Raw genomic sequence first — 72,089 nt, forward strand, 5'->3', positions numbered from 1 at the left:
ATGTTTGATAATTTTCCTGACTTTATCTTACTTCTTCTGTAGAATCAGAATGTTTTTTGTCTGACTTTAGGAAAGTGAATGTCAGCTCTAGATATAGAGAAGGTATGTCCAACCAAAATTTGCTCTGTACAATTATGTACAATGAAAAACTTTGTAGTTTTGCCTTGAGCAAGGAATGGTTAAAGTTCCTATAAGGTTATTTATTGCTGTCTACGCCCAACAAGTGAGACTTTTTTTCACTTTCTGTCCTAAAGACAACAGGAAGTTTACCCTCACCTATTGCTTTGATAATGGACAGAGCGTACAAAGCAGCGAATCTTCCTAGCAGGGCCATGGGCAAACAGTATAGAGCAGCGTTTCTTAATCAGGGTTCCTACAGATGTTGATAGGGATTCCGTCAGCAATGAGCAATATGTGCCTTTTGGTCAGTTTAACATCAATTAACTTTTTGGCTATCTGTAAGGATTACATTATTTTCACTGACCACCACACAATTGTACTGTGAGCTGTAAAGAGAATAATTATAGCAGGGGTTTCCTGGAGGCTTAAAATCTATTTTTAATTGTTTGCCCATGTTAAAAAGGTCAAAAAACTTTCTAAACTTTTTTTACTATGGGGGAATCCTTAAAATAATTTTCAGGTCTTTAGAGAACCCCTGCTATAATTACTATATCCAAAGCTCACAGTATTATAGTGTGTTAAATATGACATATTACCAAATAACCCAACAAAAATGAAATAACATTTTAAATAACATTTCCCACACTTTTTCCTAAACATTAACATCTGGTTACCGGTCCTCAAAGTTCCCCCTTTCTATTAACCCTTTTTGGGAACTGTGCCACCAAGATATGTGTGCTCCCAGCCATCATACCAAGCTCGGGAACGATATCACCACCAAGCGCAGTCCCACCACATAACCACAATAACCAAGATAATTAACACACACCTATTTGGAGATTCCAACCTCATTTAAACACTACCCAAACCACTATCCTTCAAGGACCTCACCGCCAAAGCGCCACAAGTGAAACACCTCACGTTTGTGCGCTCCACCACACCTTCAAAACTCTCTGCACCCCATCCCTAAACACCAGAGATCCATACCCACATCCATCAAATGAACCCCATCCATCCCCACTACTCTCCCTTTCCAATTCCATATGCCTGACCATAATCCACCCATTCTTTGCCACAAATCTCCCCACATCCTTAAAGAGGAACTATACTCCAAAATTAAAAAAAAACAAAACCCACTTCCCTTCAATCCCGTAGGGCAGGCCGATCACTTGGGGGGTGTCCAGCATCGGGTCCCGCGTCGTCTCGTCACCCGACCCAGGCAGGAAGTCGGGTGACGTAAGATGAAAAAAAAAAATTGCCGATCTCACTGCGCATGCATGAGATCAGCAAATTTTTCTCTTTAAGCAAAAAGGCTAATTCTGCCCATGCCCGAGATGCTCGGGCATGCACAGAAGGAGCACCCAGGAGCCTCTCCGGATGCCTGAAGTAGATATCCCAGGAGGCTTTGCGGTCCCATTCATTCTCCACCGCCTAAGTGGCCCAGAATTGTGGGCCGGTGCTGCCCCCCTTTTTTTTAACCCCTTTGGTAGCCACAGCCAACCGTATTGCAAAAACTCACCCCATCGGCATGACCTGGCATTTAAGATAAGCTTACACAAAAGGGACTGCAGCTCCTTCAGCGAAATCTTCTTCTGTTCCCGCACCTTGGCGACCTCCTCCTGCAAGGCCAACAACTTGTCAGCTTCGTTTCAATAGTGATCCCTAGGAAACACCATCTTTGTCGGGGCCCCTCCATCTTGGGATCCTTGTCACCTGCCATCGGAACCCTAAAACACTCCGCCATAGAAAACGAAGTAGCCGCTCCCGGCGAGCCAATGAACAAAAAGTCATCCAGGTAGTGGATAACCAATCATTCCAGAATAGAACTAAAGGTCTCAAAGGGTGCACAAGACAGCGAACACCCCATGGGCAAACACTGATTCACAAAGATCACCCCTTCCATACAGTCCAAAAACCTCTGACTCTCTGGGTGATCCAGCAACAAGAGTGATCCAGCAACAAGGGTGATCCAGCAACAAGATTCAATATCCATCTTGGACAGAAGGGCCCCCCGCCCTATTTCTTTCTATTTCTATTTCCTCACCCATTTTAGCAGTCAAATCGTGTGTATGACACAGAGCACAACTCTGAGGCAATGGCATCATTCACTGAACCCCCGACTGGAAATGATAGATGGTGTATCAGCCGAAACTTTCTAGGCTCTCCTTTTGGCACTATACCCTACAGTGAAATCACCAACCCCTTAACTGGTGCCACCTGAAGAGGCCCTCCCATTCTCCCCAACTCCACTGCCTTCATCAATTTGTCTGAAACCACGTCCGGATGCATCCGAGCTTATTTCAAATTCCTCGCCACATGGCTCTACCATGGAGCTGGGAATCCGAGATCCAGCCTGGAAGCCTTCCTCCAGCTGTCTCATCGCCGCTCTATTTGACTATCTATTTGGGAACAGTTGCATGGGCCAGAGCATCACCGGCGCCCTCCCTCTTTCCAGCATAATCGATCCCTTTTCCTTTGCCACTCCTAAATCACAGAAAAGCTCCATGCTACCCCCCCCCCACATCCAGCACACTCGTGCTTGAAACTAATTTGCAGACCCCTTCATTGTATAACTAACACAAACCTTTCATCTGTAAGTCCGGGGTCCCGAAAGGCGACTGACCTCTGGGCCCTCCAAGAAAGGGCTGCCCAACTGGCTATGCTGGTGTCATCAGCTTCATCCACAAGCTAAAATCCTTATGATCCCACCGAACGCATGGCCAAAATCCTAGCGCTGCCGAAATTGATATTCGTATCTCAACCACACTATACACCCTGTGCGCTTCACCAATAGCGTCCAGGTAGCAAAACAACGCTGAACAATGTTCAGGTTCCTTCTCTCCCAACTAATTAGCAAATGTGCGTGGCATCAGTCTGTGGCGCTATGACTCCTCCTTTTTCCACTGAGCTTGCACCCTATCTAGATTGAAGAGCTCCAACAGCAGCAACGAAAAAAGATCGATGTATTCACCTCTCCAAATCTGGTCCCACTTCTCCATTTTCAGATGTGCTCCTAAAGGCCCTTCAAAACAAACTACCAGTGGCCAAACACTGTCCTCAACCCCCGTCCTCTCATGCCCCAGCTCCTCATGCTGTCAATGCCCCCCTCGCCACTGCCCCCCCCTTCCAAACTCTGAATTCCCCCTGAAACCCCGGACCCCCTTCTAACCCTACTAAAACAGCCCACAAAACCGCCAATATACATCATGAACCCCGCCGTCATCTTGACAGAGACCAACAGCTCTGTATCTGTTTGTGCCCGTCCAGGCCCTCAAATCAGCCCTTGGAAGTGCCACAGTTTAAGACCGCGCCTCTCTCCTGCTGCAACCACCGGTCATGCTGCTGCCTGCCCTCACAGCAGGCAGCTGATCCTCCTCCAGGACAGGGCAAGAGGGGGGCAGCATCTGTTCCCGCTGACCTCCCTCCATCCTCCCGGCCGCCTCCACAGCTGCAGCTGGCAATTGCTGCGCTACAAGCCCCAGAGGGTCCCTTAAGGGGCTCCTAATTCTGTGGCGGGCCTGGGGGGTTGCGGGCTCCGATGCATTGGAGGCCTAGACCTCTGAGGCGGCATGGCATCGTATCCCCTAAAGGTGGGGGCAGGTGCCACCCTTCCTAGGGCCGCAGCCACCTGCACTTGCCGCCAGCTTGGCCCATGCTCCTCCGCCGCAGCCCTATCAGGACCTCCGCTCCATCTGACATTTTGGGATCGGTAAGTAAAAGCATGGTTTTTCAAAACTTTCCGCACAAAAGAAATTTTTCCCACTCTAAAAAACTTTTCCCGCATTTACCTAAACTTTTCCCTCACTTTGTCTCTTCCCTAAAATGCCTCTTTCTAAAATTCCTGTCCTTTTAACCCCTTTATTCTCCACCCATCCCTATGTCACCTTCACCTCCCTCTTGCTAAATTCCCGGCCTTTACTATTACCCCCTCTCCCTGCCTGCGTCCTGTCTCCCTCAGTCATGCAGGCTACCTTCCTAAAGTCACTACGCTTCAGGCCTGTCTTTCTTAAGCTGCATACACACGTGCAATTTTTGTCATTGGAAAGGATCTTCCACGATCCTTTCCAACGACAAGGGACTGCGCGATGCATGAACGGTGCTGTACATACAGCACCGTTCATGCTCTATGGAGAGGGGAGGGGGAGAGCGACGGAGCGGCACCCTGCTGCGCGCTCTCCGTCCTTCCCTTTCATTAGGATCGGTCGTCGTCCATCGTCCGGATCCGGATCCGGCAGGTCGGTCATTCGGACGATGGACGACACCGACTGTACACATGGCAGATTTTCGCCCGATATTTGGCCTATGCCGATTATCGGGCGATAAAAATCTGCCGTGTGTACGTAGCTTTAGAATTGGCAAATGTTAACTCACCACATTTTGTTATCACATTAGCACAAGGAAGCCTGTGCAGTACAGGTTGCAGTACAAGGGTGACTGATTAGGTAATCCGTCTTATTTGTTCCCTGCATTTACCAATTATACCCTGAACAAACATTATATTATTAATTCCATGAAGTTTGATTCATAAAGCCAAGTTATTATCCTGTCTCGGTCTTATCATGTCCTTGTGGGTTTTTCTGATATGGACATAGCCAACTCTTCACTTTCAAGATAAAGGTTTCAGGGATGAAATAGTAGAGTTTCATCAGCAAAGATTATAATGGTGGAGACACAACTACTTGGCACCCCTTGTATTGTCTTCAGTGTTTAACTATTCCCTTGTACAATAGACTGAAAGATATAGAAAAATCCTTTAAAACCCTAATACAAACATTTCAGTTGACATTTATTAAACTCTAAAAATGTCTTTACTTTTTACTAATTGCTTTTTTCTTTTTCATATAAAATACATGAATACGTCAAATTCAGGTAGAAAATTTTCATGAATGCTAACTAAAGTACAGGCAGTTTTTATACTGACACAAATCTGTAATGAGGATATTAGCAAATAAGAAAACTCTGTACTGGTATACTTACCATAAGGCTTTCGGAGGTTATAAAACTCGGAACATAAGCACTCTGTAAGTGTTTCAATCAAACTACCTGGTACTTCATGAGAACCTTAGAAGGTGACCCTCCCAATACACTCCCCATCCAAAGTGTCACAAATTAAATTTTCTACCAACCTTTAGGCCCGCAAATATACGTGCATAATCTCTCTCCCCCATAGAATTTCCTAAACCACATCTATCCAAGGAAACTGAGCAGTAATGCCAAACATTAGATTAACTCAACATCACAATAACAATTTATTCATTATGTTCTTTTCTCTTTTTTTTTCTTTTTCTTGCTTTTTTGAACTAACTGCAATATTAATATGTACAATTACTCATTATGTATACCCAAATGCATTGTTGACCAACATTTGTTGCACTCTGTAACACGTGTCAAATTCTCTTATTATTGTATCTGTATTGTTTGTTCTGAATACTGGTGTAACTCAATAAAAATCCTATTTTTAATAAGTGACTTAAAGATGAACATTAGCGAAAAAAACTGTAAATATACTCCTGCAGTGCGGTTTACTTACAGGCTGGTATTGTAATCAAGGATACAGAGGGCCTGGCCACAACTTCATGTAGAGAAAATAAGTGTCAAGGAGCAAGTAAAGCTGCTTTAAAATGATACCCAGTACAAAAATGAGCATGTAAAAACTAAAAGTACAAAGAACAAGTTTACATTTTATATCTGTTGCTCCTCTGGCAGCCTAAGCAACCCCTTTGCCATGTGACCTTTGGAACCTAGATGGGCCCTCAGTGTTCTCACTCACAATCCAGGACCATTGGTATGACCAGTGGCATTATATGGATGACATCAGTACTTGCTAATGTGCAGCACAGTGTGGCTTATAAAAAAAAGTGTGCAGGGGACTGCACATAGGAACAGCTTGCAGAAACAATAAAATAAGACAAGTAAACTTTCTTTAAATAGCCCGTGTAGCCCTCAATATGTGTTTAATCCTTGTAGTGCAGTACAGCTCTACTGTATGTGAGTTTTTTTTTGTATTTTTCTAATACCCGAAGTAAGGCCACAAGTGTTTTTATCAAAATTTTCTATTGTCAAAAAAGAGGATGAATAAGAAACGAGTTAGGAGAAATTAGATTGCACTCGTCTGGAATATGAAGGAGTTATAAGATTATATAGTTATAGGTGAAAGGACCATATATATTCAGGAGAAATTTATATTTTTAAGCATGTTTCATAATGGATAAACTGCATGGAAACAGTAAGGAAAGCAGTGGAATAAACACTGCAATGCTGGGCTGGCTTACTAATATACACGTGACTAACTCTATAACAACAAAGCAATAATAAAGTATACAAACACTGTATTCCCAGGTCAGCTGGTATTACAGGGTTAAGAAAGCTTTGCCAAATGACTTCTGTTGTACAGGGCTATCAAGTGACTTGTTTTAGTGTATACCAAATCAACACTGCACATGTTGTGTGAGCAGAGCCCAGGTGGTCAGTTCCCTGAGGGTCACTTCAAAGGTTCAAAACTGAAGACTCACATACAGCTCAAGCCTAAAAGCTCAACTTTGTCTTTTGCTCATCATCACAATCTACATGTGTTTTACAACTGAAGCTTTGGGAGTAACTTTACTTAGGATCAATGAATACAAACAGGCATGGCCTTACAGTAGGCTTCTAAACCTTGCAAAATTCCAATCCATTCATGACACTTTGAAGGTAGGCTTTAATTCATATATTTACACTTACCATCCTATTAAAGTATAAGTGAGGTCTTCACGTCCTTCTGTATGCAACAACTTGCTCATAGTAATTTGATAAGATTCATGCTTGCTAACATTTTATGATTAGTGTTGCAATTCTTTTTATAGTGCCTATCTGTGCTTATTTCCCCTGAAGGTAAAGAATGTGATAGCCCGGGTTGTCTGACATTTTCCCCTTTATTCAAAAGACCCAGGATATAAATACATATTGCAGTATTCCACTCACCACTTTGCCATGTCACTATAATGTAAGAATGCACTGGTTTTGATTTACTAACAGGGTTTTGGCTGCCCACTTAGCAGAACGAATTATCAGTATTTTCACTTTTTCGGTGCAGTCAAGCAACTGATTAGCACATTGCACAGCCAAAGTCTGTACATCCCTAGTAGCTAGCAGGGCAGAACATTGATCCCATTATCTCTGCAATCTGCTGATCACTTGCCTAATTGTATAGAAAAGATTATTGGCTAAAGGGATTTTGGGGATTTTACTTTCATTTTACACTAAAGCTACGTACACACTTCCAATTATTATCGTCGGAAAACGAACGACGAACGTTCCTGCACGATATATATGAACGATCGTATAGCACCGATCCTGCACATAGAGGTAACGACACGATCGTTCGTAGATATTGTACACACAATAGATAGGATCGTTTAAGCGATAGAGGAACTATGTGCACGACAGGAAAGTGAACGGACGTTCGTTCATCACGCATGCTCTGAACATGGACGATCAACGAACGACCGTACACACGAACGATGTTCAACGATCGTCGCCCAATCCGATCCGCCGGTCCGGTCGTTCGTTTCCAACAATTTTCCTCGTTCGTCGGCGTCGTTGGTTACTTTTTTACGAACGATTTTTTGCCCAATCGATCGTTCGTCGTTCAATTGGAACGATAAAAATTGGAAGTGTGTACGCACCTTTACAATTTGAATCTTTTTGGTAATACAATAAGATTTCATTCCATCATCAGGTTAAAAACCTGTTCTTAGTGAACTCAACCTGTGACATCAGGCTATTCGGGGAGAAAGAGGAGATGCTGCCCTCTGACAACAGGATGTCACAATCAGGATTTGGAAAGAATTTTAAAGGTATGTTTTTGCCACTGTATTCATATATATATTATATGTTATTTATTTGAAATAAAAAAACACAATGTAAACCTAAAAGAATAAAAATAGGACATTAAATTGAGCTTAAAAACTTAATTCTTTATTAAATGCAGAGCTTTTAAAAACAAAATAAGGTTTAGATATACTTTAATTTTCAGTTTGTGTTGCGGTTACAAAGTCATCAGCAAAACTGTATTTCTGCTTGTTTCATTTAACACTATAGTGTACACAGTTGTTGGAATCAGTGATGGGCCACAAATAGGAATCTAACATGGTTGGTTGCAGAGTGAATTCTTTATTGCACTGTAACATTAATTTAGACAATGTCACAGTAAAAAGAAACACATTTTTCTGAGCAGTGAATTGGTCGGGTTCAAACACTTTTTTCTGCTGACAGATTTGTTGACAGCTGTTTAACTTCTCAGTTTGCATCCCTGATGGGAACACTTAAATACTCTGAGTGGATACAAGATGCATTATGAAGGTGATCAAATATGAGTTTGGTAAAAGTGCCAGTTCCTGAGGGTTCATCTAAATGGCTGTGGGTTCATTTCTACATGTTCCATCACAAAAGGCAGTTGAATGGCCACAAGATTTATCATAAATCGGCTACATTTTCCAACTGCTATATCTTGGCAGTTATTGGAGCTCCTGCACTAGGACCTGCATAGTTTAGTATAAAAAAGGTTGCTGACAATATGCATAAAGCAATGTTTTGTCCTAATTTTCCTAAACACTATTTAGGAAAAATATATATTTAGGAGAAATATATATGTTTTTGGTGCAGCAAAAAACAGCACAAAAATACAGTCAGGTGGATAAGTTATGTCTTTTTTTTATTTATTTGAACAGAATAAAAGAATGACAACTGGGAATCAACCTTCACTTTAGGCAGATTTAGCAAGGTTCACTTGCTTTTTGTCATGTCCCCAGACAGGAAGTAACAGAAATCTACCCAATGGAGTCAATCCTGCACCAATCAAAATTGAAAAATATTTTAGCAGAAAAGTTTAGGGAGTAGTATGTCAATCTATATTTATTGAATAAAAAAATAATTGCAACACTTTTTGAAAGGCATTTTGTACAGTCCCTGGGTCTCTATAGAACTGGAACTCCATAGAGTAGTAAACAATCATTGTATTTTGTATGTAGCTTTCTAAGACAAGAAGCAGTCATGTCACAAGCAGACAAAAACATGTCACCATGATTGCTTCCATGGCAATCCATGCCACAATACTGAGAAAAAAACTTGTGTGTATATATATATATATATATATATATATATATATATATATATATAAATATGCATATACACACTTTTTCACTCTATTTCACTTACTAATCAATAATAATTTATAAATAATATTCATTATTTACTAATACACTGCAGATTAGTAGCCTAATCTAACTCCACTAAAATAATTTTGGATCACACCCTGCCCATCCTAAAATGAAAAAAACGTTTCTGACTGTTGATTTTCATGGGGTGCCCCACAACCACATGCTACTTTGGTAAATTGTAGATATTGTTTGGGGGGAAGTTCTTTGATACAGTGTAAGCAGGTATATAAGGCAAAGTGTTAATGCAGAAATGTTGGGTGATATTAGTAAGAGGCGGACGCACAGACAGTTTTGGTAACAAGAGGGGTAAGTACAAAAATACACATTTGAATGTAATTACTGCTCTCTAGACTGTTCATGCACTTATTAATCAAATATTTGTAAGGACGAAATTTCTTTTCTACAGAAATAGCTTTCTGGCTTTTGTGTATAATGGTATGTATTTCTTGATTTTTACTAAACATACCTTGTATGTATCTGACAAATGTCAGCCGCATATTGTCAGCTCATATGTCTACACTGTAGCTTGTTCCAGATCCAACATCCCATTTGCTACCAAAGCTACTAAAATGTTTAGAATTTATAAATCACTTTGGAGACTCCCAGATGGGAGGCTCGGTTTAAGTGTAGACAAAACCAACTTCTTTACCATAAAGACACTAAAACATTTTACACCACCACAGCCAAAGCCCTGTGGAGTTCATATAAGCATAGGTCAATTTAAAAGGTAATGATAGAGCTATTTCTGTCATTCACAATCTTAATAACAGTTGGTATATTAATTTCATCCTAGATAAACCTAAATATAATTTAGGTTTAAACAGTGTTATTAATAAATATTAATTAATCATATTTTGTCACAATAGAGCATGTCTAGAAAAGAGAAATAAAAAAATGTATAGGAATTATTAGAAAATATGAAGTTTGATGGGGTTTCATATTGTATTTCACCAAAACGTTATTTTATTTTACATAAAGTGGGGAAAAGTTAGACCTGTCAGGTATTTATTGCTGTCTGTCTTTGTAAATATAGGCAAGAGACAATAAATGATGGACAACCCAACACCCCTTGCCAGAGCAAGAGCTAAAGGAAAATCGTTCAACTGGGACAACTGTTTTTATGGTAACTTTGAAGATTTTCTTTTATTTCCAGTTCCATCTCTTGGTAAGAATGTGAAGGGCAATTTCTCTTTGATAGTGAATATTTTTTTTTTTTTTTTTTTTGCTGTATCAAAATCAAAGATGTTTTGGCTGTATTTACACTTTAAAAGACTACATTCAGAGATTGTATTAAGGACCAGACTGTATTTACCACAACCTGTTAGTACGATGCCCATATATTTATTATTTCAATATTTTTACATGTGTTTTGTATTTTTTAGCTTCCATCTGTACATCCCCAAAACTATATCTGCTGTGTCTGGCAGTGATTGAAAGCCTAGAAGCATGATCTGAGTTATCTATGTGTCAACAACCTCAATCCTCCAAGCAAAGGCAATTCTCAAGGCAGTCTTCAAAGTTCATTAATAACCCTGGATTATGAGATTACCGTTCACAATTGTGAATATCAATAAACTTAGATTCACTTAAACCACACTTGCATTAAAGACTTTCTGAAAAGCCACAATGTATTTGTCTTCGATGGTGTCCTAATCAATCTCAGTTGTTCTGAATTGTTCTGGTTAATTTGGAACCGTGAAGAATTACAATGCTATTTAAACAGGAAATAATAAGGCAACATAACAAGTTCATAATCTGATTTAAATATAATGAGGTATGTAATAAAGAAGGCTGCTCACATAGCAAAGTTATTTATCACTCTGCAAGGCATAATTCACTTAGTTTAGTGAAGGAGGTAAACCTCGCCTGACTTTAGCCATCCAATTGTGCAAGAAAAAAATCATCTTGCTTTTACATTTGCACACAATTGTCTACATTTCACCACTCTTACTAAGGTTACCTAATTATTACTTATAGATAGTGCACACATCCACAACCTAAAGCCGATTTCCAGGCAAAACATTCCCCATCTTTCACGGCATACTCGTCGTTACCTATTTAAACTTTTAAAAAAAACATTTTAAAGTCCACCGAACATAATACATTCTCATGAAGTCCACCCTTTGCAGTTACTGTGCTTTGTCCTATTGGCCAGCGTTCAATGTTGAATTTGGCCTACTTATCATTTGTGCTCATGTTCATTTTGTCATTTTTGAGTAATGAAAATGCCATCTTTTAGTATTAGTATGTATTGCCTCATTACTCCTAGTACTGTCATGCTGGGACTGACATAAATCACTTGGGAAGTGGTTTGCATGGACACCATTAAAAGGTGTAGTTAGGGCTAGAAATAATATATTGCCCCCAACCCATTACAAACCCCTAATCTGTAAATACTTTACTTCACTCTACAGCATTAGAGATCCAGGAAGATTGTTTTCAGCTGCTTTTGTACTTCTTCTTTACTCCATCACATTAGAACACTGTAAAGGCTGTGGCATTATCAACAGAGTGCCATTGAATACATTCATTATAGCAAGCTTGATGATAAGTGAAATTGAAGAAAGAACTCTGTCTTTGGAAAAGCTGTAAACTGGGATTACAATTTTCTATCTATTTGAGACTTTTTCATGTACATCTTGAGCATTTATGTTCTGCTATTCCAGATGAAAGATCGAAATGCAGCTTTTTCATAATGCAGCAAGACAGGAATACTATTAGCCTGGTGATTTTCTCTTCATGCTGAGCAGGAAATGTTGTATCAGCTGAGAAATGTAGCGCAGAGCGTAGGCTGCTCTCCTGCCTCTGCTGTTGGTGCTAAACAGGAGTGTTCGAAGCATAAATTATCCCATCCCACAGTCTCTGAGGCAGTCTGTGTGTATGTAGATAAATAAAATGTACAAGCTTGCTGCCTTGTGAGGGACTGGAGATCTTCTGCTGAGGTCTCCACTTATAAATTATTTTGTTACATAAAGGAAGTAAAAAGTTAAATTGCATAAATAAAATTAACCCATTTACTGCTGTTTAACTTAACAGTGTGAACTGTGAGTGAAATAACATTTTGTATCTTGCAATAACACAAAATGGGCATAAATGTAAAGATCTAATACAAACACCAGTGTCCCCTTCATGTAACTATTCCACCAAACTGATATTTAAAAGGTCAATATCCATTTTTGTTTGGGTTCAATATTTTTACCAAGAAAAGGCAAACAATTCAATAAGAACCATATAACAAAACAACTAGCATCCAAAAGGTTAAGAATATCCAAGACGTAGAAAAAGTTGAAAGTAACAATGTACTTAGCCACTCATTTGTAACAGAAACAGCTTTTGCATTTTCCACCTTGAGCCAATTGGAGGCTGTCGGGTATCAAGTGTCCAGGCCCGTGGTGGATAATATATTGATATAGGTTACATTTTTAACTAAAAATCATGGATAATTTCCACTGAGACGCAAAAACTCTGATGGCAACTTAAACAGAACCTGAAACCCCTACCTGGGTATCAGTGGAAAAGGAAAATAAAAGCGGGGGTATTACAGAAAAAGGAGGAAGGGGAGGATGGCGAAATAGGGAACAGATCGGAAGCCTTCTGCTAATGCAACTTTGGAATGTAGTCTCAGGACGAATTTGATTAGATCACAGAGTCAAGAATATACAATTCCAACCCATGGGCATTTATTAATCAATCTAGGGGCTCCAAACACGCTGAAATTTAGCTATAGAGTCCATTAGTATGGCTCTCATTTTAATTAGCAAGAAACCAAGTCATTTTCTGTTTGACCAGGGCCACTGTGGGGGTAAATGACCTCCAGGCCTTCACTAGCACCATCTTTATGAAAAAGAACAAGTAGGTCAGTAACATGAACAGAGAGTTGGTACAATTAGATGGTCTTACATTGAGACAAGCATCTTCTGGGTGCTTTGAAATAGAATGCCCCACGAGAGTATACGCTATCCGGTAAATGTGTGTCCAGTACCTTCTGAGTTTAGGACATTCCCACTATATGTGATACAGCATGCCTACTGCCGTGCAGCCTCTGAAGCAAGTGTTTTTGTGTGGGAGAAACCAACTGTACATAAGTTTAAAGTCACATTAAAGTCATAGGATTGTTGGTCCCCCCTGGGAGTCTTCTGCAATCCAGGGTATTTCACTACAATCAAATTTCGTACTTAATAAGGACAAAGGCAAGATTAGCAATGATCTTGGGCCCTTGAGGACTGGTGGCAGGTTGAAATTATATAATTGAAAATATCTATCACCACTTCACTGTATGAATTTCAACTACATAACTCTTCTAAGATGGCACTTGGTCCCTGATAGACTCCATCATGCATACCCCTTGTTCTTCCCCTCTGGTATAGAGGTCGTGAGCACTGAAGTACCATGGAACATATATGGTGGTCCTGCTCCACTGACTAACAATATTGGAAAGCTGTCTTTGTTCTTAAAGTTCTAAAATTTAAAGAATGGTACTCATCTGACTGGTAACCCTTTTAGTGCCCTATTTACCAAGGTGGACTTACATCTTCCTAAACATTCACGCCTCTTACTCTTACAGTCAACCTTGCTAAATCATGACAATTAAAACACCTCTCTAATGCTGGGATTAAGTATAAATTTGAATGAATTATAGTCAATAATAAACTCACTAGCACTCTCAAAAATAATCTCCTAGACTTTGACAACACTTGTAACCCATGTACCTCATACTCTTCCCTTCCTAGTGTACCAGCCTTGTTTATACCCTTTAGGAAGTTGATAATTTCATATCAATATGTATGTCCTAGCATCATCTCTGTAACTGCTCTTGACATTACCTTCCATTAATGTGGTGTTCTTTTTTGTTCCCTGTTGAACTGTTATCCCCATTTCCCAAAAACTCAAATTATTAAAATCAAAGATGCATGCACTTGATTTGTTTTAACTTTTTTTGAACTTCATTCGATTGTTATTAATTCTTGCCATGCCGGTGAAGCTTCCAGTGTAGATGGGCATTATTTTTTCATAAAGACTCAAAGAAAGATGGGAAAGGGGAAATAAATAAATATACTGGCCTGATTTAATAAAGCTTTTCAAGACTGGAGAAGACAGACTATCATGGGAGACCCTGCGTGATCCAGTAAATCTAGAATGGATTCCTTAAAATATTTGTTATTATTTAGCAAATGTTTTTAATCCTGCACTAGATCCATTCTATTTTTGCTGGATCACCCAGGTTTTCCCATAATAGTCTATCTTCTCCAGTCTTGGAGAGCTTTAACCCCCTAGTGGTAATCCCAAGTGTGGATTTACAATGCAAAAAGCAGTAATCCCAACTCGGGGTCGCCTAACCTTTCTAGTGGTAAATTTCTAGAAATGTCTAGAAGCAATACATTGTATTTGATGAAAATTTGTTTTACAGTATAATATATTAGTATGAGTATAATAAAGTTTGTAACACAAAATCATGTAAAAATATGAAAATAAATAAATTAAAAAAAAAATATATATATATATATATATATTTTTTTTTTACTTTTTTAAATTTAAAAAAAAAGAATAAATATTATATTCAAATGACAATGTACACTATGTACTGCTTTTACACATTTAAATCCAATGTATTGCATTCAATACAGTTATTTTGTATTGAAAATGGATTTTGAATTTACCGCCCCGCAACGTACACACGCACCGGAAGAAGGAAGAAGACAGGGATTGCAGCGATGGACGACGCAGGATGCCGGCGGATCAGGTAAGCGCTGTATTTACTTACCTTCTTATAGGTTTACCTACCCCAAGTGTGACTTGAGGTTACCGCTTTTAGCAACTTTTTTCTACCCCGAGTCACACTCGGAGTTACCGCTAGGGAGGTTAAAACATAAAAAAAAACACTTACCTTGTTCCGTTGTCGTCCCCCGTGGAAATACGGACTGAATTAGAATGCTAGAGGGGTTAATAAATCAGGCCCAATGAGTGTAAATAGGGTTCAGGAAGGCAATATCTTTAATTTGCAGATGAGCTCTTAAGTATAGGACCTTACTTCAATTTAGCGGAAAGAATGTTTAAGAGTAACAGTATGCAGTTTAAGAGTACGTAGTATGCATTAGTTTTCAGCAACAGTAGTTGATGCTTAGAAAGGCCTTCCAGCAGAAACAGTGGGTCAGTTAATAGTAAATGAATTTACACATTCAGAATAAACATTGGTATGTCATCGGATAAAAAAATGTTCCTTTAAAAAAGGTTGACTAAATGAATGACTTGTTTTTTTAGTCATCAGTTATTGTAAACCACACAAAAAGGACTATACAGTACACTAATATGGCCTATTTATTACTAAACCAGTTGTAGTTTTTTGGTAATTTTGTTTGGCTTTTCTTTAACCTGCCCTAGAGATTAAACTGGACATTTAAGAAAACTCCTACAATATTAATAATTCTCTCTTAGACAATAGTCATTGATGTCTCCTTTGGAAGATTAACCCTCTTCTCTTATCCTAATAAATAAGAGCTATATTTAATTTTTTGATTGCCTGGCTTTTTCAGAAAAAGGTAGCATATATATCTCTGTATGGAAAGTTTCCTTTAAATATATGTTTACAGTTTAAAGAAAGAAGAACATTTGCACAGTGATTTCTGGAGTTTTTTATGAATGCTTTGTGTGGCAATGGTTTCTGATTTATTAGCATTTTATTGAACACATCCCCTTGATCATAAATCAGTATTATGTTGTAATATACAGTCTAAAGATGGTGCAGTGACTATGCACATATAAGTAGAGAGCATTAAATTAAAGGTACCCATAAATTGCAATGAAATTTCATTTTAATTCTGCTTGTGTAAATACTATGATCTTATTACATAAGAGATCCTTTGACATGTGTGGGCAACAGAATCTACTTAGTACAAAGATGAGCTTAATGTTTGCTTTTACATTCATAGAGTGATAAGTTGCTTTTTTAAACAGGAAAGCTCTGTTAAGCTTTTTCCTAAACTCTCTAGAGTAAAACAGCCGTATGTGTGATAGGTAGAGCTTATTTCTCACCAGCTTCCATGCAGCAGTACAGCAACATCTTTCACCAATCTAATTATTACTCAATGCATTGATTTGTGAGAAGAAAAAGACTTTAGTGTTAGATTAATGGCTTTAGTGATTGCAAGACTACACATCATTAGGGAAGAAAGCCTCAAGTCTGACATCACAGAGTGGAGCAAAGCCGTTGTCTCAGCATGACGTGCCTGTATAATTGAGTCCGATCATAATAATACACAGAGCTGCCTTGCTGGCTGGTAGATCTCAACTGTTTTTTGCCCTCATCTTCCCTGATTTTTCCTCTCTCTCTCTTCTAATGAAACAATTTATTATAGTCACATTTAGTTTTTGTCAGAAATCCGTGAAAAATTAAATGGAGATCAGTAGTCCCTATCTAAGATAAAATGTGTATAACTGCTATGCTTTGGAAAATAAACTCGTGATTTTATATATATATAAAGTTCTTATTCATTAATATTTGTAGTCATATCCATATCATACTATATCTTTTTATTTTCAATATTGACTTTGAAAAAGAAGTGAAGAATTTGACTTGGCATTCTAAATGATATTGTATGTGAGAAACTGTACCTTCCTGGTATTCCATACAAATGGCTGGAAAATTCCTACTTCTTGTTGAAAGTTTTTGTTTTAGTGACCTGACATGACATATATATACGAGGGGGTGCTAGGAAGTTCCTGGCTTTGCCCCCTTCCAGATTAAATGGAAAAATGATTGTGGGGGCATATGACAGCCAAATATTTTAGTATGTCAATGTTCAAATATCAGGTCTTTGGGATTCTTAAATCTGTTTTTTCTTATGGTGAGAAGCTGTGATGACAGAGGCACAAGCAAGTTTCACGTCATTGGAGTTACGGGCCGTCATGAAGTTTTTGTTTCTCCAGGGAAAGTCAGCAAAAGACATTCACACTGAGATGTCTCAAATCTCAGTGATAGCCCGGATACTTGACATCTCACAGGCGTGTGTTGGGTTTGTTATCACCACTATCCTAGACATGCGCAAGCTTTCAGTGAAGTGGGTGCCGAAATGTTTGAACAGTGATCAGAAGAAGGAACGAGTAGAAGCATCCAAAGTTTTAGCCCATTTTGAAGCTGCACAGGCTTTGGCTAGGTTAGTGACTGCGGATGAAACCGGGCTCCACATCTATGATCCTGAAACCAAGGAACAGTCAAAGGAACGGTGCCACAGCGTGTCTGTTTTCTGGGACAAAATATGTATTATTTGGTGGACTACCTACCTCAGGGCTCTAGTATCACCGGACAGTATTATGCTAACCTCCTGGATTAGCTGAAAGAGGCAATTAAGAGGAAACGCCGTGGAAAGTTGTCCAAAGGGACCCTTTTTTTTTGCAGGACAATGCACCACACACGTCCAACGTTGCGGCTGCCAAATTGAACACCCTGGGTTTCCAATTGGTCCACCATCCCCCCTAATCACCTGACCTGGCCCCTTCGGACTATTATCTGTTCTGACATCAAAGATGCTGCTGAGAGCTGGTTTGTGGCCCAACCAAGAAACTTTTATTTGAACGGTCTAGAAAAGCTGCAACTACGCTGTACCAAGTGCATCAGTCTCAGGAGGGAATATGTTGAATAAATGTGTTATTTCATAACTCTCTTCTTTCTGGGCAAAGCCAGGAACTTCTCAGCACCCCCTCGTATATAAATATATATATATATATATATATAGATATATATATATGTGTGTGTATATATATATATATATATATATATATTGTAGCAGAACTAAACACATGATGCTAAATGTAGAGTTTCACTTTGAAAAGGGATTACAGGGCCTAGATAGGGCCCTAACTAATTAGCTGCAGATTTGCAGCTCTTTATTTGGGATCAAGGCACAGAGTGTCCTGGAAGATTGGGTGGGGCAGGTACTGCTCCTTTTTTCTAGGCCAGAAATGAAGTTTTTTGTTTTGGAGCACCTGGCTATTGATAATAAAAAGGAAGCATGTTTTTGAGATCGGAGGAGTTGCAGCCTATAGCCAGGTGGCTCAGGTGAACAGGCGGGGAGCAGCTTGTATGCTGGGAGAGCCTAGGAGGTCTCCCAATGTTTAGGTCTGCAGGACCAACAGCTCTGAAGAGTGTCGGAAAGAAAGAGCCAGGAGGCTATATTTTGTGTTTTCCTATAATGCTGTAGTGACACTGATCCCCTTTCATATACAGCAACAATGTTGTCCATTTCAGTCTGTTTCTCTGTGTCAGGAAATAGTGATAATTGCATGGCCAGCTTAGTAACAGTTATTAATATGCAATGCATGTGCAATATGCATTGTTCTAGTATGGTAACAATCACCATAACATTATTACAATGATGTCAAAATAAAACAGACATACAAATAATGCACAGATTGATCACAAAAACCCATGAGGAGCCAAGGCTATGTCTCTTTTTTCAATTAACTGGAAAGTTTTATGTTTGAGTTTAGGCCCCCTTTAGGATAGATGTCAAATGGCCTTTATACATAAAGAGAATTTTTCAATTTAATCAGTATGGCATGGTCACTTTTTTAAACAGAAAGATAGCCCCTATAATAATATAGGATATAGGTTTGTATTAGGTTTTAGATATTCCTCTTTGAAGTAAGACCCAGATGCAATTGCCAAATATAAATTATCACATACAAATTCCCACAAAAAGAAACTGATATAAATAGAAAAGCACAAATTGTTACAAAGTATATTTCAGTATGATAAAGCAAAATATACACATTGGCAAACAAAACTGTATGAGGAGCAAGAAGTAATGAAGTAAACTGTATGACAATGAACGATATATCAAAGGCTTAATCAAGGGTAGAGCAACGGCAATTTTCAGACATGTCAGAACTCCTACAAGTGTGCAAAATGATAACAATGCTGTACGCCAGAATGTTATAAGGAAGTGGGTCACATAGTAAGCATGAGGACAGGCTAGAAGTGCTAAATGGCTTGAAAGAGTTCCGTCCATTGCTTGCAATCCAGCAAGAATTATACAAGAGTACTTAATCATGTACAAAGAATGTAATTATAATATGAAATGAAAGAAATAAAAAACTAATTATGAAAAATTGATAAAATACAAAAATCAAATAGAAAAATTAAACTAAAAAATATAATATAAATACATTTTTTTTTAAGTCAGAAGGTAGAGCTAAAACAAAGAATCACGATTTTATTTCTATTTTATTTTTGTATAAGATTTTTTTTAATAGAATAAATTGAATATATTCCCAAGGAGTAAATAACTTCAAGATAACCATGTGAGTCTTCTACCATAATATATTATCTAAGAACAGGTATCACACACCAAATTCAGTATAGTGGAAAGTATTACTCTGGATCACTAAAACACTGCACAAAATGCTGCAATCAATAGACTGGTCATTAGCATGAAATCTTATGTTTAGGAGAGATTTTACGCAGCCAGAAGTTCCATTTCTTTGTATTGTTGATAGGATCTATATCCATATGTTGGTCAAACACTGGCTGTAAGGGGGTTAATGGAGACATCAATAAAGCAGTCTCTTAGAAGTGCACAGTGAATCCCTAGAGATCTTCAGGATTCCGAAAGATTTTGGCTAGTTTACATCCCTGGTGGTCACAGGAGCCTGTTGTCATCAAAAAGCTGTTAATGAAGCAGGTTGAAACTGCTCCTAATTGACATATGCTCACAAAATAAAAACTTAAAACAGCATTATCTGTACTAGGTAAAATTTGCTCCCTATGGAATTATTTCTGTATAGTTCAATAACACTGTGTCAAGGAATGTTTCTTTTCTTTCTCACTAATTAATATATATATATATATATATATATATATATATACAGCAACAAGTCAGTTGTGTTTATTATCTTTATTTATACTTCATAACAGACTTGCAAAACATGTACTATGGACTGTTTTGGTTGTAAATAAATAATTCTGTAAGAGTATGTGATAAGAATATATAACTATATCTTACTAAACACAGTCCATAAAGTTATGGCAAACAATGTTTTTTGTTTAAATCCTAAGTTATTCATAACAATTAGTTTTTAACTGTGCTTGGTTATAAACAGTAGTTCATCTGGCAGGTTTCACAGTGGTCCATAACAGTAGCAGTACATAACATTTTTTAATAATATGGGAAGGTGGATTATGTAAAACACTGTATAGCCTTTGAATATGTTGATTTAGAAAAGATATCATATTAGACTAAAGATGATATTCTTGAGAGCTTTTTATTATTTGGTTTGCAAACAATTATCAAGATGGCCATACATATTGCAATCTAATTGTATAATGTCTGTTCAAACTACTTTACTTTCTACTATACATTCATTATGTATTGTTTGCAAATATTCATTATGTCAACAGGCTCTGGGACACTGTGAAAGTGGGGGTTGCATGGCCCTGGGGCTATACATTGACCCCCTTTATGTAAATGACTACATAAAGTAAATGACTACACAAGTAAATGACTACATAAAGAACTATATACCTGCTTTTTACAATTGCAGTATTTTTGGCCTTATTCTCATAGAGGTTTCAAACATTTTTCCTCTGTGGAGTTTAAGAGAAGGAATTACTGGTTGCAAAATGGGAGGCCTAAGAGAAGACACAGGTCAATACCCCAGGTCTTGATGTACATCTATATATATATAGTAGGTCTATTGGCACCAGTTTGACATGATGGGCCCGATTTATTAAAGCTCTCCAAGGCTGGAGAGGATATATTTTCATCAGTGAAGCTGGGTGATCCAGCAAACCTGTAATGGATCTAGTCCAGGATTCAAAACATTTGCTAGAAAATGACAAAGGATTTTGAAGAAATCCATCCTAACTGATCCAAAAGGTTAGACTTATTTAATAGTTTATTCATATATTGTAATATCCAGTTGTTTGGATTCCTACTACCCGTTTATACCGTAGTGAAAGTGAGAACAGAAAAAATAAATAAACCTGGGATAGAGTTGATGACTTTTTGATGGGGATTCTTGTTTGGGATGTTTCTAAGTTTTTAGGCAGAGGGCAGGGGATGTCTTTTGCTTATCCTCCTCTTTCTCTCATTCTATAGTCATTGGAAACAATATACAAAATCATTAATAAGAAATAGAAATTTTGAATGTGTACAAACCTTTAGTGCGGCAGTGACTGTCTTGTCACTGTTTTTGAGTTGTATTCTGCATTTGACCTGCCTCAAATATTACTGGCATTGGCTTCACAAAAATTTATAGGGTATTTGTGTGCTCAAAACACCTACCTACCTTATGTCTGCTGTGTGATTTTCTGGAAAAGCTGTGCTAATATCCCCCATTAGATGGTAGTGACAGAGCCATACCTACCCTACCTATGCATGCCAAAAAGCTTACATTTATCAGTATAAAAATAATAATTCCAGTCAAATATGGGACTGGGCCTGGTTTATTATATCATGTACAAATATTTAATTGTCTAAGGAACTGATATTGCTGGCAAAAGATATTTAATGCTTTCTCACTGCCTGTATATCTTTACTGTAATAGGAGGTAAATAAGGGGAAAAAGTTGTGTAACTCACACTGCCTTAAGTGGAATAGGCTCAGAATCCCCATCATACAGAGGATTTAAAAATTTTACTTTACCAGCATATTGTATGGCAGCAAGCTCATAACTATTAACATGTCATATCTTACTATGTTCCCCCTATTGGCATGACATTTTTGATTACAGACCTGTTCATCCTTAGCAGTAAAATGCCTTTGCCTGCATTGAAGTAGACCTAATTTTTCCGCAAATGATAGGTACTTTTTCTTTTGTATTGTAAAAATGTAGTGCGTTTTGCTTACCTTCCCAATGTATGCTTGCTTACTCTTGCCGACCCATCATAGTAATATAGCATGGCTCTACCCATCTAATGATGTCATATGCCATGAACAACCATGAGCAACCAGGGCTCCCATACGTAATATGTTGGTGCCTGCAGAAAAGTGCACCCACATTTGGGATTAGATCATTTCACTGAGCCAAATCTTTTGTCAGACTAGTATGGCCCAAAGTACATCAAAACTGGAGGATGAGCAGAAATAAGTCATTTTATTGTACAATGAGTAAAAGATGGACATTTTTTTACATCCCCGTCAGTTCCTGAAAACTTTCACTGAAGTTGTAAATCTTCTTATCCCAGAATTTGTCATTATTAAGCTACGTACACACGTCAGATTTTTATCGCCCGATAATCGGCATCGGCCAATTATCGGGCGAAAATCTGCCGTGTGTACAGTCGGTGTCGTCCATCGAACGGACGACCGACCTGCCGGATCCACGGACGATGGACGACAGCTGATCCTAATGAAAGGGAAGGGGAGAGCGCGCAGCAGGGTGCCGCTCCGTCGCTCTCCCCCTCCCCTTTCCATAGAGCATGAACGGTGCTGTATGTACAGCACCGTTCATGCATCGTGCACTCCCTTGTCGTTGGAAAGGATCGTGAAAGATCCTTTCCAATGACAAAAATTGCAAGTGTGTACGCAGCTTTAGTATATATATCCACTACACAAGTGTTTGGATTAGTTTAAAGAATACAATTAAAGTGTTATCTTTTTCCAAGCCAAGTACCATTGTACCTTTAAAAGGTTTAACCCCAGATGTCTTGTACATTGTTAGCATCCAGTCAATAATCAGGGTACTGTACCGGCGAGCTATTGCCGACCTTGTACTGTAGCCCCACAGCGAGACTAATTAGCTTGCTCTGGAAACATCCACACTATTGATTTGGGAAGTGAAGAAGCTAATAATGATGTAGTGTATGCATTTCTCTGTGAATGGGGATTAGTAACGTTATGCGATCGCTGCATGCAAAATAATTAGGAACACACAGCTCAAATGCATATGTAACAATTTATACCCTTCCAGCTCTGTCTCAACAATACATGCATATTTACACCAGCTTTATGTAAAAGAGGGCAAGGTGCAATTCTGAAGTGCTTATACTTAAAAAATGCATAGTTGGTCAGTATATATTTTAAAATATAATATTAGCAATAGTATAATATTCCCAAAATGTACCATTTTAAAAAGATGATAAGATAAACATATTAACTTAAAATGTATATATTAAACTATTCGAAGAGGATGCCCTAAATATTTCAGCAGTGAGAAAAGTATGGGGGCAGATGTAACTTTTTTTTACAATGTACTGATTCCAGTGTTCTGCTCTGAACTTTTCCATTGTCTTTATCTGCCTATACGTAGTTAATGCTTTTATATCTATAATTTTGCAAGTGGAATGTTAAAACATACAGTCTCATGAAATTAATACCACCATTACAAGTAATGGGACAAAGATGTGAATCCAGGTCTCTATAGTATCCCATCAATAATAATATCTACTATTATATATGAGCTATCATCATATTTCATTTGAATTTGTAGCAAGCATAGAGGCCTCATCAATATGATTAAACTATCCAATAATGCTTCTATTAGCACAGTTACAGGATAATAGGACAAGCATTATTGAATACAGACACAGCTGGGTGCCTATGGGTCAAGGACCTGAAAGCAGTTAAAGCTGCCTTCACCCCTTTTCCTTTTTTTCTTTAATATACCTAATCATCCTATTCTATAACAATCAATAAAAAGGTGTTTTTAACAAACTATGATTGGTATAGGCACAGATCTACAAAGGCAGTTTGGTAAAACAAAATTGCCTAATATTTTTTTAAACAATCAGGTCCAATAAGGGGGCTTTTGGGTACGTTAGTCCCTAAAGGGGAGGGAGCACATGGCAGCTATAGTGTCAGTGTATTTAAAGCTGCTGTGGGTAAAGGATAGGGGCAGCTGACAAATTGCACAGGGAGAGAAGGGGGTGAGTTAGGAAAATGTGCTTTAATTCTGATTGGTAGCATTTTGGGCAATCAACCCCTTTTTCGCTTTTTCTTTTTGTACCTACTATTGGTCTTTAATAGTGTGGCAGTTCAGTTAGCTTGTTCAACGTACACAGTGGAAAAGCTTCCAACTGATACAAATATAAAGTTGTAAGACTAGCACCCTTTGAGCCTGTTACTGTATACAGTGGATATAAGCTGCTTGCTGTGTACACTTTAAGAGCCCGCTTTGGTTCAGATTCCTAATATTGCCACAATTTGGCAATATTTGTCAAAATTTTTGTTATGTTTAATTTGTCTTTAATTTTTGTCATTTGCTACTTTAAAAAGCTTTCCCATCCGTAGCAAACTTTTTTTTTTATTTTAAATTTGCTTAAGGCTTTGATTTTAAAAAGATAAATGGGGTTTTACGTTAGGAGGTGGCATTTAGGTATTCATTTTTTTATATATATATTTTTGTTGTATGTTAATCAGGCATTTTTTTTTTAGTTTTACTCTTCTTTTGACATTGATTAGATTACTTAGAATTCCTATTGGTATTACTGAAGCTGATGAATTGCCATTTTACACCATAATCTGGCATGTACAGACCAGCAGCAATACATTGTGCAGAAAAATTGTGATTGAAATAGATTATATCACTAGACATCATGTTTGACAAGGATTACATCACTGGATGTCATGAACAGTGATGGATTTACTTCTGGAGATTGATAATACTTTTTTAAAAGTTAGAATTATTTTAAAACTTTTTTTGCATTGGGGCATGCCCCCTCTGCCTTTTTTTTTACAGTAGTTTGCCTATTAGCCATATAAAGAGCTTAAAAAGAACAATAATAACTTAATAACAGGATAGAAAATCACCTTCCTTTGCATTTGCTGATACGTGTCGGGACAATTCAATAGACCCATGCTGAACCATACATTGGCAAATTTTCTTACGTCCAGTTGTTACATTGAAGAGGTTGGAAAGTAAAAAACTGAAGTCTTGAAGATCTGATCATTCCTCTATAAATCCAAAGCCATAATCCAAAGCCTTTTGTGTGAGTAGCTGTATTAAAGAACGCAGGTGATTATATCACGCAGTGTTCATTTGAATCACCTTGCAAACCTGTATTATCCTAAAACATCTAGCCAAGTTTAAGTAACCTCCAATAACTGAAGTTATTTTATATGAGTAAACCCTAATTAAAAAATAAAAAATACCTTTTATGGTAACCAAAGTTCTTTACTGTGACAATACCACTCTTACTGTAGGCTTTATTACAAATATTCAGCCTCAATGTTAAATATTTGCCTTTACTCAAAGCTTGCATAACATGTGATACCAGCGTCAATAGAGACAAGCTTCCATCGGAAAAATTTACACCTATTGCCCACATTGCTATGGTAAACCTGAACCAAACAAAATAAAGAAACAAACAAAGTTTGTTTGTTCAAACAAAATGTTATTCTTTTATTTTCATTTAAACATATACAAAATATTTTGGAACAAAAGGCATCATAGCCAAACAATATAGTAATGTAACAAAACCAACACAAAACAGACATACAAACAAACAAAGCTCAGACTCTCATAATTTACATTAAATACAATAGCATATAAAAAACAACTACATTTCTATTACAATTGTTTCAGAAAATCAAAAGACTCTATTTGCCATGTACCAGGTTGTCTTTTAAATGGAGTGTAATTAATTTGTGTAAAAGTTGTTCTCTCATTGCAAGCAAAGTTTGTATTATTCCTATCTGGTTACATTTACCATTTGCCATATGTCTTACAATGGCTGTTTTACCTGCAAAAGAATTTTGGATTTGTATTTCTGCCCAGACAATCCTGTCATGCGTGCTAGTGGACAGCAGATCTGATCTGTCTTTAAGAAATATAGCTGGGTTACCTCCTCACTTGTGGGTGGACAGTGAAGGAGCAGCAATGTTACCCTAATACTTTTTCGTCATGCTCTTTTGTCAAAATGATCTTTGCCAGTGTATGTTGATTGGCTGCTAGTGCTGTACTTCTTCTAGTCTAAATGCCACTGTACAGCAAATTAGAGGAGGCTGCTGCTAATCAAAATCTGGCATGTATACAATCTGCATTGCATTTAGTTTTAAGTCTGGGTCTACACGAACGTTTTTAAAAATGCATGTAAGCTTTCCTACTGTGTTTATATGCGTTTTTATGCACTTTTATTAGCGTTTTGAAGCTTGCCTTTAAAATGCTGGAAAACGCCTATACCGCATTTTTCCGCAATTTCCCGCGCTTGTACCACGTTTACGTTTTAAGTGCTTATAAACACGGGAAAACGCCCCATTTACATCAATAAAACCGTTTACCCTTGTTTTCCTGTGTTTTTGGGCGTTAACACAGCGTTCTAATTTTTTAAACGTTGTTAGAAACGTTATAGTTAATGCTCATAAACGTGCCTCAAGGAAACGTCCTGGTGTAGATTAGCCTATTGGAATGAATGGGAATTTCAAACATGGGCTTTTAAAGTCTCAGGTTAAACGCTGGGGAAAACGTCCGTGTAGACTAAACCTTAATGACCAATATCTGCATTATTGGGCTTTTTTAAAACCTTTAAAACCTGTCAATTGGTATATTCTACAAAACAGGCAGTATATACAGGATTTTTTTTATACGTGCCCCTATAAATGGGATACTTTGTAAACGTGCACCTACAAATGGGATACTTAGTAATTTATATGTGGGAACAAGTTCCCAAAACTTTAAAAAAATGTCTATAATGTTGCAATACTTGTACGAAAGTGAATTACACAAAGTTTTTAACAAAGCACATTTCCTGAATCGTCTTGCAAGAACATTACTAGCCAAATGCACAGCCTCTTATCCCCATCTTCCGAAACTAGAACTCTCCTGTGGCTTTTGCCAGCAGATACTAGATTTGCAGTCTGAATTTAAACATGTTGTACCAGAGTTAAGTGAAATATGTTAACTGAAAAGGCTCTTGCATTTTTAATAGCAGGAATAGCATTAGCATAATCGATAGATCAAAGGAAGCTAGTCTGCTCACTCTGCCGCTTCTCCTGGTAAAAGCTCTGAGATCAGACACGCAACATTTTATTTAAGGGTTGTGGCGGAGATGATGTGGTTTCCTGATATTAAATAGATTGAACTTTACAACAGATAAGTAACAGAATTTTGACACTTATAGAAAATTTACTATGGATAAGCTAAGCTTTACCATAGCATTTTGTCAGAATACTCAGAACATATATTGAGAATTAGTATTCTAAATAGTAGTGAATATCCAAGTGTGCATAATTTAAAATATCGTAAAGCTGAAAATCATTTATATTACTGGTCACAATTTCTAGTAATAGCCTAAAATTTAGTTTAGTTTTTTGTTTTTTTTTGTTTTTTAGCAAAAGGAATATTTGAGATCAAAAGCTGTATAGGACAAACATATTCTAAAATGTAGGACAAACATAAGCTAGAAAACAATTTTTTTTTTTTTTTTTGCATTTTCTCAACACCTAATCAATTACAAGAATGCTTAAAAATAAAGTCACTGTTGGCAATGGCATTTACGAGGGGGTGCTGAGAAGTTCCTGGCTTTGCCCCCTTCCAGATGAAATAGAAAAATGAGTGTGGGGCCATATGACAGCCTAATATCTTAGTATTTAACTGTGCAAATATCAGGTCTTTGCGATTCTTAAAACTGTTTTTTCTTTTAGTAAGAAGGTGTGATGGCAGAGGCACAAGCAAGTTTCACGTCAATGGAGTTTTTGTTTCTCCAAGGAAAGTCAGCAAAAGACATTCACACTGAGATGTCTCAAACACTGGGGGAGAAGTGTCCTCCCTACAGCACTGTCTAAATCTGGATATCTCGTTTCTAGACTGGGCATTTCACCGTTGAAGATGAGCTCCGCAGTGGGCGCCCCCAACCTCAACTGACCCGGCAACCTCCGATGCAGTCCATGAGCTGATTATTGAGGACTGGCGAATATCCACAAAAAAGATAGCCCAGATACTTGACATCTCACGGGATGTTTGAACAGTGATCAGAAGCAGGAATGAGTTGAAGCATCCAATGCTGTTTTGGCCCATTTTGAAGCTGCACAGAACTTTTTGGCTAGGTTAGTGACTGATGATGAAACCTGGCTTCATATGTATGATCCTGAAACCAAGGAACACTCAGACAGTATTATGCTAACCTCCTGGGCCATCTGAAGGAGGCAATTAAGATGAAACACTTTGGAAAGTTGACCAAAGGGATCCTTTTTTTTGCAGGACATTGCACCTGCGCACACGTCCAACATTGTGGCTGCCAAATTGAACACCCTGGGTTTCCAATTGGTCCACCATCCCCCCTACTCACCTGGCCTGGCCCCTTCAGACTATTATCTGTTCCCCAATTTAAATAAACACCTGATAGGGCAACGTTTTGAGGACATTTCTGTAATCAAAGATGCTGCTGAGAGCTGGTTTGCAGCCCAACCAAAGGATTTGTTTTTAAAATGGTCTAGAAAAGCTGCAACTACGCTGTACCAAGTGCATTAGTGTCAGGGAGGAATATGTTGAATAAATGTGTTATTTCATAAATCTGGCTCTCTTCTTTCTGGGCAAAGCCAGGAACTTCACTTCAGGAACTTTTTACTACTCTTACGCTGACCTAACCATGCCTTCTTCTAAACCAGTGTTTTTCAACCTTTTTTGAGCCACGGCACTTTTTTTACATTAAAAAAAATGTTGCAAAATGACACTCTGTAGCTTAATACAGTATATATAATGGCAATATAGTTTCTCAATTTATTTACACACAGTGCGAAACCTGGGCCTGTTTAGAAGACTTGGATCATCGGTGCCCATACTTTTTTGGCTTGCAAGCTACTTTTAAAATTACCAAGTCAAAATGATCTACCAACAATAAAAATGCTAAACATATTTTTATTTATATATATACGGAGTATACTTTATATTTAAAATATATATCGTTTACCTTGTATAACAGCATGAACATGTATGGCACAATACAATTCTTTATTTTTTTTTTTCTTACTTTAGTTCCGCTTTTAAATTATCCTTTCGCAAACAAACAATAGGAAAATCAAAGAAGAGGGACTTTAAATGCAGTATATATATATATATATATATATATATACACACACACACACACATATGACTATGTTGCCGAGTAACTAACAGTTGTAAAATTCAACATTACCAGTAACATTGAAAATTCTTTATTATAAAATTAAAAACAAACGATAACACAACAAAACATGCAAACCACATATGCATGAATTATCCTCATGAATTATATGGAGGATAATTCATGCATATGTGGTTTGTTATGGTATCGTTTGTTTTCAATTTTTATACTAAAGAATTTTCAATGTTACTGGTATTGTTGAATTTATTCGGCAACATAGTCATATGTATATATATATGTCACGAATAACAGGGAGGGGAGGGTAACAGAAAGGTTTTACTCACTACTAGGCCTCAAATGACTAGGGAAAAGGGAATGGTCACCCCTAGCAGACACCCTAATCTAGCCCTAACTCCTAACCATATGAGCATCCCCTGATGGTGGGAATGCTCATACACAGGAACCTGGTCCCTACTAGCCCTGTATAGCCCTGGCAGTAGTGTCTGGCTTGAGACTGCTGGTTCCTTCCCCTATGAAGGACCCAGTGTCTCCCTGAGGCCTAGTAAACAATCAAATCCCCACAAAACACCAAAAGTAAAGCAACTTATCTTATTAGCAGCTATCAACAGGAACACAGGATGGCTCAACACTCCAGCTATTCACAATCCAGCAGTGAATATCAACCGCACAGCATGAAGTGTGAGGCCAGACTAAATGGAAGAGCAGTAATGACCACCAGCTACACCTGATACAAGGGGAGTGGTCATTACAAACAACAACACAGAAACAAGTAAAAACAAAGAGACTGTCAGATAATCACACATGCAGTTTGTCTGACAGATCCTCAAACTTCCGTTACGGAAGGGACCGTGACAATATATATATATATATATATACACTGCCTTTAAAGTCCCTCACCATTTTGTTTTGTATTATTTATAACACAGGACTTGCTAAAAAGCTGTTAGGCTTTAAAATAATGGAGTGCAACACATTTTGTGCAAACTGTGACATATTTTAGTAGGTATATTTTTGCACTCTTCATTCTTGTCTGTTAATGGAATTTAAATCTAAAATGCTAGAAAACAAATGCTTTAAAGCCTTTGTCAAATATTTGTCAAGTGACATGTACCCGTCACTCTACAAAAAAAGTGTATATTTAGATCCCCTGAGAGTTAGAACTTTAACAACCACTAGAAATTAACTGGGGTACAGTTAATTTCTGGATACTGGATACTGGATACAGGGAAAGAAAGAAGTATGCACCTTCAATTTATAAGAATACACAAAAAAAGAGTTCTAGCTAAGGTGCAATATGACTCACCCAACGAGAGAGCAGAGAGAGAGAGCAGCCTCTGTATTCTTTTGTCACACTATGGGTCCTGTGCTACCACAAGCCAGGAACTATGGAAACCCTTGCTGACATGAGTGAACAGAGCCAGAACTGAGCCAGGACTCCGCGACTCGCGTAGCCATGGCGATCCACCCCTAACTTTTTTTTAATGATAATTTCCCACGGCACACCTGAAGATCTCTCATTACATACTAGTGTGCACAGTGGTTGAAAATCACTGCTCTAAACAGTTGTTTACTTACTGAGTTCTGAAGGACTTGTTTTTCTTTAAATACACTTGCCAAAAGGCTTCTTTCCTGCCTCTGCCTGCATATAAACCCCCATAAACTTCTATGGTTTGTTACCCGAGGAAACAGACAAGGGTAGGCAAGAACCAAAGACCATGGGGTCGAAGCAAAGATATGAACCACCTGGACTTGAACTGGAATTTATTAAATACCAGTGCTGCCATTCAAGTGTTTGAGTGGTTAGCAAGGTGCTAAAAATTCTGCAATGAAGAGGCAGGTGTGAACCTTCCCTAAGTCATAGGAAAAGTATGGGAGATGCAATTGCTGAGTTGCTTATGACAATGCAAGTTGCCTGGATGTACATGAACTGAATACTTGTATGTACCATACTTGGAACAAGCGTGCTGTAAATGAATGTAGAGGGTACAGTAGAGTGTTGAAGTTATATGTCAGGTTTGTTAACCAGCACTTGTTTACATGTGACGTCTGCCATTCAGTATCTAAAATTTTTTCAAGATTCACATAAAATACATTTTTAAATTTCATGCTGAAAATTTACCATATTTATCAACCCAAATTTAATGGAAATTCACATTTAGTGATAATTAAATTTTTTTACATTTACCATCTATCCTAAAATATGAAATGGTGTTTACTGCAACATGTCCTACTGAAATGACAGTCAATAGACTATGCTAAATTAGTGAGTTAAAAAAAAAAACTAGATAAATGCCTAGACGCACTCTTTATTATCCTCGGAGATAACACTGCACTGGGACAAATATGGGGTGAACTCCTCCTGGTGAACAGGTTTTAGGGGTCCCTCGGATCAGAATACAATACTTGCGGGGAGGCAAAGAATGTAAAATACCACACTGACACCCAAAAATTATTTTATGAAATCTTTTGTATTTCTAACCTGCTAATTTTCAAGCAATATCTAAAGGGGTCCTACAGCATCTGACCATGTAATGACAGCTAAGAGAGGAAAATGGATACCCCTACTCATTGTTCTAACTTTCATTTGAGCAATGAGAATGTTCTATTAGTTTTTTTTTTATTTTTCCGGGGAATTTTGGAGAAAAGCGTGCTTTATGACTACACAGCCTATATTTAAAATTTTTACCAATTTAACTACAGAAAGCCAATGCTGGCAGGTTACTTTTCAAAATTTCTGAATTTATATTCTGCAATCTTAATAATGTCACTTTTATATTGGATAAATAACTGTGCCAGTTCTAATTTGAACTGCTTATTGGTTTATGAAAAAGAGATTATGTGTACAGGTGAGATTAAAATATGTTATGGTCCTTTAGTAATAAAATCTATGATAGAACTAAGGCACAAGAACATCAGAATCAAGAACTTCAAACACTCTCATTTTATGCAACCTTTGCTGATAAAGACTTTGTTTTTAGTGTTTATAATAAACAAGCGGATGAAAACTTGGTGTTTTTGCATTTATGATACTTGAGGCATTCACTCATCTTTGCATACTGAAATAACGTTTCCCTAAGGATCAATGAACCCTAATCTTTTGAGCATCCAGACTTAACAATCATTAGGATTTACCTTAGAGCTTAACTGGGACTAGATTTCAATTATGTGCCTCCCAAGGCCCTCATTTGCTTTACGTTTTTATGACCTTAAGTCTATGTGGCTGCATAATTCTCAACACCTTGAGGCTCATTCATTTAAACTGCAGAAAAGATACTGATAACAGAAGGGGAGTTGTTTCTAACAGCAGCCATTCAGCACTGCATGAGTTCAGGACAAACCCTAATGTCTGCAGGAGTAAAAGAGTCCAGGTTCCCTGTCATGGGGCCTGAATGTTTCAGATGACATTATTACAGGGAAATTGTGTCCTTTATCTCTATTTTTCTTGTATGTGAGTACATAGTAGAAAGTAAGAAACACAGGCAGCCAATAGGCGGAAGGAATACATGGGTGACCAGGGCCTTCAGGAGAGGTTAGGGCTAAAGAAGATTCTAGAAGGCAGGAAGTAAAAGAAGTTGATTGGGTAGTAGGCAGGGAAAGGTTGGGTTAATGTAAGTTTTAAAAATACCTGGGTTAGGGGGTGGGTCATTGGGTCGTTAGGATTAGCAGGGAGAAAGTTTCCCACCCACCCTCTATTAAATAGGGCATTTTTGTTAGGGTTTTTCAGGTTTCCTTGTGCGTTGCTGCTGGGTTGCTAAAAGGAGGTGGTTTTCAAAGGTATTGGAGAGTAGGGAGGAACCCATCTATGGTATAGGTATTCTCCATTTTGGTAAAATGATGAGGTAAATTAGTGTTTTGGAAAAGGCCAGGAGGTGGAGTCTGTGAATAACTGATATTGGTACCTGAGCCAAGGTGGGCGGCTAGGTGCCAAAAATATTACGGTAGGTCATGGCAGATAGGTGATGTACAATAGGTGTATTAACCTCCCAAGCGTTCTAATTCTGTTCATATTTTCATGCAAAAAGCTTTACATTTTTTTGCATGGAAATTTATTTTACATTGCAGGCTTATATTTCTTAGGCATAACTTACCAAAATATGTCCAATATTTTTTAAAGTTAATAATAAACTTTAAATAAAAAAACACAAAAATCTGATAAAAAAAATGTAAAACATGTAATGTAACTGTACAGTGGCATGTATTATATATATATATATATATATATATATATATATATATATATATATTTATATATATATATATATATATATATATAATATAATATAAAAATTCCTTTGTATTGGACTCAATACAGTTATTTTGTATTGAATCCAATGCAAAATTATTTAAATTTCCTGCCGCATCTCCGGCAGGAACCGAGGCATGCACTGACTTCACTGGGAAACCCAGGATAACGTCTCTGCACACGCCGGGAGAAGGTAGAAGGAGGGGGACGCTGCCCAAGGACCTGCAGGGGTGAGAAGGACGTGGGGGGATGCCAAAAAAACAAGTTAAGTGGGTTTTTTTATTGTTTTTTTACTCGGGATTACCGCTTGGGGGGTTAAAAGGGGTCTTCCAGAAGCAGCAGCCAAAAAGGTAAACTGATACAATGCGTTTTATTGTTGGGTACTGTTTGGTTTAAATATTTATGGTTATTTATTGTTGAAAAAATGTTCGTTTTTGTATAATATAAGACGGCTGTGTCAGCCAATGTTCATTCAACAGATGTCTGTGAGGTTCTTGAGGGATAGGTGGGAGGGGCTGACCAGCAGGGGGAAGGGGGTGGGGGTGCTTGGATGAAAGTATTGGGGTTACCCCAGTCAAGCATGCACATTTGTCCACATAAAAAAAAACAACTTCTTGAATTCGGCTGCCTATCCCTACTGGGAAGCAGCAGTGACATAGTTTTGGGCTTCTTTCAGGTCATAACTAGAGGTGACCAAAAGATGAAAAATAATTAGATGAATTGATTCTTGTCAGATCAGTTACCAGTGTGATATGGATGGGGATTAGCCCCTGCAGCAAGCACAAAGAGAAGTTTGGTAACTGTAACATTCTTTTTATTTGATTCAAAAACATTATAGCTTCTGTCAACTTATGTCAAACAAAATGAAATGGGCAGCTTAATAGGTAGGGTGCAGAGTCCTCAGAGTCCACAGTGCAGTCCTCCGGTAGTACTGTCCTTGTAGAGGATTCCACACTCCATAAAGCAAATCAACAGCTTTCCATACAAAAGCAACACAGCTTAATATTCATCTCCCATACAGGCTCATTTTGCAGCCTGACAGCACAGCTGTGCTACATATAGCAGACTCTATGGGCATACTTGGGGTGGAATAGTAGGGCCCACCCAATACCTTCCTTCCATTCCAGAGTCCAAAGCCCTAAAAAAATAGTAAAACAGTAACAACCCCTTGGAGAGTTGCTCTCTCTACTTCTCTACTCTCTACTACTAAATTCTTTTAGTTACAGTGGAAAATTAGGCCTGTGTATCACACTGTTCCCAAGCACATTTGCTAAAAGCAACCCTTAAGGTGCGTACACACTTCCAATTTTTATCGTTCCAATCGAACGACGAACGATCGATTGGGCAAAAAAATCGTTCGTAAAAAAGTAACCAACGACGCCGACGAACGAGGAAAGTCGCTGGAAACGAACGACCGGACCGACGGATCGGATTGGACGACGATCGTTGAACATCGTTCGTGTGTATGGTCGTTCGTTGATTGTCCATGTTCAGAGCATGCGTGATGAACGAACGTCCGTTCACTTTCCTGTCGTGCACATAGTTCCTCTATCGCTCAAACGATCGTATCTATTGTGTGTACAATATCTACGAACGATCGTGTCGTTAACTCTATGTGCAGGATCGGTGCTATACGATCGTTCATATATATCGTGCATGAAGGTTCGTCGTTCGTTTTCCAACGATAATAATTGGAAGTGTGTACGTAGCTTTACCCTCAAGAACTTTTTCACAGAGCTTGGAGATAATCTAGTAAAAAAAAGTGCATACAGTTATTGCTGTAAGCATTGTCTGTCCCTTCTTTTTTATCTCCTATCTGTTTGCTTCATGCTCATTCCCTGACTAGCAGTAGCAGGAAACACTGCCCTGTCCAGCCAGGTACCATCTTTTATAGAGGACTGCAATGATGCTAACATTTGATGCTTTGTTAAAGACTGAGACAAACATTCCAATGCAGTAGACAGCTGTCATTGGATGATCCTGAGAGCTGGCACTTTTCTGACTCAAGGTTGGAATAGTTCATATCTCAAGTCAGAATCAACTCCAATTGGAACTATCCAACCACCACTAGCCATAACCATACGTATTTGTGACTGGTTAGCTAGCTAGCAGACAAACATAAGAGAGAAAACATTCTAAAGGAAACAGAAGAGTTGGTTTAATTCAAGAACACACCATGAATTAAAATATTTAAATTTGTAAAACTTGATAAAGTATATGGCAATAGTAGTGCTAATATTGATACTGCCAGTATTTATATATCTATACACCTAATAAGTGGCATTATGGAAAACAGTAATCCAACAGACCAGTTTAGAGTCGCTCTTACCAGTTTTATATACACACAATTCATAGTCTTACGATCACATATACATGTTTTTAGATGATATTCAGGCAATACAAAAAGTACAATTACCAAACTATATGATGATACTTTGAATGAAAGCTGCTATAGTCTATATTCATGGTGCAGAATTTAGCATGGAACCACAGGCAGAGGACAAAGTAAAAAAGTACATGTGCATGTGAAAAAATATCCTTTTTATGATCATAATTGCATAATCAGACATCCTAATGTGTGTGGCTAGCTAAAACGGGCATTAGGCAACACCCACAATGCAAGAGCTAAGATGTCTAATTGCTAATCCAACCAACAAGCTTTGGTGTTTTGTGTGTGATGGTGTTGTGTGTGTGTATAGGTGGTGTTAATCTGATTGAGAAATTCAAATCTAAAGCCAATAGGCACAGGTAATATTTTTTTGACCTTTACCTTAGGGGATACCTATACTTTTTCTTGATTCCATCAAAAAATTACTTCACTTCAAAGGTCCTATGCCCACCTATTTAAGTTCCAATAGGCTTATCTTTAATGGACCATGGGGAAAAACAAAGCCGCTGTTGGAATCTCCCTTGGCTAATCCCATGCACAGGCAAAAATTCCATGTATTTCTACACAGTGCCATCCCTAGTGCAAATGAAATTTGCTTAGGCATGCAAGACAGAAAGTCCTTTTGAACTTTTTTCCCCCACTTATTGTCTCAACCAATGGTAAAGAATATCCATATTCAATTCTCCTACTCCTTTTATTTTTTTTTTTCATTTTACTATTCAAAATAAAAATTTCAAGAATGCTGGAAGAGTAACATGACAACTGTCAAACTGACTAATTTTCATAAAATACGTACATTATCATTGTTTGTACATCCACTCATTCCATTTATCTATAGTAACTAACAATTAAACCTGCCACATTGACGGGAAAAATGGCATACTGTATGCCTGCCTTGTATAACTGTATGTATTCTTCAGAGTGGCTCTGTTTTCTGCGGTTCACCTCCTCATATATCATGGTTTTAAGAGCTAATGACATTCATTAAGTTTTTAAGAGAATACTTATCACTTACCTAGATAGGATTTAATTGTTCCTTCAGCAGTAGTTACACTTAAAAAGGCAGACTGCCAAAGAAGCCGTCTCTGCTGCCACACAAGGTCACACTGCACTTAGAATAGCCCCCTGACTTCTTTCATGCAATCCAAGGCTCTATACACAACATGCAAAGTGTGCTTCGATTTGCTCCAACATAATAAGAAAAATACTGATTCCTAAAGGCAGTTGGATAACTCCCCAGATCAACTATCATTATTCTTTCACATCACCATGAGTTGTGGGCTGTTTTTTTGGAAGATCAGTAATTATTCATTCTCATCTATTATATGCAGTGGTTTATGTTTGGTGTATCATACTTATCTAAATCACATAGTTCCTAATGCCTTTTGTTTGAACACAGGGTTCCATTTATAAACTTTCATTTGTTGAGTCAATACTATTTTTGTTTATTTCTTTTTTTCAAATTTGCCTCTTTCACCTTCACTGTGGAGGCATTTTTACTCTTTAGGACTGAAGACTCCATAGATTTGAATAGGAACTGCTTGCAAATACTTTGGGTAGTTTACCCAAGGGCACATGCCTGTGAATTACCTGAAGTTCTTCATAGATCTTTGTTACCTGTGTTGTTTTATGCCTCTCTATGACATACAAGAATAAAATGGAGCAATCTGCTATAAAATATTTCCTTTAAAAGTCTCTGATGTAATATGGTATAAAGATTTTTGCACCATCCAAGCCTCAAAGGGGATTAGCACTGAAATTGACCAGATGAGTCTGTTCTCCTTTGTTTGGGGCTACTATTAAGCTCAACAGAAAAACTGATTATTTGTGGAAGTATGTTGCGCGCTCTTTGAGCTAGATTTCAACTTGCAACTGGTTCTTTGGGAATTTTCGGCAAAATCCACAGCTTGAACCAAGCTAACTCAGAGTACTGAAATAGTAACAATTCAAAATAACTACTAGCCCATATATACAGTAATAGGAAAAGAAAGTACACCCTCTTTCATATTTAAAGTTGAATATATCAGGACATATTAAAATAATATTAAAATATTTCGGTCATTAGTTTATTGCTATCATATCCAGTTTTTATGATACAGGGTAGCCTCTATTTTTGTAAAAAAACATACACATTTTACATACAATGAAAAAATAATGAAATAACTTGAATGCACTGTTTATTTAAATTTCTTTTGTTCGTACAAAGGATTTATTGTTACTCTATGACATTTTTTTTTACAGTAAAACATTTGAAAATAATTGAGTAAGCGGTTAATGTAAAAATTTACGCTTATAGATTTTCCTGGAGTGTTCACTGTTAGGACAATTCCGTTGGATGCTCCAACAATAGTCAGCCTATATATGTAAATCCCATCTACTCTAATACCATCCTTCAAATCTTGGTGGAATTGTTCACCTTGCTCATCACAGACTGCGCCACGGTTTTCCGGGAAGTTAGAAAGATGGCTATGCAGAAAATGCACCTTGATGCTGATATTGGAACCAAGCATTTTGTAGCTCTCCAAGAGTTTTTGGACAATATCTATGTAATTATTTGCTTGTGTGTTTTCAAGAAAGTCCTTTGACAATGGCTTTGAATGATAACCAAGCATTCCTTTTGACTTCTGACATTGTCCTGATGAAATGTTCAACTTTGATGAGCTGCCAAATCTGTGGAATATCATCAGGCTAGGAAATGCCAAAATTAGGTACTTGGAACAGTCTCCTTCAGTTTGCAAAACTTACCGAACTTCTTCATCAGACCCAGTATCATGAGGCGGGAATATTATATTCTTTCTATCAACAAGTAGCTCATGTAAAATGTTTGGATCACCTGGTTTTAGGTCAGATCTTGGAGGCCAATTCCTTTCCACCCAATACCTCTCACAACCTCTACTGTCCCACATGCACAGATAACGGTATCCGGGTTGCTGACCAAGAAGAAAGCATACCATTTTAAGGTTAATAAAGATCACCCAATTGTGTTGGTAATATTGCAACAACTCAATGAATCTCTATATGTCTGCATATTCTTCACAAAGAGAAACTGAATGGCCAATTGGGACTGACCCAAATTTATTGCCATTGTGAAGGAGGACAAACTTTAAGCTCTGCTTTGACTTATCGGTGAATAGTCGCCAGTTGAGTTAAAGATTGAAATTCTCAATTCCTCCATTAAACCAGGTATGTTATGGCAATACACAAAGCCACTGTCAGTTCTAAAGCACTGCAGAAATGCAATTTCTCTGGTTTGAAAGTACGATACCTGTTCCTTTTTTAAGTAAGTTTTTCTTGATGCTAAGAGTTCTGAAGCCTTCTACGATAGTCCCAAACCATGTGCCAAATCATTCAACTCATGCTGATTAAACCCCTCATGAACAGAGTCCTCTTCAATATCAAACTTTTCATCATTGTTGTCTTAGTTATGGTATTAATAACTATAAGTAATAACTATGTCCTAGTTATGGTGTCCTGGTATACCTAGTTAATCACCATTATCATGTTCCTCAAGAGAGGGTAGTGTAACGAAAACCGGAACTGGGATTTCATCTGAATGAGCCACTGGGCGTATAGAATACTCTGTTACATTTATTTTTTTTTTGCTATATCCTAAGGTTTCACTATACAAAAGTAACAGTCACTGAAATGATCTCCTGGCTCTCGCCAAACCATAGGTATACCAAATGGCATCTTATTACGTAATCCCTTTGTCCACATCTGTAAACCCTCGACACACTGTTTGCACACCTTATGAGGGGCCCAAGACTTATCTTGGTCACCAAGTTTAACTTTGAAATATGCCAAATAGGCTTGCTCCACAAATGTGCTGTGGTTCACCCTTTGACTGGGAATGGTGACACTACCAAAGATATAACAAAATGAATCAGGGTTGTTTAGGCACTTAGGTTGAGAGACAGCAGAGCCAGACATGATCTGAAAGAAAGGAAAAACGTTTGTAAGTAGAAAAAAAAACTGACGCGATAGAAGAAAACTAACTGCATTTTTAGAATCAGCGTACATATTTTAGTGTAAATAGGCTTAAAAATTGACGTCAACAAAAATGTGTTCAAAATTGTTCCCCAATGTTATTTACATCTAACCCCAGGTGTTCCATAGGATTTAAGAGGCTGCTACTTGACCCATTTACTTTCTTTACTTATTGTCGAGATAATTCTTGGTAAATGTTCTTTTGTATCTATGCATCTCTTGTTAGGTGTTATTCCCAGTGCTTTTCCCATTCTCTGTTCCAATGTTCATTGTAGGGGGATTGCAAAGTGCTTGTTTGCTTTTTCTGCATGCTGGATGAAACTTATGCTATCTGTCTTTATTCTGTATATATGGTAGTACTACTCCTCTGGTTCTATATTCACACTGATTTAAATAAACACAGAAGTAGATAAAAGGCATTTTGCTTGGATTAAATTGACAAAAATATAATAAAAATTAGTACAATAGTTTAGCATAAATATTGTTACAAAAGTCAACACTTATCCAAGGATCTCTTCTGGAAGGGAAAATATTACTTTCCCTACATGCATACTGTTTCAATTTTGCATCAGATGTAACGGGCAGGATACCAGATAAGCAAATGGGATGAAACATTCCAAGCATTATTTTGAAAACAATCCTGTCGTCAGTATTCTGCTGCAGTCCCCGCTTTCCTCTGTTGCTGCAGTTGAAGCAGGTATGGCACATTGGGATCATTGGAACCTTTTTTTTAGCAACTAACAGCAGATGTTTTTTAATCATTTTATATTTGTACAAAAAAAGGCCGATTTATTCAGGGTCCAAGTGTTTTATTTGTTTTCTGTTAATTTTTTTCCGACAAAGTTTTACTTTCTGGCCTTGATCAAAAAGGGACAAAGTTAATATTGTGTTGAAGCATTATACAAGGTTAAATCACAAGAGTCACCTGCTAGTCAAGCATTTGATTGCAATAATTAACATTGTATCTTGTATTGTAATGCTCCTTTTGCAGACTAGCCCAATTGTTGGATACAACAGAGAAAAATGAATCTTTCAATACACATACACTGATATACAGTTTTATGTCAATAAGTTAGTATAAAAATATTTTTTATTTCAGCCAATTCACTCCAACCTAAAATAGTTATTTAGTTTCTACAACTATTTTTCCATATATGTAACTCAGACAAGTCAGTGCTCTTTTGACACATTTATTCTTGCATTAAAGGTGCTGTTTAAGGTAATCTGAAGTTTCCATATGTCGTTTAGTTTCAGAAGTTTTGGTATTTATCTATCTTGATAATTTGCAATTTATTTAATAAATGATGTTGTTCACTGTGTTTATTCAGTGACTGTCAATCACTGTGACTGTCCAAAAGCAAAAGACTAAAATATGAATGAATAAAGTAAGAATAAAATATGAATCCCAAGAGTTTTCATACTGTGGTTTGTATGTTTGCACCTTATGCATGCAAAAGCATGTAAAATATATATTTAGTAAGACTAGATCACCGTAATTGCACAAAGGTATATTGAATAAAACATATCAATGCCATGAAATTTACAGTTAGCAAAAGCACAAAGCCTGTTCGTTGATCAAGCTGTAGCAGTTTTTATTTTTTTTTACTTTCTAGATACAATTATTTTCTGTATAAAATTTGATATAATTGAATACTGTTACATTCTCAATGGAGCAAAATCATTTCTGTGTTGCATATCTGTCCAAAGAAATACAAAGGGTGCATTATTATATTACAAACAAGAGAAGAAAATATGGTAAAATTCTATCTGAATATTTCCAGAAATAAACTTGCAAAAATGAGACTAAGCTTTGAAATAATTTTTCAAACAAAATCTGTTTTTTCCTATCCAACAACATGGCAATGTACCTTTCGCTAGTCAAATGTATGATACACCGCAAGACTACATTAGCTTGTGTTTGTGATGATCTGTATGATTCTGGAAAAGTCAGGTTTTATTTGGTCAGGAAAATAAACATACAATTTTGTACATTTAAAGTATATTCATAGCCAATGTTTTTATTTTAATTTTGGACAAAGTAGTAAGAGGTTATACATTGTATCAGGGTAACACTGGGGGTGATTTGCTATCCCTGTTTGGAGAACATGATGGGAAAAAAAGGTAACCTGTCACCCACCCAAAAAATAAAACCAAGATATAATTAATAAATTGACAGGGGTTTTAACCATCCCCTACTTTATCCAAACTAAAAGAAAAATCTTTATTATACTATGCATACAATTTAATAAAATAACACACCCAAGATGTAGTGTACTCTATGACCCTTTTTTCTCAGTGACAGGATTCTCTTTGAAAGAGGTCACAGAAACAGTGATGTCAGTGCAAGATGACAATAGGGGACAAACTGGCTTAACATCATTTATGAATCTGGGTTAGAGTTCCTCCTGGGAAATCCAGCACAACTAGCATGGATTTCTTAAAAGTAATTTGCAATTTGTTGGCAAATGTTTTTAGTTCTGAACCAGATCTATTCCAGGTTTGCTGGATCACCCAGGTTTACTGATGAAAGTGTATCCTTTACAGCCTTGGATAGCTTTAATAAATCAGGCTCAATGCATCTAGATGGCAGATTTAGGTGAGTATATATTGCATTACAAAGTAAGAAAAGAACACACAGTTCAAAAGTGATAGATGTGGAGCTACGGTTTGCTCAGATGTGGATTTTAAAATTATTAGATGGATCATGGATCTAAATTGTATATCTTTAACTAAAAGTACACTAAAAAGTAAATAACCCTAAAAGACAACCCTGCTCCCATGTGACAGAATGAGCCTTATATGTAATGAATATTATTATGCTATAGTTACATTTTAACAATAAGGCCAAAGAAAGTCAGAACCTGATAACAAACGAAAACTAAATGTAGTGACACTGACGTTCAACTGTAAGAAAAAAAAAACATTTAAATTTTTACCAATCCTGCGTTCCATGCTGCTGCTGCCACATTGTTGCAGGGGGATCGTCTCTGATGTCTGCTAGGAATCCAGCACTTCTAGAGGTGACTCTTGAACTTATTACACCAGCTCCCATAACACTAGTATGTCTGTAGTAAGATGTAATCAGTGTTTCCCCAGGGAACAATACATTTTCCCTTATGCAGAATGAAGAACAAAAGATCTTTCAAAGTACAGTTAAAAATAGAAAATTAGGATTAAGATAAAATTAAATTACAAGTTCAATTTGTTCAGTTCAATCAGTATGCTGGTTTTAAAAAAGGAAATGGATGTTTTAATAAAATACTTTTTGTACCAAATAAATCATATTAATCTTGTTCACTGATGCTATACTATAAAGAGTACCTAAAGGTCCAAAGCCAATGCAGGCATGGACTAAATTTAGGATCAGTAGGGAGAGAGAGAGAGAGAATGAGCAAATGCAGATTTTCTCACATTTTTAGTAATTAACTACAAGAAATGCACTCAGCTCACAAAATGTATGTTGTAGGCTGACAACACACAACTTTTATATTTATTGAATGGTGTCAGCACTGTCCTCATCTCCACAATATAGAGATTATCTGTACTGTTGTCACAAGATTGCAACTATGATGGTTAATCAGACTCATTAGGCTCTATTTATAGAAAAGGAAATCAGACATTCCCTCTCGGGAATCTTCCAGCTCCATGTGTTTCAATGGCAGTCATTGATTCCCATCAAGGTATGTTTACGGGAATGTCAGATTCCAGGTTTTAAAGAGACCCTTAAGTTGAACAGCTGTATTGTTGCATATATCAAATGAAAGTAATAACACTATTTTAATTGTATGTTAAAAAGACCAAAATAAAAGCAAAAAGAAGTTGAAGTATTGCTCATACAGCAATTTTCCGTGGCAGTTTACCTGCATATAAGTCAAGTAAAAAATCAGCACATAATGTTGAAGAATAAATGCTGACCTTGCCTCATTACACTAATGTAACTTGTAGCTTTTCATTTCTCATGGATATATTCAGCTTTCAAGTTGCAGTTGCACAAAATATTTCCTGACAGTACTGGTTGTCTAATGAGCATCTCAGTCAATCAGACTTTATATATCTAACTGATTGTCAGCCTTCCTAACATATTTATGTATACATTTTATAGGCAATGCCAGCAAAAACAACAGATCAATATATTCTCTCTGCCATATTATCACTTTGACACTATTAGGAAATAGAAAGCACAGTGAAGACAGATTGCAAGCCAAACCTTTCTTACAACACACTACAGGAACACCCAAGGGCTTAGAACCAGTAGCAGAAACATTACATGAATAAGTAACAGTAGAATCAATTGTAGAAGCAAAATGATGTTAAGAATAGAAGTCAAAATTGGAAGCAGAGAAAAATGTGTATATTTCTCAAAGTATTATTCTAATAGTAAAAAAGTAAAAGTAAATAATTTGGCTAAAAACTAACAGCAATTGACTACTACCATGCTACTAGTACCAAAATCATCAGTTGCTTACATACTCCATACACAAACAGCCTGCTGATAGAAGTAATGTTAGTTGGAAGAAAAATGTTTTGACCTGATAGCACTTCTACAGACAAGCAAGCAACTTGCAGAAATCTTGTCAATCACATTTTAGACAATTCTTTTAGGAACCTTCTAATGGAGTAAGGCTATGTACTCACGTGCAATAATGGACTATGGACTGCATGATGCATGAATGAGTGCTGTACATACAGCACCGTTCTGCTCTATGGAGAGGGGAGGGGAAGAACAATGGAGCAGCACCCTGCTGTGCGCTTTCCCCCTTCCCTTGTATTAGGATCGCTCGTCGTCCATCGTCTGTGGATCTGCCAAAACGGTTGTTCGGACGATGGACGACGGGCCCTGTACACACGGCAGATTCTCGTCCGATATTAGCCCTGAGCCAAATATGGGGCGAAAACCATTGGATGTGTGTACCCAGCCTAACACACTGATGCAGCTTCTGGTGTAATAATGGCTTCTTTTACCAGCCATTTATTCCAGATAATAAATAAAATGGAGCCGAATTTTCACCAGACCCAAGCTCTTTGTTCCTATGCATTTCATGCCTTCTGGGTAACAAAGACTAAAGTTTAAGAGTGGGAAGAAAATTTATAATTACATATTTAATAATGATGTGACCATAAATGTCCACCCCATTGCCGATCTTTAAATTCTGTGGCTACAAAAGTCATGCCAAAAGTGCTTCTCTTATTTGTTATTTGTTTAGGGGTCTTCTATATGGCCATAGTTACTAGCATCATGGCATTCAATCAGGAGTATGTCCTTTTGACATTCTCAGTGTCTGTACAACTGTTACAATTCTCTAGCTTGGCATCTTCTGACTATGGCACATGGTTTGCTGATCACATAATTCATTGTAGCACTACCCCATATTAACATCATCCTGTAACAAAAAAAGGCATGAGCAACTGATAAAATGAGCTTAAACTGATTAAGCATGAGGGTCTTCTCAAGTAGCCCACAAAAATTATTGGTATAAATTGGCAAAGTGTAGAGGCTGTTGAAGTTCAATGACAACATTGAATGATTTATGAAACCTCTTCAAGGCTGGAGATCATACACTTTCATCAGTGAACCAGACAAATGTTTTCAATCATGGACCAAATCCATTCCAGGTTGGCTGAATCACCCAGGTTGACTGATGAAAGTGCATCCTCTCCAGCTTTGGGGAGCTTCTAGGTACTTCCTAGCAATAGGTCTAGGTTAACTTTTGTAGCAAAATGAAAATGTTGCTGAGAACTTGTCCACTGTATGTTGAACCTGATCATCTTGTGAGGCCAGAAACTTGTGAAAGAAGATTGCTGAATCCTGTAAGTAAGTTAGCCTTTGGTGCCATAGGAAGATAAATACGATTTTCATAGATGCCCTGAGATATCATACTTTGTGCTGTGGATGTCAACAGATGATACTTAAGTAGTAGTTAGTCAGTTACTGTTTAATACAAATAGTCCCAGGCATTCTTGGTAAAGCATTTTATTTCAGGTAAACGTGAAATATTGAATTATAATCATTCAACCTAGAAGGTGGACATTGCTGGACAGAGCGTGTGGGGGACTACCTTAGACAGGAGTTGGGAAAGAAAATAAAATTCTTTATATCAAGGATATTGGGGACTACTGTATATTAATTTATTTTACAGAAGCTGGAGTTGGGCTTTAAACACAATAAAATTTATTATAATATTATATATAATAATTTGCATATCTCAAAAAGTATGATACAATTGTTATGATCTAGAACTGGGCCTAGAACCATTTTTCATACTTTGATCAATATTTCCAGTTCTGCTCTCATAAACGTATTTCTGATATAAAAAGAATGTTATACATGGGGTCTTAGTTTTTTTTTCCTTAGGGTATGTTTTTTTTTTAGATTGTATCTATAAAAACTTGCTTTAATATAGATTTTATGATTTCAACTTTCCTAATTTGTGACCAATTCCTTTTCTTAATCTTCTTGATTTGAAGGCAACCTCTACATATGAATATTCTTATCATACATATCATACTGCTTGATCTATCCATGTGTAGCAGGTTTATTTAAAAATGTTGCTGTACAGAGCTCTGGTTTATATTTTGAGGAATACACGGAGAGGAAACACAATGTAAGTAGCATGTAACAGAACCGGATACAACCTGCAGTAAGTTCAGAGTGTTTTTTAATAGTAAGAAATAATGATTTCCACTTAGGGAAATAATAAACAATACATCTAGCATTTCAGGTCATCCAAAGCTTTAATGGAAATTCCCAAGTTGTCCTATTCTTTCTACCACAGTGCAGGAAGTGGCGATTTACTTTACAGTTCATAGCAAATCCCAGATGGTGGAAGAATAATTGAGTGATGAGGAATCTGTTTTGTTGTCACATTTACCGTATTTCTTTAGCTATTCCCCTTTTATTTGTCTTAAGATTGCCATGCTTTTGTTTCTCCAGTAAGTTTTATAAACTCTGAGACAAAATGTGTTTTCTTCCTATGACCAGGCCAATTTCAAATGAGTATTTTTCCTCCAATGAAATCACTTTCATTGGATCATTACATTTTTGTTCATTTTTTTTTTTTCACGCTTTTTTGAAGTAGTTTATTTATAGTTGTAGATAGAGCAAGAAAGAGATAAAACCTCTGTCAGGTGTTTCTGGCTGTTTGTGTCCCTACTGGGATCCCATTTTATATTTTCCTGTTTGTATCTTTCTGTCTAGAGAAGCCCTAAAGCCTGCGAGAGGGGAGCTAGGCATGGGCCATCATGACTGTGGGGGGAAGGACAAAAGATCAGGTGATGGGGTAATGAGAAAGGTCAGTGAAGACATGTTTAGGATAGGTAGATAGAGAAAAACAATGGGTGGGGTAAGAACAGACATAAAAGAAAGGGGGGACAAAAGGGGGCAGAACAGTTCTGTCAGGTAAGAGTTTCCCACCCTCCCGCTCTTAGTTTTCGAGATAGGGGTAGACAATGAGGGGGAAGGGGCGGTGTTAGATCCTCGAGGGGAAGCGTCTTGGGAAGGTGTGTGGTAAAAAGTGATGGAGTGTAGAGAGCTATTGTGGTATGGGGTCTCCGAGTTTGTGTAACGTGACTGTTGAGGGGTTAATGGCGAGAGATATGCATGATTGATATCGTTCCTGAGACCGTGTAGTGGCACCTGGGAGCAGCATGAATCAATTGGAAACTCAGATCCTGGATTATTGCGTGGAAAGGGTTAAGGATGGTCGAGGACCTGTGGGGGATGTCTTGTTAGTTAATGTTCATGTGTTGGTGACAAACTGCTGTAAGTTATGTTTGAAACAAGTTGTAATTTAATAAACAGCCAGAAGGCCAAGTTTCACCATACCCACAGATGTTGTTGTTATTTAAGGGAAAATGGGGGAGGGGAGGGGTATAGTTAAGCAGGTATGTTGGTTTATATGAATGGCTCTTGCATGCCACAGTCATGATAAGTGCTGACAACCATTCTGCTCATTTCTTGCACTAGTGTAAGAAGAATATAAGGGTACATTTTCACTGTGACACAGACAACAATGGCTTAAACAAACTTGTAACCTCAATGGAAGTTGACTTTTATAGCCCTAAAACACATTAGCTTGCCTTTGTTATAAAGGATTATATATATTTATCTGAAAAAAAATTATTGTTCTGTTCGTGACATTATTGAAAATTAATACAATTCATATCACATTGAGAATAAAATGTAATTTTTACATGGTGTAAATCTCATTCATTTTAACAGATTTTGGAAATATTAACTTTTTCATTTGATATCAATTTAAAAATATTTTTCACATTTGTACATTTTGTAATTTGTGTACATTTTTTAATTTGCCACTTTTAGTAAAATAACGTTTTATGCTCCCTTTATTTTGCCATGTGGTGTTTTCTGAGGAAATGTGTCACAGCATTCTTCTACTTTCACTTTCTATCAGCCCATCAGTTCCCAAATGCTGAATTGTAAGCTCCAATTTAAAATATGTATACTGTATTCACAACCTGAAACTCGTAATAAAGGTAATGTGGGGGTGATACCCAGGAAATGTAACTAATTAAAGACCCATATATTTCTAATGGCAGCTCTCCATATACATATGGTGCATTTCATAAGGTCTGGCCATTACTGTATGTCTGATATCAACTTTACCTGTACAAAAATAAATAGATATAACAATAGAAAATGCTTAGGCTGAGAATAAATGTGTTTCACAAAATAGTAAGACACATGGCAATGTGCTTAAAAAATGTATATTGAACTAAAACTGCTAAATGCATTGGAAACATACATAACAGCCGTCTTTTAGATTTACTACAACCTATTTTGCTTCCAGTGTAATGAAATGTTGCCACCCCTCCATCAGTTTTTTTCCAATATCTAGTTACCAAACAAACATTGGTAAATGTATGTTGTGTTATTCTAAGTGGCAATCACAAATTACATTTTGCACATCTTATGTGAATAGACATCTAACAATATCAGGCAGACAGGGATTTACCCAAATTCTTATACAGTAGAAACCTGGATAATAAAACCTCATAATAATTACTTTGTTATTTTGGTGTACATGATATGCTAAATAGGCATGCAATATTTTTTTAATTGAATTATATATTTTTTTTGTATTTAGAGTTTTATATGACAGAATGCTTCAGAAATGACTATAGTGTGTAAGCATTACACACCCTGACAGTTTTATGTTCACAGATATATATTTAGGTAAAAATACATGTATTGGGTTTATAAAAGTTTTTTGTTAAAAAAATGTTTAGGATACAAATTAATTTCTCTGTTAATAAAAATGCTTCTTAAATAACTCATGAGCAGACACATGCCTGATTTACATAGAATGAAATGGCTTTTGCTTGGAAAGCAATTTATCACCATATTTCTACGTTAAATACAATACATTACAAGCACAAGGGACACATAGCAATTACTATTGACATGCTCTATTGGAAACACATAAATCAAAATAATAAGGGCCATAAACTAGTTAGGCAGTAAAATGTAATAATTTTTTTTTTTAATTAAAAGAGACAGTTTGATTAAATTATCAGAAATATTTGAGATGGCAATTTTCTGTACAGAACTATTTACTCCCAGCACATTAAACAACTGTTTGTATTTCCCACCACTGCACATTTAAAGTATACAAATATGCTAAATGTTACCGGAAGCAGTACTCAGAGGCATAACTAGAACCATGAGTCCAAGAACAACCTTCAAGCTATATTCAATGTATTAAAAAAAATAATAGAATCACAATATAATCAGGTATGAGTAGGCGAGGGTGTGGACCTCACTAAATGGCCTACAGGGCACAGGCAAATATCTCACATATGTTGTTCCTGCTCTTTGTCACTGAACAGAAAGAGCACATCTGCAACTGATTCCTGGGCCTGATTTACAGATATTAGAGGCTCACTACCAGTCAGCGCTGAGAAAATCTCACAGAGCTGATCAAGTTGTACATGATAGCTTCCGAGTTATACAACCTTCAGTATTAGGTCATCAAAGGCCCTAAGTAGTAAACCAAATATATATGAATATATATATATATATATATATATATATTTATATATATTTAGACCAGGTGTCGGAAAACTCTGGCCTTTAGGCCAGATACAGTAGTTCATTTCGGCCTAATGCCCCTTTGCCGATCCGGCCTAATGCAGGCCGGTAACCCACGGCTCCGGAACCAGCTGGATCTGCCAGGGAACTACCGGAGCCGAAGCCGCTGGAGCTCCAGTGTTGCCACCTTGCTGTTGCTCCCCTATTTACCCCATCTGGCGTTGATACTTCTGCCACCGAGGTAAATAGGGAAAGCTCCCTGAAGGGAAATCCCTCTCCTCTGCAATGCATACGGAGGAGAGGGATTTCACTTCAGGGAGCGTGCCCTGGTGGTGGGCACAGCCATTAGAGTGGGACTCAGAGTCCGGCCTGCTGTGCTCCCGCCCACCCCTGAAATGGCCTAGTGACCATAAAAGTTTGCCAACCCTGATCTAGACTCTTCCCTATGGTTGATTTGTCTACATCTCCCCTTTTTAGTTTAACCATACGTTTTTTGAGTTTACTTCTATACCTAATGTCCCCTTTTGGCCCAGACATGGTGTACATTCATCAATTGTTTGTAGATCATCAATAAAGGAACTACAAAAATTAAAAGATAAGTACAGCATCCCTCACCTATATTTAAAATTCTTGAAACTAGGACTTAACTCGCCCTGACCCATGCCACCACCAACAACCGTGGGAAAGTTTTTCCTTCAGACAGATGAGACTGGGTTGATCCCTAAATATTACTTTTTACAAAGCCAAATAAGTGGCAGAACCTGATCATACAGGTTGACTCTGAGGTCTAGTGATGCTTTGAATCCTTTTATATGATATGTGGAGGTGGCATTCTCCGGGAATAAGATGATTTGAATCAGACTTAAGGTGCGTACACACTTCCAATTTTTATCGTTCCAATGGAACGACGAACGATCGATTGGGCAAAAAATCATTCGTAAAAAAGTAACCAACGACGCTGACGAACGAGGAAACTCGTTGGAAACGAACGACCGGACCGGCGGATCGGATTGGACGACGATCGTTGAACATCGTTCGTGTGTACGGTGGTTCGTTGATCGTCCATGATCTGAGCATGCCTAATGAACGAACGTTCGTTCACTTTCCTGTCGTGCACATAGTTCCTCTATCGCTCAAACGATCGTATCTATTGTGTGTACAATATCTACGAACGATCGTGTCGTTATCTCTATGTGCAGGATCGGTGCTATACGATCGTTCGTAGATATCGTGCAGAATCGTTCGTCGTTCGTTTTCCAACGATAATAATTGGAAGTGTGTACGTAGCTTTACTATTCTCAATTTAAATTGTTCAGATTGGGGCCTTTGCTCTGATACCCTCTGTTTTAGAGGTTGTAAAGCCAATGCTAATTTTTTATCAACACTATGTGACACTGCCATTTTATTTACACATTTTGGTCAATGTTGGTGACCTAAAAGCACGTTTGCAAAGATTGATTTGTCTTGATTATCTCCATTTTACCTCTGTTGCTTCTTTGCTCCTTTTTATGCCAAAAACTGTGGAATCTTCTTTCAAAGTGTGACAGGTTGTTATTTCTAATATATGTTACATTGTTCATGATTCTCTTCCTTTTGGAACCAACTCATTGTTACTCATCCATGCACTTTGGGCCTGATTAATTAAAGCGATTAAAAACTGGACAAGATGTACTTTCATCAGTGAACCGGGCGATCCAGCTTCACTGATGAAAGTGTATCTTCTTCAGCCTTAGAGAGTTTTTATAAATTAGGCCCATTGTGTTAATGTCCCCTAATAGATCACCTGATAAAAAAAATAAAATATTATTAGAAACCTTTCACATAACACTGTATGGGCAAAGAATGGAATTTTTTGCATATTGATGTCAGTCCTACATATTAATTAATGGGTATTCCCATTTTCCCTTTTTTTTTTACAATCTGGCTGTTATTGCCTTTATTTGTAAGTTACACCCATCTAAAATTCCAGCATCATGAAATTGCAGCAGCTGTTAAAAAACCAATGATTATATAATCTGCCCCTTCTCCATATTGTAGATTAAACAAATGATTGAAAAATGCAATGACAGCTATTCTGTATTGGTGAAGAAACTCAAACTGTGTGTGAAAAGCTTGTTACTAGAGCCTCCAACAGATATGAGTTTACTATATGCTGTATGTGTGTTTAAAGCACAAATCCCCCGGTACTGACATTTATGTGAATGTTTTATCATGTCTTTGTTAAAGTTACAACATAAAACAGTATAGTCAAATGAGAAACCTAGTTAAAAGCAATTTCTAAGTGGTTATATAAAAGCTGGTTGTTCCAATTATTTGAGGTTATCATTAAAAAGATTTTTCACTCTATCCTTCTCTATGCTGTCTTTTGTCCTGCTCTGTTGCTAGAACAGAGTATGACAAAAGAGCACCAAGAAGGATAGAGTGGAAAATCTTTTCAATGATAACCTCAAGTAAAATACACACAAACAGACACAAAATCCAAAAAAAAAGTAAAACTATTCTGTATTAGCTATAGCAGAGAAGCAGTCATGAAAGTGAAAGTACTGAAATATTATTATTGTAATTCAGTAGCCAATAGGATTTTGAAACCCTGGTATCTACACCAGTAATTTGGTAAGCATTGTAGGCCAAATCGAGAAAAGTGTGAAAAAATCAATATAAGGGACCCAGCTTTTGAAAGAAACTGTACTCCAAAAGTACTTTATGATCCTGTATCTCAGACATTGTTGCAGTTAATTATATCTACTATATTTTCTGTAAGCCAAACTATAGGTGCAGTGCATTTACCATGTCTCATAAATGTTTTATCAGCTGTTTGAATTTTTTACGCTCCAACCATACACTTGCAGACAGCATCATAGTATTTTAAGCAGCGTGTTTCAGACTAATGCAGTGTAGCTCCTGCTGAATTGGCTTTACCGTAAGAGAGATAATAGCTTCTAATTGAGAATACAGATGAGCTTTGACTAATGTGCTTTTTTGACCACTGAAAAAAGTCAGTCTTCTCCTTGCATCCCACAGGAGTACTTGTAATTAGCACTCATCCATCATGCTTGGATATCCCCCAGTTTTTCTTATTGTAGTCAACTATTCTACAGACCTGATTACATCTACTAATTAAAGCAAATAATTATTAGTGGCACAAGTGGTGGGCCTGGTTATATTTGAATAATGGCAAGCTATGTAGAACTAGAGAATGCTGTACTTTATTGTATCTGCAGATATCTCATTGGTTAATGCTTATGGAACCTTATATTATCAATGTACAGGATTTATCATGCCTAATGTCAACATTTTAGTTTGTGAAAAGCATTACATATAAAAGTTGTATTATAAAGAGATTATCTTTTGTTAAATTTGGATATTGATTGGTCTATATTTTTTCTATGCTATAGTTTTGTCAGTTTTAAACATCCAAAAATCCAGTAGCATGAAATGTATGTTTTCATTGGGAAAATGCTACAATGTTATGTTCTTAAATGCAAAATTATTAGTATAAAGTAGTATAAGTAGTAGTATTAACAATATATATATATATATATATATATATAATATTTTATATTTATTTCTGATCCATCTGTTTATCCAGAACAACTGATTTAAAGCACAGATAGCAAATAATATGTATCCAATAATTCCTAACTGTAGTTAGCTTGTGAAAACCATGAAAACTTTGGAAACTATTCTCCACAGAAGGGCTTGGAGACCAACACAAATGTGTATTTCTTAGGTTGTGGAATTTACAAAACCTTTTGGTGGCTAAGATCCCCTAGCAGTATAGTCACACTCATGCAGAAAAAAAGTAATAATATTGATTATTTTGTTACTCATTCATACACAATAGCACAATTACTTTGAAAATGTTTTAAACCTAAATATATTATAATAGTAAAATCAGTCAAACTATGGTAAATATTTACACCCTATTATTTTTTATGGTCATTGAAATTTGCATCCTAAAATCCTAAAAAAGTGCAAAGTTGCCCATGTAGTGCAATTTTTTTATTTTTGCTACATGCTGTCTTTTTTTTATACAATGGGATTGATTTAATAAATTGGTACAGAATATCCACTTAGCGAAGTGAATGTCCATATTGTAACAAAAGTTTACTAAACGTAGAAAGTAAGGTGAAGCTATGCTCACTTTAATTATCCAATAATGTACGAGGTAGGGTCCAGATTTTTTCTGAACATTCTTTACAGAAATTAGCACTCAAATTAAGCCTAAGCGAAGTAAAGTAATTCACTTTGTCAAGTGAACATAGGGCATGGTTTATTAAAGCACTCCAAGACTTTTGAAAATAAACTGTCATGAGGGAACCTGGGTGTTCCAGCAAACCTGGAATAGATTCAGGAAAATCATTTGGCATTAAGTGGCAATGTTTTCAATTCTGGGCCAAATTGATTTAAGGTTTGCTGGATCACCCATGTTCTCCCATGATAGTCTATCTTCTCCAGTCTTTGGCAGCTTTATTAAATCAGGCCCTATTGTCTATTATTATTTTCTTGAAATTGCCCTTTTATGTAAAATTGCATTTTTTGGGTAATGTACCAGTGATTTGTATACTTACTCTTTGACTTTGCGACAGTTGGGATTTAAATAACTAGATTACACACTTTTTCATAGCTGAACTACACATATAAAGATTCTGCAAAAGAAAGAGAATTCCCCACAAAATACCTACTGATACCTTTAGAAACAAAAACATTGTCTGTGTCCCTATATGGGTATACTCTACCAGCTTTCACACCTTGTTCAACGAGAGTATTTTTACTTGCCACTGTGCAGGGTTTAGTAGAAGTAGGAGAAAATCAGGCTCCAGTAACAAGTTCCCTTATAGTTATGTTTTGAATCCGGGACGAGATCCATTCCATGTTTGCTGGATCACCCTTCCCTTATGAAAATGTATTCTCTTCGGCCCTGTAGAGCTTTAATAAATCTTACCCTCAATATTCAACTGCTATGAACTGATTTAAATCTAAGAAATACCACACATAAACGGTTAATACTGAAATATGTGGTTCACTTCTTTAACCTGTCTGCCTTAATTAAAATGTTAACTACAAGTAATTTGCTGAAAAGCTTATATAAATACCAGAATCTTTTCCCAATCAGGATACAGCCAACAAACGGACAAGCAAAGTTTGTAACACGATATTCCAGGGTTGGTTGTGCGTTATTCTTGGGTTTTCAGTCCTAAATTGACCAACTTGTCAAAGCAGCTGAACAACAGTTTAAGTGGTTTATGTAGAAAAACAGTAAGAATAAATAGGACGTCTTTCTAGTGAAATTAGGGCATCAAATCAAAATGTCTTTTTATATCTGCATTATTCATGACATTCTGCAAAAAAAAAAAAATACTGAGCAAATCCAAGTTTCATATCAGTGGTAAATTTTCTACTATAAAGTATTCTATTTTAGTAAAATTTTGTTTTTCTAACTTTTACTTGCTCTTTTCTATCATTTTTTATTGCAACTCAAATTTAAAATTAAATTATGTAAGAATAAATGCAAGCATTTTTTTAGTAATTCTTTACTGGGTGCAGATTTACCTAATTTCTTTGTATTTAATTTTCCTATTTTTTACTTTATAAGTACATCAGTCAAATTATCTTTACCCTCCCTCCATGCTAACTGCTTTTTTTTTCTGGCAAATGGCACCAGTGGCATTACTGCAGTCATTTCTGGAGACACAGCCCTTCCTGGCCCCACAAGATTCCTAAACTGCCAATGCTGTGGGTGGGAAATCAGAACCTTTTGTGTTATTTTTGTGCTTTTAAAAATCTGTTGATCCCAGTTGGGAGTGGAGGCCATTATAAATACCCTCAAACACAGGAACGTAGGCTTTAGTGATGACAGCTCCACCATTGCAGTGATGTCATGGCACTATGCCCATAATGACCTAATCATCTAGCATTGACTTCTTTTATAATATGAAAGTTAATATATAAACAAAGATGTCTAAGGTGTACGTTTTTACCATCCTTGTTAAAGTACCAAATCTGTTCCTTTTCTCTAGTTAGGTAAGTGCAAGCAGTATTTATTCCTAAAATGATATAAAAAAAATTAAGGTCACGCTTTTCATGCTAACCAAAGAATGTATTGTCCGTAACATTTGGCAGCCCCTCCCTTTTGCTTCCTCTTCCCCAGGAAGAAAAATTCCACACTTCATTTTAGATCAAACACCTTGCTCCTGTTTTATTCTTGTTCTATTGAAGTTTATTAATATTTTCCATGTCACAGCCTTTTTCTTCAGTATAATCATAGAGGTCTTGCCAGACTTGCCCTTTGAAGAATAATGAATTAGTAATAAAAGCTGCACGCCAGACAACCCCTATTTGGCAGCCGATTCAACATTTGTGTCAATTGTAATAATTGTATACTGGAGTATAGTATTTTGGACACTGGATTACATTTTCTGGCACAAAAAAGGAACTGTAATTTAGCCAGAATCTATACTAAGGTATGTGTAGGGACTAAAGACATTTCTGTTCATTGGGGAATACAACAAAGTACAGGAAGGAAGGACATTTCAGATAGAAAACTGCTGGAACAAGAGGTCATGCACTGTTGGTCTGAATGATCATGTCAGGGATAGCAGTGGTATTTTACGCTAAAATTACTGAAATATAATAGGGTGTAAATACACAGACGGATGACTGATGTGTCTTTTATTCATTAAAGATTTACCAAGCTAAAAGGGGCTATGAAAAAAAAACTGTCCATATTTAAGAAAACAGTATTATCTAATATATTTTATACAGATTGCAGGCTCAGGAAAGTGGGCGGGTTGTGTCCGGAGACACAACTAATCACTCTCCCATCGGGGGCTCAGACCTGTGAAGGGAGAGTGGGCGGGTTCTGGCATCATGATGTCACTAAAGGGGAAATTCCTTCCCCTTTTTCCCTTTGAGTGACACCCGGCTCTCTGCGCATGCACAGTCCCGAGCCGGTAGATTTAGTGGCCTGTCGGTCCGAAAAGGTTGCGACCACTGCCCTATAACAGTATTTATATATATATATATATATATATATATATATATATATGTTTTGTCAACCTTATGAGAATAACTTTAGGCCTAGAACTATGGGTAGGTTTAGGTCAGTACTAAGCAGCTACTAAGACACAGCCCTGCTATATTCCCAATAATGTGGACTATAAACAAACATATTTCAACCAGTTATTTTTTTTATTCACCAGAGGATCTATTTCTTTTGCACAAGACAATTCCCTAAACCTGACTGGGCAGCAATGTCTGGTGGGACATTGGTATTACGACCATTGGTGAGCAGTTGTATCCATTGTTGCCACAGGGATTTGATGGGTAAGTGGCTTTTTGGGGTTTAATATATATTATTGAGTGATTGTTTCACCTGATCAAGCCTATGCTTATTTGACTGCACAAATGTTTGGCAATGATTTAAACATTGCATGAAATCACCCAAACTTGGGACTGACCTTCATATTATAAATTAATTAATGCAAAAATCAGTTAAAATAGATCCAACCATAACTGGACACCAGCTAAAGCAGTTTGTTTTTTTGTTTTATGCACTTTTTAATATTATTACTCAGATGCTTCCACATTGTGCCCAGAAGCTCACACTGTACTTTGGTTTCACATTGTGTTTTTCTACACATGCCAAGGACAATTTGTGGGTGAACCAATTAACCTAAATTAAATGTGTTTAGAGGTGTGGAAGGAAATCAATGCAAACACAGACAGAACATGCAAACTTTTTGCAGATGGTGTCCTGGCCAAGATTTGAACCTTGGACCCAGTGCTACAGAGGCCAGCCACACTGCCTGTCTCCATGCACTCATTACAGGGTCAGTTACATATCATTGTTCTGGACCTGCTTCCTGATAGTGATGATGGTGGATCATTGATATTTAGCCCAGCTGATAAACAATTCCCATGCCAGAACAGAATGTGTCTGAGCATTGCTTTGCAAGATCATCAAGTATCATTTAATGAATGCTGAAGATTTAGTAATATTAAAAAGAAACTTTGGAATTGCATAAGAATGTTAAAGCTACAAGAGAATTTAGGGACTGGGTTTAGAAATACTTTGGTACTACTTTGTTATCTTTATTCCACTCCTATTCATTATGTGTAGGCCAAACCTACTGCAATACAAAGGGTAGAGACAATTGTCATAGAACTTATGTCCAATTCTTCTGTGACCATGAATAAAGTTCCCTTGAATGGAATTAGGTAAACTTTACAATGGTAACTGATGGCAGACTATACTCTAACTCTTGGTTCTTGTTACTACTAGAATGCTCTTGCATCCTGCAAGATCTCACTTTACAAAACTTAATTGGATCATGTTGTATTTAACTAGCTGAAGCAAAACTGCATACTGTGTCTTACTTTGATAGTTTCCTCTTAGACAGAATATTTTTCAACTCCAAAAAAGAATGCACTTCATCCTGCTCCAACCTAGGCAAGTCCCAAATCTTTGCTGATGAATATGTTTTATTAACCTGCATATCCTGATGCAATATCTTGCATATCCTGCTGGAGCAAGATGACACATATGCACATAATGCACATTCACACAGATATTTCACTTGCATCCTTGGTATTTTTATAAGAGAGCAGTGACATCACTAGGTCTACCACCATGCTAACTGACAAAATATTGCTTGATATTGGAGTAATGAGTGGCCTTCACATAACTGTGAATGTGAGTAATATGAGTGTGAATAACCTACTGATAACAAAAAAGGTTTTTTTTAGGTAAGGTTTAAGTAGGTAATGTATACTTTAAAGGATAACCATACTTTTGCATAAAAGTACAGTTATCTTTTAGTCCTCTAAAACAGTGGTCCCCAAACTTTTTGGAGCTCGCAGACCACTAATTTCACGGAATTCAGACCACGCATGCATGGGTAGCTGTGTTTGACTCAAAGGGGAAGTAGCTTGACGTCATGATGCCAGAAACCGCCCACTAGGACTCGGGCCTGCGATCTTCCTCGGGTCTTGAGACACAACCTGCCCAACTTTCCACTTTCACTCATTGTATTTCAGCTCTTTCACTCAGAGGCTCAGCATTGTATATGCGCATTACCACAACTTCCTGTTTTCAGACTTCTTCCATAAGCCACGATCTACCTGGACTGCATAAAGAAGAACAGAAACCTAAGGAAGGATGTCACTAAGTCTGATGTAATGACATCAGAAAGGTTTTATTTAAAGTTCATAAAGTTTAAACATACTTTTACCTTACTAATACATAATGGGAGAATATTTCTCAATGACAAAACAGACTTTTATCTGATAAAGCTGGAAGGTTTTGGTGAAACGCGTTACAAATTAGGTCTATATGGTATTGCATTCCAATCTCACAGTCACCTTTTACTTGTTTTTTTTCTAGGTGCCTTTTCTGTATTGAACTTAGGTCTGCACTCCTCCTATTCTGGGTCTCTCTTCGGGAGAGGCCATGGCTCAAAGATGCTGAGAGGGCTCGGCTCCAGTCAGCCCTCAAAGTATAGGGGTGCCTTGCCTAGGCTACAGCTCGGGTAGGGTATGCTTAGATTTGGGAAGCTTGTCCTCTGTCAGGAGCCTTGCGCCCCAGGGGGTTCAGGTAAAGAGGCCCTAGTCCCTTTAGGGACGGGACCATGTAGGACACCTCGTGCAATTTTTTGTGTGGTACACTTGTGCACTTCAGTTTTTTGTTGCACCGGGTTTTGATTTGGAGTGTAGTTTTCAACACCACAAGAAGAGTCACACTGCGGATCTTTAATAAAAAAAAAAATGAGTAAAGTTTTCAACCCTTGGGGGTCATACATTCTTCACCTCTCCTCCCTTCACACCATTATTCTGGATGACCTGTGGCAAGCCTAGAAGGTTAGGAGAGTGCAATCATACTGAATTATCATATACATGGGGGGGGGGGTCTGCACATATTAACCCTGTAGCATTTACAGTAGTTGTCTGACAGCACCTAGGTGAAACCAGTAGGTACTTTTCTTTACCCTTTACATACCTTTTGTTTGGGGTAATATGTGAGGTGTGGCTCCTTTCTTGGCAGCTTCTCAGCCTCCACCTCTGTTGCATGTAGTTGTTTATGTACCTCTATTTTGTCTCCAAATAGCCCCATTCATTGAATAACCTCACTTATTTTTTCTGATAATTATTTGGCCCATCAATTTCTCCCATTCAGAGCTGGCAAGGAGCCAAACGTACACAAATTATGAATTACCACATATTGCCTGCAATAATGCATTTGCCAGAAAAGTGTGGTATCTCACTCTCACTGGGAGTAATTGATAGTATACATAATTATGCAGGGGGGAGGGGGGAAGCTCATAGCTTGCTCCTCTAAGATAACATCAAATTATTATCTAACATACACATAAAATAGTGTTTATATTTTATAATACAATATTGTGCCCTGAACGTGTTCCCTCATCTCCCCCAAAAATGTATTCTCCCAAAATGTAGTATTTTATAAAAATATAGTATTTTCCAAAAAGAAAAATTGCAGTGCAACCAATAACCTTTCTATTTGTCTTAGTTCTGCCAAGGGTGTCTGCTGCTACTACATAATCTGGAGCAGCTAATAGTCTGGTTTAGACTGCATGTCCAAGGGTGCCCACAAAGTGATGGTACAAAAATCAAATACTCCAACAATAAAAGAAAAACATACAATTGCAAACAAAAATCCCTGAACAAGTGAAACAAATTAAACTATACTCCACAAAATACTAGTAAATAAAAAAAGCACACTTCATAAAACAAGGGAAAAGAAAGTAAATTTTCTTTAAGAAATTCCCAGAGTGAAATGGAGAGTGAAATTCATTTACCTGTAATCACCTTGCTCATTCCTTATATTGAATTACACAGCAAATATTTACAAATGCAAAATACGAAAATTCTTTGTTTTACAGAAGTTTGAGTCTCTAAAACCAATAAACTCACAGTACATTCCATAGGAAGATGATGAGGAAACCTCACTGCATTCTTGTTCCATCCTGATTTCTGTATCACTTCCCTGACGTATCCCAAAATAACCTTATGCCACCGGTAGCTTGCCTTCCTCTAAATGGGCAGAATATCCACAATTCTTCCTGTACACAGTTATACAAGTGAGTGACCCTTTATTGATAATGTCTGGCTTTTTCTAGCTTCCAGCTAGGGAATCCACAACTGATCTATATTTCTAAATGTGAGTTAATCCCCTTCCATGCTACATAATACAATAAGGTTAATATGGGGTTAGCCAGATTCATTACAGAAACACATTTATTGATGTTCCTGTTTAGTCACTCTTATCTTGGTTTATTTCCCTTTGTGATACCATATTGTTAAAAACAAGACCAGTTTTGTCATTTCCAGTCTAATTTCCTGTGAGGGAAGTTGAACATTTTCATGGGATCCCACTGTGAAAAAAATTTTTTTGAATGATTTGATTACAGTTGATTAAATTAATTATGTCCCTATGTCACATGAGACATTAGCTTTAAACAAATTATATTCCTATTTTCAATGTATTATATGTATATATATGTTGAAAGTTAAAATATTGTCTGCAGAATCAAATCCAAAATTTTCCCCAAAAAGGCAAAGGAATGTGAAAAGGTATTTGGCAAAGTCTTTTTACTGGTAGATTACTTTGGTTTACAAGTACAAATAAATAAAATTAGTAAACTAAAAAATTATACTTCAAGGTAAAATCTTTTTGACAGCATAGATCAACAGCGAGAATAATACAATTTTGACTCTTTTCACCGTTAAACTATTTATTAAACATTCTTGGCTGCGCTGTGCATGTGATGACAAGAATATACCCTTATCCATGGTGAAAAGGGAAATACTGCTTACCAGTTTACACAGGCTTTACACTGCTGTGTTTCATTAATGGCACCCCAAGTGTATCCTGCAGCCAGAAAACTAGCATGTTCAAAAGGAAGTCACTAGAGTCCCAATTTTTCATTTAATAATTGATTCCCATGAGCTATAATTGCTATTTCTTACTTAATTAATGAATGATGGTTTTACAATGTCTTATGAGCTATACTGAATATAGTGATAGCATATATTGATATATGACAGTTTGTAATATTAAAGCAGTGCAGGGAACTGAGCACTAGGAACTGAACAGGCAAGATAGTTTGTTTCTCAATACTTTTGCAGAAATCTATTATATATATTGAAGCCCTTGTTATGAAAGTCAATACAACAGTATACACTACATCTGAACAAACTTCAACTATGAAGTATCCAGTGAAAAGCAACTACAGTAACAAACAGAAAAGAAATAAAATATTGTGCTATTTTGGTAGGTTGTCTATATAAAGCACATCATTATATTTGTTTTATTGTTGAAATTGAAGCTCTAGTTTCATTGAAAAAAGGTCCTTCTACATAAACTGTATACTTTGCAAGGATTTTGCCAAACTTTGTTGCTGTTTCATACCTATTTATGTTCTGAAGAAGCTGATATTTTACTGATGATGTCCTTTGTAAGGAGTAGGAGGGTCTGACTTCACCATCAGAAGAGTATTCCTTATTATTTAATATTGGAAAGAAACAAACAAACTTGTCTGCATCCCTTTGGTTAAGTGTTTTTCAAGCAGGATTCCTCTAGAGGCTGATAGGGGTCAGGTCAGTTACCACTGACACCAATGATATTTTTCCATATCTGTAAGTGTGACAATCTTTCCAATGGCCAACAATGTAAGAGACATTCTTCCCACTGATCACCACACTAATGTACTGTGCGCAGGAGTTCCATGAAACCTCAAAATCATTTCAAGGGTTTCCCCATGTTAAAAAGTTTGAGAATTGAAGCTTTAGTAATACAGTCTTAAGAAGTATAACTAAAGTAGTAAAAATAGATCTTTGCAGGGGATGCCTCTAAATGACTTACCGTTGATGAAGACAACTAGGATAAACAGTAGACCACAAGGTGAATAAAATAAATGAAGGATGGATAACTTCCAGAAAAATCCAACTATTTTTTCTAAATTCACCCACCCCTTGTATAAACAAATATCCCCTACTTCTACTTACTCTTTCTGCATTCTAGCTCTGTACATAGTTTACTCTTTACTCTATCACTTGATTTTTTTATTGGGTACTGCCAATCATGTGAAATTCATGCCATTTTGCTCTTTTCCTGTGAGTCAACCTGTTGTAAACAGGCTCCCTATGGGCTCATCATGCAGGATGAGCTCACAGTACTCCAAATCTAACCTTCATTCATGTATCATTACATCTGTTTCACTCAGTTCTGGAAGAATTGCCCCACATGTGCTGCCACGAGAGAAAAAACTGCCATAACAAAAAAGGATTGGCTAGAAAATGGCAAGAGTAAATTTATGGTGTTTTTCAATAAAAATGCTAGAGAAGGCCAGTTTGGGGTTTAGGAGGAAGCAGTTTATGGTGGTGAGTGACACTTAGCTTTCAAAAACAGATTAATGACTGTATATTTGACAAAGGTATTGTTTACTTCGCTACATGAGTTAGGCTGCAATTGCTAAGGCTATGTATACACGTCCAATATCTGTCACTGGATGCAATCTTTCCTGATCGTTTCCAGTGACAGATGAACAAACGAGTGCTGTACACAGAGCACCCGTTCTGTTCTATGATGAGAGGAAGGAGAGGACAAGCAAGCGGCATTCCACTGTGCTTGCCTCCATTGAAATACATCACAGTCGTTCTCAAACAGTCTTCATTGATCCACCATAACGGATCAATGAACGGTATCAGGTGACCATTGCACAAGTCAGATTTTCAGCATCCAAATCGTGCTCAACTCGTATGACAAATATTTATTATGTGCATGATAGACAGAAATAAACAACACCTCTCTACTCTACTGAAAAAGTTTTGCCTTTAGTTATACTATAAACCGTTGTTTGCACTATGCATTGCTTTAATGCAGATTCATTAAATACCATGTTAGCATTTATTAGGGCACTTTGTGAAAAGGCAGCCTATTCATTTAGTGGGTTGGTATACCATAATGCATGCAGATGGGCAACTATTTTTTTTTTTTAGCTCAGCCCACCACAGTGTAAAGAATGTTTACATCTGTGTTGTGTGCTGCATTACAAGTGCATTGTGTTGCACTACTTAGGTGCAATCCCATGCAAATGTTGTGTTCGACCAAATAGTCTGATCAATATTCCAATTGGTAAACGATCATTCACAAGTCTGAAAACACGGCACACACACCATTCTGCCCTACTGATGATTAGGTGGTATACTGTGAACTACAGAATTGATGGGAAGCTTCCAATTGGATTTCCTTTAATGTTTGTACATGACATCATTAATGCATATTTAATCAGTATTTACCACCATGTGCAATCTGTTAATCTCCAATCGAGGACCTAAAATTTAGTCCCCTATGATTGATTAGCTGTTAAATTCACTTCACATTCAAATCAAATCCAAATCTTAATCGGACTTAAACTTGGGTTGAAAGCAAAAAGCATCTTGTGTGTACTAGACCTAAGAGGAAAGGCTACATTTACATAGTCTGTTTACCCAGCGTTTAAATGCTCATGTCTGAAATTTAATTCATTCCAATGGGTCAGTTTACACCAGAGTGTCTTTGGGTGTTTCTTAATGGCTGCAAAGAAAACAAAGCCTGCAATGTAGCATGTGCAATGCTACAGAATGAAAACACCCATAAATATCTTACAAATGCCCAAAAATGCCTATAAACAATACAAATGCCCCTATTAAAATGAATGGGGTATCTATAAGCATTTGTGTGCATTCACATGCATTTTGTAAACACTTATAGGCATTTGTGATGTGTTTTATGTGTCTTTTTCTGTGTTTTCTCCAATTTTAAACTATAATGGTTAAGTATCTAGTTGATAACAGCTACAGATTAAAAAAGACTGACCATTTAATTTGAAATTACTCAACATGAAGCTTATTTTATCGATTAAGTTTACAAGCACTTTAATTAACACCTGCATTTAACCTAATCTGAATGTGTTCATGGAAAATCTGAAGTTTATCTACCAGCTATAAAATGATGAATGTGTCTTTTACTGATATTAGTTGTACTTAGTTCCTGTATATCTAAAAGCAGGCACCTTTACAAGTATATAGTTCATAAGACATTTACAATCTGCATAAATTGAGGCTAGAGATGAGGTCTTTACCTGATTTTATCATCACATTTTATGATCTATTCCTAAGGTTATAGAGATAATCTATTAGTATTGCTTGAGGCATGCGATATGGTACCACATAACACTCATTTACAGTCGGTATTTTTTTCCAGATGTACAGATCATACATAGAGTCCTTTTAGCAGTATACTAAGTGCTATAGTATTTTGGTTGGAGGACTTTGAAGGCATTGTTCACATTCTATACATCACATCGGAAATTATTTCCTTTTACTTGCGGCCAATCCAGAACATCAACCCCTTGAAGTCATCGGCGTTTATGACTTGATCACTAAGCAGACACCACAAATGAGTTGGGTGCTCTACTCATTAAAAACAGTACCTGAAATGACTGCCCTCAAGGACTTCAGATTATATTTACCACAATTCTATAGCTATGATATCTTCTCCATTCGGATGCTGAACAAAACAAAGACATTTATTCTCTAATTATTGGAGCTGTCCATTCATCTGAATCTGTCATTATTTACCCTAAATACCCTCTATTGTTTATCAGTAGGGTCTGATCTAATCTTGATCACCTAGGATTTTCACAATTGCAAAAGGCACTTGTTCACAATTGTGTTAAGCTACGTACACACTTCCAATTATTATCGTTGGAAAACGAACAACGAACGATCCTGCACGATATCTACGAACGATCGTATAGCACCGATCCTGCACATAGAGATAACGACACGATCGTTCGTAGATATTGTACACACAATAGATACGATCGTTTGAGCGATAGAGGAACTATGTGCACGACAGGAAAGTGAACGAACGTTCGTTCATTACGCATGCTCAGCCCATGGACGATCAACGAACGACCGTACACACGAACGATGTTCAACGATCGTCGTCCAATCCGATCCGCCGGTCCGGTCGTTCGTTTCCAACGACTTTCCTCGTTCGTCGGCGTCGTTGGTTACTTTTTTACGAACGATTTTTTGCCCAATCGATCGTTCGTCGTTCGTTTTGAACGATAAAAATTGGAAGTGTGTACGCACCTTTACCCATGTCAGTGTGTTGGAGTCCATATCTAATCACACAAAAACACAGAATAGGTCTTCATGTGGTTAGATATAAACTTGGTGTTCAAAGGCTAAGCATACATTCTCATTTTCGATCTAGTCAGTGTGATTTTTAAAGTCATATATAAAGCTTAATATAAAGCTTAATATCATTTTCATTGTTTAACAAACCTGATATTAATTTAGCAATAGAGGCATTTTAAAGCTTTAAAGTAATAAATATGGATTCTTATAATATAAACATACACTATAGTGGAAGGATGAAATCAGTATAATTGGAAAACGCATTGCATCAATTTGTGATACCAGTGTGATGGCTAGATTTGATGTGTATATTTACTCATATAAATTTGTTCTCTATATGATTCTAGCTTTGACTTGACATCTGGGAAATCCAGTTGGCACATCAGACTTGTAAGAAAATAATAGATAGATTTGTGTTGTATTATGTACTTTTGTATAATTTCCTTTGTTACATTGTGTTGTACTTCAAATATTTATTTTCCAAGTAAAATTTGATATATTTTATTGGTACATGCGTGCTGTGCTTTATGTGTTTAATATAGACAGATTTTTTAAGTTCTTCTTCTTCTTGCTGCTGCTTTTCACTAAATCACCAATCCCTAAGTTTTCAGCCAGTAAGCCTCTTTAATTAACAATTGCTGAGATACCTTAACCACCATAGTATCGTGTGCTTTTATAAGTTACTGGTTCACCAGCAAAGCTGGAAAGGAACAAAGAAGCACAACCATTGTGTAGCACTGCTAAGAAAGAAGTGTAATCTGTATATAATAAATAATTAAAATAGCTTTCCCTTATACATAGGTAAAACAAGCTATACACAGAAACAAGGTTTTGTAAATGTTCACATAAATTGATAATTTAAAAAAAATTAAAATACTTCCTCTTACTGTTCTTTCCCTTTAAGATTTCATTTGAAGAGACAATATCCAAGGAGGGACAATTATAAGACTTCATTTGTCAGAGAAGAGAAGTAGAAGGTCACCTATCCCCAAATATTTACTGAAACAAATGTCTAAGCATTAGCCTTGACTAAACATCCACTACTTGTCTACGTCTTTTTCAAGAATTCTATTATCTATTCTGGGTTTAGAGGAAAACAGGGAAAAAAGAAAAGTTCCTTTTCATTTCTCTCATAAATCTGATGTCTCTTAATAACTGGATGTCATCCTGTCATCGTCCTACTGAGCCCCAGCTGGGAGAGATATTTAATCAGCTTTTCATTTGCCATAAATTTCAGTCTCTTGCAATATACTCTATCCGGCCCTCCTTTTATCATTATCTTTATTTGTGTTTTTGAAAATGCACTTGGGACTAAAGCAGGTATGTCAATTACCTGTCATCTTAGGGATATGGACTCAGCCTGGCTGATTTGTATTACCTGTTCTGCTGCTCAGTAAAACAGGAGTTATGCTGAATATGTTAAATGGGACCCAAAACTATTTGTCTGAACACTTTATTTTAGTACAGATGCAACAGAAAAAAAACTCTGCACCTTACTGGCAAAATCATCAGCAGTTATAAAGACATATTCATGCATAGCAGTCCTGTATAGTCAGAATATCCTATACCTAACAATCACTTTTATATTATTTTTAAATATTATGTGTTGAAAAACAAAGACATGCATGCATACATTTAAACATGTCTTAATAAACATTTTCAGTGGATGATTTGGTGGAAATACTAAAGCTAAAATTCAGGCAAACAGCTGAATACATATGTTAAAATGTATGTGGGAACTGCTAAAAATATATTTTTATGTATTGCCTTTATACTTCTGGACCAGACAATCAGTCTTGTAATAATCTTGTAATCAGTCTTTTCTCTGCTTCAGTTAAACAACAAAGCTAGATCACCTTCCTGCTCTAAGCCTGTAACTGGACAGTAAAGGAGAAGCACTTTCTTTAGATCTTAGATGGAAAATGAAATCTCAGGACACAGCAGAGATGTGTAATTTTAAAATAAAATGATATTATAAAATAAAATGCAACAGCATTTTTACAGATCACTTGGGTAAAAAGCACATCATGTTGCAATCAATCATAAAAGCCAACACATTTGCAATAAATATTTCTTAAACTGTTTTGAGAATGTTCTTGATAAAAGTGGAAACCCCTTTAAAGTTATATGTAGGCTTGTCAATGCAATGCAAAATACTATCACAGGTTTTTGTAAAGCTGCGTACACACTTCCAATTTTTATCGTTCAAAATGAACGACGAACGAACGACGAACGATCGATTGGGCAAAAATCGTTCGTAAAAAAAGTAACCAACGACGCCGACGAACGAGGAAAGTCGTTGGAAATGAACGACCGGACCGGCGGATCGGATTGGACGACGATCGTTGACCATCGTTCGTGTGTACGATCGTTCATTGATCGTCCATGGTCTGAGCATGCGTGATGAACGAACGTTCCTGTGGTGCACGTAACTTCCTGTATCGTTCAAACGATCGCATCTATTGTGTGTACAATATCTTCGAACGATCGTGTCGTTATCTGTATGTACAGGATCGGTGCTATTCGATCGTTCGCAGATATCGTGCAGGATCGTTCGTCGTTCGTTTACCAACGATAATAATTGGAAGTGTGTACGTAGCTTTACTCCTTCAATGATTAGAACGCCCTGGAGCTGCCATGACCAGGGCACTAGGAAAAGCAAAGAGTAGGTGAAAAAAAAGGGGGGCTTTGATAGATAAAAGGGAGAGGCTAAGGGATAGGTCGGAAGTTTGAAAAAGGTGAGGAGAAAGTAGGGGTTAAAAGGGAGGGGAAGAATTGAGGGGAATTTTAGAAAGGAGAGGGAGCAGCCTTTCCACCTGCCCTAGTTTCCAGTTGAGGGTTGGATGTTGGGTGATGGTTGGGGTCCTCAGAAGGCATCTTTAAACAGGTGTGGCAGAATGGAGAACCATTGTGGGTGTGGAATCTCCAAAATATGGTTATTGGGACTACTTTTGAGGTGGTTTTAAGGAGGTAATGCAAGTAGTGTATTCGTTCTTGAACCAGAGAACTTTGCAGCTGTGTGGTGAGCGGTGTCTTGCAACCGGGAACAGTTATGGGTATATGGTAAATTTAAATGTAAAAGGTTTAAAGCTCAGGAAAGTGAAATTGTTATTGTTACTTATGGTTGTTTATTTTTAGTTATTGTTATTTATTTTTAATGTTATTATGGTTAATACCTCAAATACTTGATTGTTGTAAAATGTTTAAATTGAAGTTGTGCCAATAAAGCGGTCTTTACGACCATTTTACCACAAGGATTGTGTGTCATAGTATGATAGAAAAATGGGGGGTAAAGGGAGAGGGAGAGAAGGGAGAGCAGGTTGGTAAGTATGTTGTGAGCATCCTACCTATGTGGATCATGTCCATCCAGCACACTACAAGTGCATAGATGCTGAGCTCTTCTTAAGGGACTGGTTTAATCCAAGAATGATACCTTACTCAGCTGCCATTTACCAGAATTATTACAAGGTAAAAATGTTGGTGAACATTGCAAATATGTGGCTGGGGGTATGCAGCCAAAGTCTGCCAAAAGTGCAAAGCTTAGTGCACATGAGCAGATTTGTTGTCAGTTTTAAACCCAACCAATCTGCCATCCGATAGTGGGATGGAGACAGGGAGAAATACTGAACAAATAGGATTAGATTTGCTATATAAATTGTCCACACAATACAATTTGGGTATGTTTCATCAGTATTTACCAACTGATCTGATGTGTTTGTATCCAGTCAAAACCCTCTAAATCCATTGTTTGTACTCAGACAGCTGTTGACTTCACTTCAAATCATTATATTTTATCAGATTAGATGTCAGATCAGAAGTGAAAATTGTTCCATGTGTACTAGATCTATTTGCCATTGACCATGCTGGCAATAAGAAAATGTATAGCAATTTCTTCAGCATTAGCTAGTTTTTGATTAGAGAAATAGTCATATGGATCAAGGCAACCTACCGCCAACATATTATAATTTTATATTTGAATATATATTGCAGGAAAAATTATGTGTTGCTATTCTCTGCATTCTCTGCTATTCTATTCCCATTAAACTCAGGTTCACTTACTGATATACCCCCAGAAAACATGTTTACCTAAAGTTGGTTGAATGATGGATGTTAAACATCATTTAACTCTAGGAAAAGATTGGCATTGTATTGCAGCATGAAGTCTTTATGATGCATCAAGATCAGCAATGGATTTTGTAGCAAGAGTAGTATTTTTTTTTTAAAGCAATGGAGTATAGATTAGAAAAAAACTGTTTCGTAAACCAACTGACAGTCACAGATGTTCATAGTGTAAATTAAAAAAATGATTTATTAATATGATGGTAATAGATTAGAGCTATCATATTCTTATTATTGAAATCATAACTTTTTTGCTGCCTGTGCTTCCACTGGGGAGAGTATCCTTACTTCCAATCTTTCTGACTTATTACACACAACTTCTAATATACATTCTATACATTCCAACATCATTCTTGTATCAAGCTGCCCTGCGCTACAAATCGCTGGCTGTCTAGTACCCTGCAAACATACTAGGTAGAGAGTTCAAAGTTCCCATGTACAAATATGAGATAAGCAAACAGTGGAAAACAGTAGAACTTGTCTGTTAAAGATGACCCACATGCATATTAAATGTTCCTTGTTTACATACTGACCAGCCAGTAAGTTTAATGTAGAATCTAGTGGAGACTCTGACAGTTTGTATAATCCCTCTATCAATGTTTATGGAATAACTTCAGGCAATTGTATTGAGACATTAGTTTATCCAGAGACCATATAGATCTGTAGAGAGGACTTTCTCCCATTTCCAAAGGTCTTCAGTATTAGGAATGTTAAAGGAGTGAATTTTTCAAAAGGAAAGGTAAATATTGCTTTTTACTGAAAAGAAGAATTGCCAAGACTAGAAGAAATCTTGTTAAACATCATTAATAGGTTTTATTTTATTTGCTATGATAAGGTTTATTGCTTTGAAGCACTGCCCAAACTAAAGTAACCTTTTAACCTCTTTCATGTCTACTATGCTGCAAGTAATATATGTTAGTCAGTGTGACAACACATGCTGCAATATGGACAGCAGGCATGAGTTTAAACAGTTTGCAATTACCGGGATTCAGTAATAATATGAATTGTTACTAAATCCATGCATACCTAATGAATGAGCCTACTATGAAGAACACCTGTCACCAAAAGGGTATAGTGAAATCAGTGTGGGCACCTAGTGGTGATTCAACATACCCATAGTTAGTACGGGCCCTCTGAAAGATGGAGCATTCAAACTTGATAAATACTAAAGCTACGTACACACGGCAGATTTTTATCGCACGATAATCGGCATCGGCCAAATATCAGGCGAAAATTTGCCGTGTGTACAGTCAGTGTCGTCCGAACGACCCACCTGCCGGATCCACGGACGATGGACGATGATCGATCCTAATGAAAGGGAAGGGGGAGAGCGCACAGCAGGGTGCCGCTCTGTCGCTCTCCCCCTCCCCTCTCCATAGAGCATGAACGGTGCTGTATGTACAGCACCGTTCATGCATTGTGCAGTCCCTTGTCGTTGGAAAGGATCGTGAAAGATCCTTTCCAGCCACAAAAATTGCAAGTGTGTACGCAGCTTAACACTTTGTGGTTGCAGTGAAGTTTGCCCTGGTCCTTCCTCCTATACTTTTGCCTACTGAAACAACCAATTAAAGTTTGGAAAAGGCATCGTTGGATTAGCTGTCTATGGTAAGTATTTCGAACGAAGGCTTTCTGCAAGAAAGGGTAAAAAAATGCAATGCAAGTTCCCCTTTAAGACTACAAAAATGTCAAAGTTTAAGAATAGGAGTACTGCAAAGCTGGTGAAGACTTTTAGAGGAACTTGCAGGCAATATTAGGCCCATGCA

The sequence above is a fragment of the Pyxicephalus adspersus genome, chromosome 8, assembly GCF_032062135.1.
Source record: "Pyxicephalus adspersus chromosome 8, UCB_Pads_2.0, whole genome shotgun sequence".
Taxonomy (NCBI): Eukaryota; Metazoa; Chordata; class Amphibia; order Anura; family Pyxicephalidae; genus Pyxicephalus; species Pyxicephalus adspersus.